General features: G+C 46.9%; 1 long non-coding RNA gene across 1 annotated transcript; it reads right to left on the bottom strand.

Moving 5' to 3' along the window:
• Window positions 1-27,195: 27,195 nt before the first annotated feature.
• LOC135907305 (uncharacterized) lies at window positions 27,196-30,972 on the bottom strand. The gene is made up of 3 exons (XR_010565964.1): window positions 30,902-30,972; window positions 28,995-29,081; window positions 27,196-27,331 (listed from the first exon to the last, which is right to left on the bottom strand). It is a non-coding gene; the product is annotated as an uncharacterized lncRNA (long non-coding RNA).
• Between the last annotated feature and the right edge of the window lie 37,129 nt (window positions 30,973-68,101).

Genomic DNA, 68,101 nt, shown 5'->3' with positions numbered 1-68,101 from the left:
TCAGTGGCGAGGAGTGCGCGTAGGAGGTGCCAGGTCCTCTTCGTGCTCAAAGTCCCCTGTAGCTTGTCACAGAAAGCGTGCCAGTTCTGCCTGACGAGGTGTTCCGCATAGTCTTGAGCCTGCTTAGTAAGGAGAGCGATGCGTGTTTTTAGCTTTCTGTTAAGCTTTTGTCGCTTCCATCTCTTCAGGAGGCCACTTCTTGCCTCCCAGAGATGTAGGAGGTGCGCGTCGACCGCGGGTGTATCGGCATCGAGTCGTATGATCTTGGTGTGACGTTCTGCTGCGTCTAATACATTTTTGAGCCACTCGTCAATGTCACTTATGCTTGCTCCGGAATCTAGCTTGTCCCTGAAGGATTTCCAATCGGTTAGCCGTGCAATTCCGGTCTTGGTCTGTTTACGGGTGTGTGCTACATCTAATTGGAGGATATGGTGATCGCTGCCTAAGGTTTCCAGGAGTCGACTCCACTCTGCCCAGGGGACGTCCGCAGTAAAGGTAAGATCGGGGTTTGTGTCCCTGGAGACGCTGTTTCCAATTCTCGTGGTCTGGAAGGGATCATTCCAGAGGGCGAGTCTGTGTTGCTGTGCGGCATCGTGCACTCTAGCACCCTTCTTTGTGGTGGTAGGATAGCCCCATGCCGTGTGCGAGGCGTTAAAGTCACCCACTATGGCGAGTTGGTGTCCATTCGTGGATTTCCTGATTTCTCGTACAAAGTGATCGAAATCCGGTAGCTGGTCGCGAGGCGGGCTGTACACGCTGGCCACGAATAGGCTTTTCTGCGTCTTTCGTTCCGGTAAAACCTCGATTAAGGTGTGTTCGATCTGGGTGTTCTCTATGTCATGTTTTTGGGCTGTCAGAGTTTTCTTCACCAGTATGGCAGTTCGTCGGGTTTGTGCATATGTGGCGTATCCTTGCAGTCGGACATTCTGCGTATTCGTTTCTTGTAGTGCTATGACGTCAGGTTGATTCAGCTTGACGAATTCTTGTAGATTGGCGTGTCGAGGGCGGTATGATCGACAGTTCCATTGCCATATTCGTATAGTAGAATGCTGTTTCTTTGCCTTGCGGTTAGGAATCGCCATCGTCGATGGATTCGAATTCGCGTCGGCGATCGCGAGTGGGCGAGACCGAGCAAGAATCGCTGCGGCTGTTCGCCCGTGCCTTCTTCCGACTCGTGGGGCGCGAATTGTCGAGCTGTGCCTTGGTGATGTAGTTGTTCTTTACGTGCGCGATAAAATTGGTGAGCTGTGGTGCGATCCCATCTATTTTGGCGTTTAACGTGGCGATCTTGTTTTCGAAGGTAGCGGCTGTTTTTTCGACTGCTGATTGTACAACTTTTTCCAGTGTGGCGTGAATGTTCTTCATAAAGGCTTCTTGAAATATCAGGCACCTTGCATCTACTATGGCTTCAACGTCGGCCTTAGTCAACGTCGTTCCCGACGCTCTGTTTATGTTTTCGAGCTCCTGGCATTTTTGATGCAGCTTGTCTGTGAGTTCTTGTTGCTCTTTGCATTTTTGAAGCAGTTTATCGGTGAGCTCTTGCTGTTTCTGTTGACTGCGGAGTAGCTTGTCTATGAGGTTTTGCTGGCTTTGCAATTGGCTGTGCTGATTCTCCAGTTTGCTCTGCTGGTTCTGCTTTTTGTTTTCTAGGACCCGTATGACTGCGGCTTGGGCCGATGCATCCAAGCTGCTCGTACCACCCGAGTCGCTCGAGCCGCTTACCGCGTCGGCGTAGCTCGCGCGCTTGACTGAGCGGGAGCGAGAGCGGGAACGTGAGCGCGAAGCACTTCGCAGTATTGGCTTGGAGCTGCTGCGTCTAGGGGAGCTGCTGGCGCTGACACTGCTCGAGCTGGTGGCCGAGGTGCCCAGCTCCGGGAACTCTTCACTGCTGGAGTTCCAGTGGTTGTCTCTTTCTTGTAGTCTGTTAAGGCGCTGTTGGCGTATATTGTAGGGTGGAGGACTTGGCTTCAGTCTCTTCTTGCACTCTGTACTTGCGGTTTCGTGCGCTTCTCCGCAGAGCTTGCAGGTCGGTGTGCAGTCATGGTCTTTTGGTAGTCCAGTCTTGCCGCATTTGTAGCAAAAATCTGGGATCGGTTTCGGACAGACGTCTTGGCGGTGTCCCATGTTGCCACAGGTGCGGCAGTACTGCACTGACTTGCGATATGGTCTGCAGCGGAAGTCTACGCTCTGGAAGATGATGTAGTAGGGAACGTGCGGTCCCTCGAAGAATACGACTGCCGCGGTCGACTGACCCATCATTCGGGCATGAAGAACGGTGTAACGCGCCGGTGCTCGGATTCCTGCCATAAGTTCTGCGGTGCTTGTTCCTGGTATGAGGCCATTGATGACGCCTCGGGAGACGTCGTCAGGAGTTCGTATGTTGCCTTTGACGTTGTGGTAAGTGCCTCCGAGCTGTATTCTGTTGATGCTGACCAGCAGCTTTGCGTCTTCCTTGTCGGCCGTGCTTGCGATGATTAAATTTTCGATTCTCTGTACTTGCACGCGTACTTTGTCATTGAAGTCCTGCTGTGATAGTCCACTCGCTCTACCGATGGCGTGCACGACTGCGACGGTATTCCATTTGGCGAGGTCGAGACCTGCTTGCGGGCGGTAGACGATCTTAAAGTCGTCAAGCGGCAGGGGCGGCATCCTGGGTCTGCGTTGTTGGTGTGAAGGTGCTGCATTTGGCGTTTGCTCATCGGTTGGTTTTTTTGCCGGCGTCTTTGAATTCAAGGTGTCCTTCTTGGCTTTCTTGTTTCTTGTGATCCAAGCGCTTTCGGCTTCGATTGTTCGGCCGCTTTCTGCGTCATAGTTCCAGGTACCTTCCCCGGTATTTTCTTCCGTCCGGTCTGTTTGCATAGCATTTGCTTCATCTTCTTTCTGGTTTGACATTTTGCTTGCAGCAGCTCGGCTCATCGTAGGGGCTCTTTGCCGCGGCGTGGGCGAGCGCTCGTGTGCTCGTGCTCACGCGGCGCGCGGCGCGCGGAGCTGGTTCTGGCGTTAGGCTTAACCGGGCGTGGGGGCGGTCTTTGGGAATAACTCTTGATATCTTGTGATACGGGGCACTCACCCGAAAGCGGCTAGTGTCCGCCGGTTTCTTTCGTCTTGCCGGTCGCACCGGTGCAAAACTTTGGTTCGTCACTGGCCTTGTTCCGGGGTGAGAAGCACGAAAAGCGGGAGCCCAGTGGCACTTGCAATAAACCACAAATTTTAGGGCAAGGAAGTTTTATTAGCGTCTTGCTGCTTAACTAGGAACACTGTTTAGGTTAAGCATACATAGGAGGCCTGCTTCGATATATTGGTTCAAAAGGTAAATAAAATGAATGTTGATGAAATAGAGCTTTAAAAAGTTAGCAAGAACTCTATAGCGTTAAATGGCCATTCCACGCTATCAATCATGGTGTCTCGATAGATCTCTGCTTAATAAAAAAAATATTGAGAGAAAATGAGGGAACTTATGAGGTATGTGCAGACAAAATTCAAAGTTTCTTGACTACTTACAGCCTGGGTAATTAATTACGTGTTCAACGGCTCCACGGCGTATATTATTAAGTCTTGCCGAGTGGCGCCGAATTCACCACGCAGCTCTCGAATAAGAAAAAACGTCACTAAAATTTAACTTAGCTAAAATTGGCGGGCTCCTGTGGCGAATGTCTGTGCGAAGGGAAATACATGAATACTTTGTTTAGCGCAAAACGACAGAGACAAGAAAGACGACAGGACAAGGCGCTACTCTCAACTCAAACAAAGTATTCATGGATTCGCACCAACTAGCCCGCCAACGCATTGTGCTGAAGGGAAATACATCTGCATCGAATACAAAGTTTGCGAAAATGCTTAAATTTAACGTCTCATATGGGCCTTATCAGCTAAAATTCTCAATGCCTTGAGAGAACCCAAGTCAATCTCCAGAAGATTATCCGGTTTTCAAGTCATCGTTGGTCAGAACGTGACAGTTCAAAAGCGATGCATAGCCTTTGCTCGAAACGTCTATAGCACAACCACATGAATCTATTGTCCAAGGGCCTGAACTTCGCAAGTGCCCCACGGAAAGCGCCGAAATGTGATATCTTTGTTGAGGTTGATAAGTTGTGGCATATCCAGGATACAACTGGGGTAAACTTGGCTCGAAGCCGAATGGTGTCCTCGCGAATGCCAAAAGCACTTGTAAGAACCCGACCGCTGAGGAACACGCTGTGCTGAAGGATTTTAAATCAGATAATTCTATCTTCATCCTCTCTGCTGACAAGAACAAACACGCGGTGTTGCTAGAGCAAAGGATTGTGAGTAGAAAATGTACGGCATCTTGAACGAACCCTTGATCTTTGTGAAGCTGAATCGTGACCCGACTGCAAAGTCAGAGCGACAGCTGGTTGAACAATTGCAGACACTGTGAAACAAAGGACACCTGAATCAAACGTTTTTCTGCCGACTGTTGTATTCGGACGCGGGTACTGGAACTGTCTATTTGCTGCCTAAGGTGCATAAAGAGGGTCGGCCTCTTGGTCCTATCATGTCTTTTGCTGGGTCACCAATTTACAACCTGTCCGAGTTCTTGGTTGGAATGCTGAAGCCCTTAAAGAAAAGCTGAAACGGTTTTCAGTTTCCATGAATTGCTGTGGTTGGGAAGAAGATACCTACTAATTTACGGTTCTGAATTTTTTTTTTCTATTGTCAATATAAAGGGTCGAAATAGCTTTCTAAATCCCCCCCGTGGACACGCCCCCATCGCTTCCCGGAGCACCGGGTGAGGAGGCAGCCGGAGGAGAGAACCGGTGACAGTGACGTCATTCCCGGGGGCCATACTGCCAGACCGGCGTGCTGGCAGGTGCAGGCTTGTTTCTATCCGTCCTGCGCGTTACTAAACGACGCTACGAGAGACCTGCCGCCGCTCACATTTGTTTTCTTTTGCAATTTTTGTTAACTGTGCTTCCTTTCTGTGCTGTGTGAGTGCCTACAACCAAGGGCGCCCAACATGCCCGCGTTCTGTGCAGCATTCGGCTGCACAGAACGCCGGCATGTTCAAAGGTGGGCGAGGTGATGTGGTGTTTACATGTTCCCAAAGGACAAGAAACTTGCAGCGCAGTGGGTCCTTGCGGTGAGCAGAGATAATTTCTTGCCGACGAAATCAACTCTGCTTTGTTCGAACCATTTCTGCGACAGTGATTATCACCGGAGCTTGACAACGATGCGGGCAATCGGTATTCCAATTAAATCGGCGCGACTGAAGGCCGGCGTTGTTCCGTCTATATTTTCCCACAAGAGAAACACCTCGCCACTTCCAAGAGCGGCCTTCGCCAAGAGGAGAAAGGGTGAGGTAAGGGTTTAAATGTGCACACAGGCAATCTTTTAAACGGATGATCATCTGAGTGTCGAACAAACGGCTTTACAGCGGCCTATGATGAAGCGAGGTGGAGGCACAGCCGGGAATATGCAAATGCGTGCAAAGTACTTGCCGTTTTCATTCTGTTTTTCCACTCCGCTTTTTCACGGAACACTGTACTACGGCTGTTTGTTCGATGCTGTTTTGGTACGGTGAAATAACTGGCCGGGGGTACGCTTGCGCTTTCAGTGATATTTGCTATTCGTCCTACCACGTGGTGTCCACAGGTTTAGCTGTTCAGCATTCGTGTTCAAATCGCACGACATAAGGCGTTACGGTAATATTTTCATGCTCGCATTAGAGTAGTTGAACTCGCCGCGTAAAAACTTCATTCTGTATATTTTGCACTCACAGATTGCTACCAGCAGCGAAATGCCGCATAAACGAGCGTCGGCACAGCCGCACCCGTGGCAAGGCGAACGGGCTCAAATAAAGATGTAATGTTGTGAGGTATTCAACTTGTCAGCGTAACACGTGGTCTAGCCCAATAGAGGCATCGCTGCTGGACAAAAATGTTTTCTTGCCTTTAAGTAGCTATGCATCAAGCATGGCGAAATTATTATTTGAAAGTAAATATAATACTTTACTCATTACTTTCTTATTACGCTCATTGATCTGAAATAAATTAGCAATTACCGCTTCCAAAAAAGTAATGGTATTACTTTACGATTGCTTCCAAAAAGTTTTCACGCACACAAGAAGCAAAAAGCTATGTATAAAGGGACGCCAACCTTTCTTCAATGTAACATACACTTGCCAACATTTCATGCTCTCCCCCCCCCCCCATGTTCCTCCACGACATCTCACGACACTATCAACGTTCTGGCGCCGTACACAGCTTACTCGTGCATATTTATCGCAATTAATAAGTTACTTTAGCAATGAAATTACAGACATCAAATAATTCACACTACTAAATCACTTGACAACTAATACATCACATAAATTACTGAAAAAGTATTTGAATTACTGTAAGTAATCCAACTGCTGTCATGTTTGCTGATATGCATGATATGCTGAAATTCATGACATCCATGCCTTGCACTCTTTCAGGTTCTAGAGAGCATCTTGAGAACCGAGCCCCTGATTAAGCTGTTCCACTACTATCACCAAACGAATGGTTTGAAGCAGCCAGTGTGACACAGGCAGGTAATGTTGAAGAGCTTGAAGTAGACAAACGTGGCACTTATGTTCGCGATCGTGTATCAACACGCAAAAAAAAACACGGAACTTTAGACAAGCAGCGGCAAGGGGCATGAAGTCGCACCCGTGTTTACAATCTAATGAGATGTTAGTGCTTCGGCATTCTTCCAGCAGCCAGTTCCCAATGACACTTTAGCGCGTTTTTTCTCCCGTCATTGGAACGTGCAGCTACATGAAAAGACATATGTACCAGCTAAGATTTCCAACGCGCGAGAAGGTGCACACATCGCTTTCGCTGTTGGCACACTCAACATCGTCGTTTCCCCCGTTGCAACCATCGTTTTCTGTATCAGTTGTCGGTTCGGACATGTACGGCGAAAATGCAAGCTCTCCGAGACAGCGAGAACGTTCCATAATGCTTACAACTCAGCTGTGAAGCTAGAACAGAACAGCGTGCTACCATTTGTATAGGTGTTCTGTGGTGCTACGCTCTGAAACGGAGGCGCCGACCGGCGATCCCCGTGAATGACGTCAAAGCGGTCTCGACCAATCACGGGCAACAGCGGCGTTCGCGCGATGCCCTTAGAGCGTTGGTGCGAGTTTTCTTGCAAAAAACAGCCACTCGCGTTTGTTTCCGCCCTTTCTAAACAAGATATTCGTGTTCAGTGGACTCAAAACTGTAGAATTCCGCAGGGAACAAATTTTTTTCGAAAAGTGTTTCAGCTTCCCTTTAACTCAAGGCAACTCCAGGTCAGTTAGAAACTGTCACTACTTGCAATTGACGTCCGTACAGCCTCTTGATGATGATGACGTGATGCTGTCTTTTGATGTTACTTTCTTGTTTACAAATGTTCCTATTTGCCAGGCCATTAATGTGCTAGAGGGCGCTATAACGTAAAACTATTCCAAACTTTTCTATTCCAATTCTGCAATCAGTCCTCCACGATTGGTCAAAAACTTTTTTCGTCCACCCCCACTTCACCTGTCTGTCACGCGACGTCACGAAAACCGCGATATCTCTCTTTCTGATATGATGTGAACACACTGATTATGCATGATTTGAGAGAAAAAAGAAAAACAGCTATTTCTGATTTCACCTTTTTTCGCCAGTAGCCGTCGGCTATTGGTAAACAGTTTTGGGGCTGCACCCACTTCACCTGCCTGTCACGCGACGTCACAAAACCACACAAACTCACTGCGTCAAAGTGACGTGTACGCGATAAAGATGCATTAATATGCCGAACAAAACTGAATTTTCTTCGGAATAGCCGCAGGCTGCCCCATTCCGAAAGGAATAAAAGATGGCTGCCGCCGATCACTGAGACGCTGGCTACTCGCACCTGCCGGAGAGCATGGGTGTATTTGCGTGTAATAAAGTTTCTTGCGTGGCCGTGTAACGTTTTCGAGCACTTTCGGCGCGTTTACCACCTCATTCTGCCAACTCTTCTTTGCTGAGGGTCATTGTTAGCGTCAATCTTAAGCTTCCGTTGCATGCCGCCGCGATTTTCGACCAGCCACCATAAGCTAAGTAAGGGAAAGCCGACCAATCGCAGACGCCAGCACCACCCTCTTCATCCGGTTATCGATTTTCAGTGCACTGGCTCTGCCCCAGCGGGTCCCTCTCCACTTAAGCGTTCTCCTCGCCTCTTGTCAGCCAATTAGATACGACAAGCCGCTCAGCGTAGGCAATGTTATTCGTTTTTCAAGCAAACAAAAGTGACCTCCTATGAACAAGAATAGTGTTTGATTGGTCTGTTCAGACAACCCTGCGGGTGACCGCCCGGTGCTTGCGTCGGTGGTTACGCAACGTTGACGTCAGGAGATTGGAATAGAAACATATTGAAATAGTTTTACGTTATAGGGCCCAGAGACGCGTTTAAGAGAATATTGCAATCTAGAAAATTGTAAGTGCTTGTTGGTGGAGTAAATCGTAATTTCGTTGCTGTTTTGCATGAACCAAACCTGCTCCATTTTCACCAATATGATTTATCATCAAATTGAAGGGTGCCCTATGGGAAGTGCTGTTTCCTTTACCATGGCAAACCTAGTGATAGAGCACGTCGGCGCACAGATGCTGAACTCACTACCTCATTGGTTGAAAATGTATTGTAGGCACGTGGATGACCGGCGCTGAACAGCGTACACCGCGCCATTTAGTTCGCTTACGAAACAGAGATAATGGCTTGCCTTTTCTGGATGTGCTTGTACGCTGGGCCGGTATTGGTAGTGTGGAAACGACAGTGTACCGTAAACAGTGTGACGCGGCAAATTTTGATATTTTGGCTCTCGTCACGCGACCGAACAAAACGCGCCGTTGTAAGAACTTTCTAGCACGCTGTGACGTAGTGTGTCAGAAGAAGCAGTTAGGGTGACAAGAAGTAGAAAAGGTATTAGACGCATTAAACTGGCTCCATTAGCCGGGGACATTTATTAACGATACCCAGAAGCGAATGCGGAGGAGCATGGGAAGTGATATAAAAGTGAGGGCAGCGTCTTTTGTATCTATGTGTAAGACACTGTTCGGATACCATTGCGTCCGCTGGGATCCCAAACCGTTTTCAAACGCCATTGTACCTTGGGCAATGTGTTCCCGAAACTGGAAGGCTACACCCTTGCGGTTGATGAGAGTGGGGCCATCTACGAAGCCCGATGCAGGACTTCTGGCGCGACTGACGTTGGCGAAACGGGCAGAAAAATCGCAACGAGATTAAAAGAACACAAAGGAGATGTTGCCAAGGCGGCCCATGCAACGCGTTCTGAGACCGAGCTCGATCACTGCTGCACTACAGGGCATAGATTCGATCTTGACAATGCGAAGGCGCAGGTGCGAGAGCAAAAGTGTGGGAAGAGAAAACCCCTGGAATCCTGCTTCAGTCGTCGTGACGAACAGCGGGCAACACAAACCATGGTTCCCTACCCGACGTTTACGAGGACGTGTGGGACGAGTAGACCAGGCCTCCCGTCGTTTTTGTCAGTGTACATGAATATGCCGCCTGCATAGGTGGCGAAACGTCTATATACCCTTTTGTTGTTAATTTTTTATGTTAATTAGGAGTGAACCTTTCTTAATCATGAGTTCAACTGGCTTTGGAACATTTTAGCGAGAACTCTGTATCAGATAAATTTTGTATTGAGCAGAAATTACGGTCATTGAAAGATCAATATTTCAGAAAACGTTAATGTTTTTCGGTTGATTAGAAGCATCCCAAATTAATACTCAACCAGCTTTTTTTTATATACGCACGCAGTATATAAAACGTTCACGAAGAACCACTTCCCAGGGAAAACAACCTGCAGAGATTCCATATTTAGTGGAATCTGGCACAGGTCTCTGGTCAATATCTACCCGAAGATTGAACTGTGTCGCTCATTTGCCTGCATGGACAGCACTTACTGCATTCTGTTCTACCCAATTTTTATGCGCACAAGAGGCATGTGGTTGCTTTTTCTCGGTCTCCTATGTCAAATGTTTGAAAGACGGAGTTTGTATTTTGCTGAACTATGAAGCATATTGTGGCTGACAAACGATAAACGCTTGATTTCGGTCTGCTAATTGCAGCAGTTGTAGAAAGTTACTTCTTCAATTTTCAAAAGCGTAATAGTGCCCTTCCCAACAATTCTTCTCACAATCTTATATACGAGATCAATACGTCAACTTGTAACTCGGATAAACACAGCCGAAATGGTATTTGTAATATGTGGCAGTACTTCTACGTTCTTGCCTTAATCATAAGCGTTGTAAATACTTAGCGCTAACGTTTTTTTTTTAATTTATATTCGCCATACGAGGCTTGTGGTTGGTTTCTTCAGTGACCTCCGTAAAGAAGCGGCTTGTTTATAATTTTGGAAAATAAGGCCCACCCGCCGTGGCTGCTCAGTGGTCATGGTGTGGGGCTGCTGTGCCTGTGGTCGCGGGCTGAAATCCCGGCCATGGCGGCCGCATTTCGATGGGGGTGAAATGCGAAAACACCCGTGTACTTAGATTTAGGGGCACATTTAAGAACCCCAGGTGGTCAAAATTTCCGGAGTCCTCCACTACGGCGTGCCTCATAAACAGGAAGTGGGTTTTGCATGAAAAACCCCCTAATTTATTTAAATTAAGATAGGGCGCAGTTTAGGGGAATATGTAGGCGACATCCAAGGTATGTTGGTCAATTGGTCAAAAACTACTTATATATGAGCTCCGACGCTTTACGGCTGTTTTATGAGTAGCACGATACTTAGGCTGCTGCCTAGGCATAACTATTGACAACAAATCTAATTTAAAGATCTCACTTAATGAACCTGCACCGTCCGTTATGTCAAATCAGTGTGTAAGGTTATATACGTGTTGATTAAATATACTTTTTCCAAGAAATTTCTTAAGAAAGTGTTCGTGTCACGAGGCCGTTATCATCTACATTTTGTGGTGTCCCGAGAGAACTTTTCATTACGTAAAGCTTGTTTAGCGCAAATGAAAGGCAATAAAGTGCAATGCGCCGCAAGGTTTTAACATTTTTAGCGTACTTAGAAGTATTTCACATAAAATATTGTAGCGCCTTTTCGAAACTTCTGGGTGACAGGCGAGTTTGACCCAGCGTCCTCGGTGAACTCAGTGACTCATCTTGTTTATGTTTGTTGAAAGATGGGGTGAAATAATGCGTGAGGTCTAGGAAACGTTCAAAGTAGCCGAGTTTATTGAGGCCTTTGCTATAAATGACGTGTTAAAGTGCTCCGTAGTGTCAGAACTGTTGCACGATCGCGCACAATTTTGTTTCCTTCTTTGGTAAAAATACAAATCCTACAAAAATTTGATTTACCCAAAGCTGGCGAAAGGCTGTGTAAAGTTTGTTTGCGACGGTAAATGCATGTGAAATAAAAATTTTCGCAAATGCGTTTTAAAGAAGTGTTAGAAAGTGTCATACAAGCGTTACCAGCCCTTCTTTACAGTGTCCCGAGATAAATTTTGGTTACACCAAGTTTATCTGTAGTAGAAATACGGGTCATGTAAAGCGTAACGTGTGAAGAAAGCTGAAGACTCCTGGCGTCATTATAAGCGTTTCTTTTGTTTTGCCCTTTCTTTCTTTGTTATAGGAGTTTCGTATTAGGTTCTCATCATGACTTCAGTTGACAAAAAAAAACACCTTGTTAATATTTACTTAAATTCAGGTGAATGTGGCTAGTTTGTAGTGGAAATAAAACATTTGTGCGCTAATAATTTTCTTAGGGATAACTTTCGCATGCAAGTGATCCGGATCATTATAAGTGTGTTTTATGAAGAACGCACAAGTTATTTCACGGCCATGACAGAACTATGCGCACAACGGAGATCTAGTTTAGCAAATAAACGTAGGGAGAATTTTAAATCCAATTTCATGGCAAAGTAAAATATTTGTGGTTGAATTGCTGCCTCTGTATGAATTGCTTAAGCTCTGCTTAAAAGCTTTCATGACAGCAGATGTCACGAAACACTGCGTGAATTGATATGCAACACAGGTCTCACCTCCCTCATATTATACACTCCATACAATATGCGTTAAGGTGAGTCTTGATCACAAAAAGAAAGGTGCTCAAGAATGTGCTGTCAAGGATTCAAACGGCCCATCGATATACAGGAATTGGTTTCTAGTATAGACTTTAATTAGGAAAAACTGATCTTCTGACTAGAACTTTGTTCGAAGCAAAGAGATTCGCTGGAAATTCGATAGTGGTTCAGCAAGGTCGCGCAAGTGCGCTGTTTGATTGGTTTATCCTGCCTTCACAATTGGTACTTGTGAGAATACAGGTGGAACACGAACAACCAGTTTTGCTTTGTAGATTAGAGAGTCGTAGCTGAGCGCTTCTTGTGAATTCTTCGCAGGTACATTTATCTTCACAATTTACACACAGACGCACTGCGTTAATGCAAATACGCTGGCGCACAACGCTCATGGCAGCAGCGAAACGTAGAAGACTCACTCGACTACAAAGCAACATACTACAAATTGTCTGCAGAGCGTATTTCGTTGGACTGCGAGCGTTCGTCCACTTGTGTTCTGTGTTCTTCTAGAGCTTCGTTGACTGCGCGTTGCTCGTGCCTTTGGGAGAGAGACACGGAATTATCTGAAATTTGAAATCAACGCAGTTCCTTGTAGTGAGTCCGCATGAGCAACTTGAGCAAAGTGGAGACGAAGCAATGCGTAGTTAAAGCTGTGTACTACCGCATGATTCACTGAGCGTTGCGGAGTTGTAAACAGCAACTCATGCACGCATTGCCGAGAAACTAAATCTCGCAGCGCTAAACGAAGTGGCTGGGGCACAGGCTGGAGTACATAGTCTCGAGTACTTGAGTGATTTAGTTTACATGTGCCCCTTCATCGTTTTATATATTGCAAAGTGCTACTAAAATTGTTTGGGATCACTTGCGTGGGCCATATAAACGCACTGAAGAGCAATTTATTTAACTATTTATTTATATACAACAGCGTCATCACCGCCAAAACAACCATCGTGCTTTCGAACACCACTGACATCGCCGAAACTTTTCCCGGTGTTTCTTTATTGTTAAAACTCGTTCTCCGCGTTTATTTTTGCCCAGAAGTTTCCTAGTATTTTGAAGACCGGCTGCCACTCGGCATGCCGTGTATACATGACGGGTATCGTGCCACAGAAAATTCACAGAGTGCCAGGTTCCAACCTAGAATGGCAACAAGCGATAATGTGGTGCTCGGTGCACTCTCACCTCGAGGGAAACGAGAGGGCGTACTGAACTGCTCGAGGAATAAGCATCCGAGGACGGGTCGGTCCTTTCGAGGAACCTCCCATTCACCCGCACGGCATCCTCGATAACAAAAGAACATAGAAACAAAAGTACAGCTGCCAGTAACCCGACCTTATGGGGCAACATGCGAAGACTGGAGCCGCATGCATACAAATACATATCCACACGTCCAAATACTTAGTGAGATACACCCTGCAGTCCGTTGGGATACCTGCCCTTCCTACGGGCAGCGGCAAACTCTTGCCCACGTAACGTGCACGTGTAAACTTCGGCCTCCAAATTGCCCTTCGCCCCTTACGGCGCAAATGCCAAGTAATAAGTAGGGGGTAGTTTGGCTTGCTAGCGAAGATCTAACGGGCCAGCAAATTCTTCTTGATCATGTCCAGCGAGCCGCAGAGACCAGTGAAGCCCTGGACTGGACGACGAACCCACCGTCCACCCATCGACCGCTGACAGAAATAAAGCTTATATTGTGAGCAAAGTATTCACAACTCCTCTTCCTCATCTCCACATATCATCATAGATACATGTCATCCTCGCCTCGCTACCTCGCCTGCATTAACATCGGTGTCTCCCAAGATGCTGGCAAGCACCGCTACGACTCCACTCATTGCAGTGCGATTTTCTGCCCTGGGGACGAAGTACTACGTGTCCCCGGTTTATGTGGAAAAATTCACAGTCGTTTTCTTAGGCCCGACCAGATTCTTGAACGAACTTCGCCTGTTAATGACCGCATTTCGCCTCTTTGTATAACCTCAGACCGTCGTTGTCGCGGGCCCGAGATTGTGCACGTGTCTTGTTTGAAGCCCTATGTACGGCGCGTTTCGTAGCACACTTCCGCCGCGAGGCTGGCCGCTTCCGCTAGAGGGGGAACTTAGTTTGGCAAGTTATTCGAATCTTATCTTCCTCATCTGTACATACCATCATCGATTCATGTCATCATTATATCTGTACGTCTCATCATCAGAGCCGCGAATTCCTTGTCTTCGTAGCGCGGTATCTTCGAGAATAAAGAAGTTTATTCTCAAAATAATATTACTACTACTACCACTGCGGCAACTGAACTTATAGCTGTGACTTAGCCGCCTGTGTAAATTGTTGACGCCGACTCTGCACCTAATTTAAATGTCCAAATGTGGCCTGTTCCAGGACAAAAGACAGCATCTTAGCTTTCTTCATGATTCATGGGATATTGAGGCGTATTGCAGGTTTGTTTAAACCCCATATAGGTCAAGATAGGCTTACTGCAGGTACATAGTTCGATGGCAACGAGGTTCGACTGACAATTGTGTGACTGAAAGTTGTGCTTAAAATCTCCTCTGGTAAAGACAAAAGACTGTGACAAGATAGTGGCACAGCGCGCAGAATATATTCCCTGAGAGTAGTGGCTATGTACGTTGATATTGATGTTTAATATTGCGCTACGACAGTTGTTGCCGCGGCAGACGCATAATTCCGAAGACCGATACACGTCTTTATGGCTTGAACTCGCATTCCCCAGAATGCACCCAGGCTCTTTTTTTCCAGGTGTCGCCTAGCGCGAACAGGGAGGCAGTATCTTGTTAAACTAGGGAGCAAAGCATTATAAAGCTGCATCATTGACTGTACATATGTGCCCCACAATTTTCCGCCAATAGGTTTTAGATTGCGTGCTATTGCAGTTAACCTCCTATTTGGATATCAAACGTGCGTGCTCCAGGATAGGCTGCGGTCGATAACTACCCCTAAACGCGGTGTTTCCCTGCGTTTGCATTTGCTGCTCATTGAAACACACAAAGTAAGGCCTCGCTGCCTTGCGTTTCAATGCAACAAGGCAGCGTTCCTCTGAAGAACACTCTAAATTATATTTTCGCAAGTACGAAGACGATCATGTAGCTACCTCTTGTAGCCTTGCTCGTAGCTGCACTCTTGTCACGTACGACAACCAGATGCGGATGTCGTCAGCATAGATCGATACTTGGACTGGGTTAGGCAAGTACCGGACAAGGCAAACGAGCACTAGCTCGAATAGTTGCGTTGCGTTACTCCACAGAATATTTGGCAGCGAGTGGTGGCGCCATCCTACGTAATTATGAAGAAAAGTCTGTCCGTGAAACAGCTACATACACACTGAAAAATACAACGGCGGATTGCAAGTTCAATGAGAGTGTCTAAAATGGTTGAATGTGCTGCATTGTATTATGCGCCTTTTATGTCAAGCAACCATCCTGCGATAATTTGTTTGAGGTGTTTTTGATGTTGAACAAATGTGACCACATCGATCACAGCATTTATAGAGGAGCACCCACGCCGGAAGCCAACTATAGCGTCTGGGTACATTCTGTAATTTTCCAGGTACCATTCCAGGCACATCAAAACCATTCTTTTCATTATTTTTACGATGCAGCTGGTCAGAGCGGTGGGGCAGTACGATGACCACTCAAGCGGCGATTTGCCACGTATGAGAAGCGGAGCCAAGTGCCTGCATTTACATTTATGTGGAACCAAACCCTTGCGCCATGTCTTGATGTAATGGTTTAGCAGCACTTGTGCTTTCTGTCCAACATTGACAAGTGCGACATAGGTAACGCTGTCCGACTAAGGTGACGAAGAACGCCTTCAAATCGAGAGCGCTGCTTCAAGGTCATCACCGCAAAACGTTACATCCATACGGGATTCCCGATACTTAGGAGTATCATGTACTGTAAGTGCACGTTGGGCTGGCAAGCCAGCAATTTTTGAGCAATATTCCTCAGTAATCTCAATCTCTCGTCAACTTTGGTACAGAGCGAAATATTTGAAAGGAACACACTTTTAATGTGATGCGTGAAGCCCACGCACGGTTCTCTATATCTGAAATAAGCGCTGACGTGGGTCCAATGGCTCGCAGAATCATTTACACCTTTGATATTGTAGTGCATCAATGAGGCGTTCAATGTTTTGTGTCTGCCTTGCCTGTCCGGTATGGTGGATGAATCGAGTTCGCCTGTACTTTCTTTCAGCCCGCCAGAGAATCGCTCGTAGTCGCTGCAATGCATCTTCCAATTCTTATTTGCAGAAATGCTGAGAAGCGCGCATGGCCTTTTGAATTTTGCTTTCCAGACTCAAATACTTCCCTTTTTGACATACTTCCTGATGTGTACCCCAAACGACGACCAGGGAATTTCTAGATTCCTAGAGGAGTACTTAAATAGCGCCTTGATCCTCAGATATGTGGGAGTATGTTTACTACTATGTGATTAGATGTGTGGGAACCACTGTACGTTTCTTTCGAGGCACCAAGAGACGAAGGACACATCTAGGAGCTGCTGCATTTAAACGCTGGTAAATATGTCGGGCTACCATCGTTGATCGCTACCATCATTGAAAGGTCATGCTGCATGGCAAACAATGCTAGCCTACCTCAAAGCAAATGGTGAGCAGTAAAATTTGTAGTGACGATAAAATGTACGGGTGCCGCTGATAACATGGCGGGCAGTCGTTTGGAGTCGAAGTAACTTGAAATGGTAATGTAGATAGCTACAACAATAACGTAGGCTACTTCAATTTTTTACAATTAAACAAGCCTATTGGTTATAGTTCTGATGCAGAACGCGGTGCAAAAAATACGTCAATTCACATGTACTATGTACAGTGATCTTGCCTACATCCCCACAGGTCGAGGAAACGAATGTCTCACAGGCAGCATGGCGAATAGTATTCTAAACGTTTTGTTCACAAATTACGCGGATGGGAAAACGATTTGCACATACAAACCATCTAAAATCTTAGAATTTGGATTTCAAGCCTTGGGCACACCAATAGAGTAGAGACACTTTCTAGACTTCATTGAAGAAGCTATGGTGCTATGCGAAGATTTCAAGCAGCGGAGTCAAGCGAGAGAGACAAGAATACAGGAAGGCAGGGATGTTAACCAGTCAATAGTCTGGTTGGCTACCCTACACTGGGGGAAGGGAGAAGGGGAAGAGAAAGAAGGGAGAGAGAAGGTGTAGGTACGTGTACGGACAGCACTTCAGTTAAAGTCGCTCGAGCAAACCAGAAGTTCTGAGCAAACACAAAAGTGCCTTCACTGCCTTCTGAGCCGATGATCGGTCGGGACGGTGCTCTAATATTGTCTGTTCACTCAGAGGACGATCGTCTAGTTTCCTCAATGTGTCGGACAAATACTGTCTTTGTGCTTGAAATTGAGGACAATGGCACAATATGTGGTCAATGTTCTCCTCGCATGCGCAAGCATCAAATGCAGGACTATCAGCCATTCCAATTAGTGCTGAGTAGGCATTCGTGAAGGCCACTCCAAGCCATAACCGACACAGAAGAGACGCTTCATGGCGGTGCACACCGGCGGAGTCAACGTGTCCAATACTTGCAGCGCCCTACGAAGAGTTGAAGGTTCCACGTTTGTCAGTAGTGAATGCATGGCCTTCCTGAGAGACTTTATCATGACCATCACTTGATAACTCTTTTTTAGCTAGCGGTCAACGGCAGTGACATTGCACTTGGCAATTCATGTGCGGTAGTTCTGATGTTTGGCATGCATTCGGCGTCACTGGCCACACCTCATGGAATGAAGTAGCGATAGTGCGGCCTCTTTAGTCACTGGCATTCGTGGTCATAGCGGATACAGATGGAGGAGGAGCCGCCGTGCTGCCGCACGAGACATCTCCCTCAAGCGGGAAGAGGATTTCATAGACCTTTGTTTGCGGGAACGATGTCTATTTGGTGCAACAGTAACACCTCTGTTTGATGATCTCTGGTCATCTTCCTCAATATTTTCTATTGTTTCTTTCGGCACGTAGTCTTTTGAGGATGCAACGTGCGAATCTTGCCAATTTTGGTACTTGAGTTCCGTTGCACGGAAAGTATCAGCGTGGCGTTGTTCGGAACATCGTGGGCGTACTGCTGAATTTCTGTAGACAGCACTCATGTCTCCAATAATTTAACATCTTCTGCAATTAAAATATTTCGGTACAAAAGGCAGTACCACATGCGGAAAGTGGCGGACCTTTACGAGTGATGGTAGGCAGTTACCTTTGGAGACATTCCAAACACAGCTCGAGTTCTCAGAGCGCCGTAAGGCAACACCATCTGTCGCAGGTTTCATTAAAATGGACAAGCTGCTATGCCTAATCGATGCATCAGTGCCATAAACAACCCCAGCGTGTGTATCGTCGCCATGCGGAACAAGGTAGCGCACAATAATGTTTCCCAGAAACTTTATTGTCATCAAAGCATCGATTGCACTTCAGTTGCGTACATAGTTAGCCTAGACGTTCCTTCGATGTTTTATTGTTATCCTGAATCTCTCCTAGTATAAGAGCCTCCAGAGAAACGGAAACCGCTTGTCACTTTAGGCTGTCGAGGTTGTCGGCATGCGGGTCAGGCACAAAGAGAAATGTGTGCGGCGATGGCCTTGGCTGTGGCGTGACAGTTCGCGTAATTTACGATGAACGTACGCTGATGTTTCTTTTTCTTGGCCTCTAGGTGTACCGCTCCCTCGAACCCTTTGTCGTCTGAGGCATCATCGCTTGAATCGGAGTAGAACACAGTGTCCTCGCTGTCGCGTTGACTTAGAGGGCAGTTTCTTTTCCGCGGGCCGGTTACTACCGAAGTGATCACGTTTCGTAGGCGTTCTAGCGACTCCATTTCCATTGCCGCGGCAATGGGAGCATCGTCTTCCAGTAAAACACAGGGGAAAAAGGAAAAAAATGCAGCGAGACAGAACAGTCGGCTATAAAAAAAACCCCTTCCTCGTGAGGGACAAATCATGCAGCCACCGGGTTTTTTTCTCACACTTTCTTCTCCCTACGTTGCACCTAGTGTCACTGCCGAGAAGTTCTAGTGTGGCCTCCGACACGAGATGAGTCGCGTGCGTGCGTGCGAATGCTTATAGTTTATCTCTTTCGGTCTGCAAGACCTGCGATTCATACTGGGAGATCCAATGTGGTCAGAGGTTCGCTGAAAAAAGCCACATATCCAGAGCGGTTATGCCGCAGCTCGCTAAATTGTCCGAGTGAAAGAGCCTCATTGAAAAGCGGTGCATGCTCAGTGCATTTGTGGCGCAGCTTACTTAAGCGTCGGGCTGCTGTCCTTCAGATCCGTGTGAAGTGGGTCCGATTCTGCTCAGCACGGGAGAAATGCAGACGGTGTTGGATACGGACCCTTTTCCTGGCATCACTCAAATTCTCTTACCGCATTATTTGCCGTCGCATTTCATTGATGGTGCGCCGGGGCGCGTCTACCACATTACCGGACCCGTCAGACAGGTTGCCAATCCCCACCTTATGCGCCACAGGTAGAGCTATTGTCTCCCCCCCCCCCCCTGCTTGACTCTTCTCGAAAGGGCAACGGGAGGCTGGCACGGTTCCAAGTAGTTGTCTTGGTCCCGAGCAAAACTGTTTTGCGGCTCTGGAAGGTCGTTCGAGAACAACCCGTCTCCTCCAGCTGAGCGTTTCCAGGCGAGAAGGTTACATCGGAGGCAAGTCAACCCTCGGACAATGAGGCCCTTGGAGCATCCCCATTAGCCGAATGTGACGGCACTTGCACGGGGGCCTACCATTGGAGGAAAATGACGACACCCATACTAGCTCGACCATTGACCTAAAATGACGTGACCCCAGGAGACCGAAGGGATTAAAAGCGACAGACAGGGAGAAGAGCTTTTTAGTTCTTCTTCCCACGAGCTGCAGCGTCTGATTTGCTGCCGGCTGTCGATGACTTTATGACTGTTCATTACTTTGTGCTAATACTGTATATAATGTAAATAAACCTTCAGTTTGCAAAATCCTCCTCAACGTCGGCCAACTCCTGCAGTCAAAAGCTAAATCTAATAACTGGTGGCAGCGGTAAGGAAGGACCTTCGTTCAAAAAAGTCCTGAGGAACTGGGAACAGCGAAGAAGAAACTGCCTTCGACCCAGGGAGTCCTGAGGCACCGAGAACAGCGGACCGATGAGTCGGATGGCGACGTGCTGCATCCGTAAGTGAGCGCGTGGTTTTTTTTTCCTTTTGATTCGACAGACTTCAAATTTTGCGTGTTTATTTAGATGGTTCTAGGAAACCGTAATTTTTTGCATATTTTGTGTTTGCACAAATTATTTAAGGAAAACAGTTCTAACCATCAGTCGGGGCAGCTGCCATGGATCTTAGAAGGTTGAGGAGGTGAGACTTGTTATGTGAGACGAGTTGGGAGTTGAGGTGGACGAAAAGATGAAAATGCCAGCTATCCAAAAGGCGATTCAAGATATTGGCAATGATGATGAAAACAATAACATTGCTTGGGAGGTCATACAAGAAACACAGGAGCGTGAGCGTCAAGAACGCGAGAGTGAGCGTGAGCGTAAGCGAGAATGGGAAAAGTACGAGAAAGAGATGGCAGAGCTACAGGTTCAGCTTCATAAATCACGTTCAACGGCGGGCATTGAAGGGGACAACCGTAGCATATCAAGCGAGGTCAAACGATGTCGGATGGATCAGTGTATGAGAAGGTACAAGGTTGGAGAGGACATTGTCTTATTCTTGGATCATTTCGAGAGAACTTGTGAAAGGTGTAATTTCGCTCAGGGCATCTGGTCACAGAGGATGGTGACTGTTGCGTAGCCGCATGATTAAAGGCGAATGACGCGGAAAACTACGGGAAGGTAAAGGCAGCGCTGTTGAGAAGGTACCGAATTTCCCCGGAAGCATTTAGGCAGCGATTCAGAGAAGCGAGCAAAAAGAGCGACGAGGGGTACTCAGAGTCTCCGTATGGTTTGAAAACAAACCTGTTGAGTGGGTTAAGGGTACCGAAGTCTACGAAACTAGAGACAGAATTATAAAGTGTATTTGTTCCGAACAATTCTACCACAGCATTCCACAGTCAGTGAGGCTTTTGGTGCAGGATTGAGATGCCGTAGACACGGTAGATAAGGCGGCTCTACTATCTCATGATTACGTAATGCGACACAAATGCACTACCGACGATGAGCGTTCAAATGGAAGGGATCATCCGAGAAGGTATATCTACCACAAAAACACAGACACAGGAAAAAGCTACCAAGAGGACTAAGTCAACGAAGAAAACTCGGGAAGGGAACAACAATAAAGAAGCTAGCAGCCCTCCGGAGGAGGGGACGAAGAAGGTTGATACGCGAGAGTTCGAGAAGAGGCGACCGGTCCGATGTTATCAGTGCCAGGGCCTAGGTCACTGCCTATGATTGCAAGAAAAAGCCGGTAGTGCTTTTCTACGTGAGCGGAAGCAATGAAAGCTTGCAGCTTCTCCGTCCATACCTCCAGGAGCTACGGATTAGCGGAAAAACCTGTAACGTACTAAGGGACAGTGGAGAAGCCATGGACCTAGTTCACCTTTCTTTTGTACGCGCCGAGGATTATACAGGGAAGGTAACTTGGATCAAGTCAGTGCTAGAGGAACACAGCGTGTGTCTGTCAAGAGCACAAGTGAAAATTTCCGGTCCTTTCGGAGAACTAGAGATAGACGCAGGCGTTCCGAAAGCACTGCCAATGAACTACCCGTATCTCTTTTAGAACAATTCGGAGCGTTTGCTACGGGAGCGCGGTCAGGAGGAAGGGTGTAGGCATTAAACCGCTCGCGAGCATGCCAAATCGCCACTCAGCGGACCAAGGACCCCAGCGCAGCGGTGGCGGAACGCGAGGAAGCGCATTCCCTAGTAGAACCTTGGAAAACGGAGGAATAAGAAAACAGTTTGACAACAGAGGTGCCAATTAAGGTGATCCCCGTAGAAAACTGCCGTAGCGAAGAAAGGTCGTCACTGGAAGTACCAGAAAGGGAGAGCAGCTCTGTACTTTCACCTGCCTCTGGGGGCTTTGCCAGGCTTCTCCAGGTGGACAGAAAGTCGCTCAGTGCAGAGCAACAGAGGGACCAGACTCTGACACATTTACACTCCAACGCGAAAGAGGGCATAGCTAGGCGCAATGTTACCATCCATGAAAAGGGAGGACTGCTGTATAGACACTACCGAGATCGTATAGGGGCCGTATCGTCGATCAGTTAATTGTTCTGGAGAGGCATCGGGCGGATCTCCTGACTTTGTGTCACTGAAATGGCTTGTCAGGCCACCTAGCAATCGAGAAATCGAAGCAGAGCCTCTTAGAACATTACTGGCCAGGATGCTTTAAGGATGTGGAGAATTATATACGGTCATGTAATGCATGTCAGCGATTTGGGAAGCCGGAAGATAAACGCAAGTTGGTTCCCTTAATCACGGAGCCATTCCATCGGCTGGTGATCGAAACAATTGGGCATATTCCGCCGATCCAATCGGGCTGCAAGTACCTTTTGGCCATGCTCCATCGTGCGACAAAGTTGCCTCAAACGATTCCTTTGAAGGAACGGAGCTCCACCGAGATAGTCGACGCGCTGTTATCCGCGTTTGCGCGAGTCCGTATTCCTGCATAGATTCAGGCTGACCAGGGGACGGTATTTACAAGTGCTTTAACCACGACGTGCCTAGAAATGTGTGGTGGGCGGCTGATACACAGCTCCCTGTACCATCCACAATCAAACAGCGTGAAGAAGATGCACTCGGTGCTTAAGAAAGTGTTACGTACATTGTCTGATGAACACAAAGCACACCGGGAGGACTGTTTACCCGCAACCCTGTTCGCGTTGAGAACGGTTCCACATAAGGCAACAGGGTTCACTCCTTCCGAGCTGCTGTACGGTCGTATGATCCGTTCCCCCCTCAGAATGTTAAGGGAAGTGTGGGAAGGAACAGGTGAAAGCCAGACGGTGGTGATTTACATTTTAAAATTGCTGGATCGCTGAAGTGTCTCGCAAAATCTGGTTGGAAAAAACCTGAAAAAGGCCCAGGAAACCGTGAAGGCGTACTACGACAAATGCGCGTAGGCGAACATTTAAGTTAGGCGACAGAGCCATGATCCTCAGGCCTTCACGAAAAAACAAACTTGAGGTACAGTGGGACGGACCCGTAAAGGTTACCCAGAAGATATCGGAGACTAACTACACCCTTGAAGTTCCCGGAAAAAGGAATAAAGGAATCATTTACCAATGCAATTTAATGAAACATTATTATGGAAGGGAAGAGGTTGTGAACATGGCGGTGAACGCGTCTGAAGAAGCAGCGGTCGAACTTCCAGTTTTAGCGACAGAACTGCTTGTTGGCCTAGTTGGTCCTTACTAAACGACATGTTTTTTGCCGTAAGTCAAACACACACAAAAGGAAGACACATAAAGACAACACGGGTGGCCGTGTTGTCTTTATGTCTCTTCCTTTTGTGTGTGTTTTAACTGGTGGCAAAAAACTGGTCTTCTAGCGACAGTGACAGATACGGAATGCTCCATAGAGGACAACTTGAATCTGTCTATAAACCGACTGGCTCTCGATGCCGATCAAGTAAGCGACCTCCAGAAACTCTTCGAGTAATTTTGCCAATGCTTCAGTAGCTGGAGGGAAGAACGACGCTCATTACTCATGAGATTGAGTTGAAATCAGACGAGCCGGTCCAATCAAAACCGTACCGGGTCTCACCTCGTCAGCGAGAAATAATGGAAGTAGAGATCAAACGAATGCTTGAGTTGGGGATCATTGTGCCAGCAGACAGCGATTCTCGTAGAGGCGAGGGTGAAAGAGCTGCGGCCACCTGTGGGCTAAAGGAAATTGAATGCAATTACAAGGGGCCAACTTTACCTTATACTTAACACAGAAGAACGAGTTGAGCGGGTGGGTGGAGCCCAGTATATTTCGATAATCGACTTAGTTAGGGGGTACTGGCAGGTGCCCATGTCGAAAGCTCAAGTCGCTACGCAGCATTCACTTCTCCGCTTCGCACATTTCGGCCACTAATGTGAAGTTTCTGGCTTAAGAATGCACCGTGTATCTTTTCCAAGCTGATGGATATTGTTTTGCAAAACCTACAAGGTTACGCGATTCCCTATTTAGATGATGTGGCCATCTTTTCTAACAGCTGGAACGGTCACATGGAGCACTTAAGGAAGGTGCTGGCACGTCTACGAGACATGGGTATCACGGTAAAGGCCGAAAAGTGCAACTTCGGGTGCTCGCAAGTTACCTACCTAGGGCATGTCGTAGGACAAGGAACGCGGTGGCCCTCCGAACTGAAGACAGGGCCTATCAATAACTTCCCTGAATCACGAACTAAGACGGATGTCAAAGCTTTTCTGATGCTCCTCAGATATTACCAGATGTACATTCCAAATTTCTCACAGGTGGCAAGCCCCCTGACAGACACCCTCCGAAAGGGAGAGCCCGAAAAAGTTCGATGGAATGAGGCCAAAGAAAGCGCAATTGAGCATCTGAAAGAGGTTCTGAGCTCAGGAAGAGTGCTTCGGACCTCCGATTATTCTAAGGAATTTACCGTGCAGTGCAACGCTAGTGACAGAGAGTTGGAAGTCGTCCTCAGCCAAGTGGGCGAAGACGCGGCGGAGCATTCAGTACTGCATGGTAGCCGAAAATTAACGTGCAGAGAGCAGGCGTACAGCGCTTCCGAAAAAGAATGCCCCTGCTTAGTTCGGGTGGTCCAGAAATTATCTTGTTATTTGCACGGAGCGAAATTCAATTTCGAGACCGACCACTGTCCTCTGTCCTGGCTCAGATACATGTCCCCTAAAACGGACGCTTGCTCAAAGGGAGTCTAATTCTCCACGAGTATAACTTCGCCGTCTATTACAAAAGGGGCAAGCTAAATGGGAACACGGATGGTTGGAGCCGGTTGTTTCGGTAAACTGACTTATTACCTTCCATCCTTTGACAAACGAGGTAGGAAGTGTTATTATGGGCTGGAAATCATACTTGTAGTTTCAAAACTTTGCTTGTGTATGGTTATAAAAGTTGCTTTCATTATTTGTTTAACTTTCTCGCGTTTCTTTTGCAATGACACTCTCACTATGGCATTGTCGGCATTCGGGGAGATATGAAAAGATGTTTAGAAAGGTGGTTGGAACTGCTTTATCAAAATTTGGAAAAGGAAAATAAAACCCAGGTTTGATTTTCACATAGTAATAGCCTGGCGAGTCAGGGGTGAAGAGCCTGCGCTTGCACGTGGTGCAGCGCTATGTTGTTTCATTTGTTTTACGCATGTTCTCCACGACCAGGGATCCTGAAGTTCGTCACATGAGGCTCGTCAGCAGTATACTACATGTCCATCAGCGTTCCTCATGGCCAGCGAATTGAGTTCACCAGCCATTCCAAACTTCAGGGTTGAGGAGGAGCTGTTGGATACGGACCCTTTTCCTGACATCACTCAAGTTCCCCGACTACATCCAATTGCCGTCACATTCCAATTATGGTGCGCCGGGACGCGTCTACCCCGTTAACGAACCCGTCAGACAGGTTGGCGATCACGAACTCATGCGCCGCATGTCGAGCTATTGTCCCCCACCCCTGCTTGACTCTTCCCGAAAGGGCAACGGTAGGCTGGCATGGTTCCATGTAGTTGATGGTGGTCCCGAGCAAAGCTGTTTTGGGGCTGTAGAAGGTCGTTAGAGAGCAACTGATTTCTTCAAGCTGAGCGCTTCCAGACGAGGAGGCGACGCCAGAGGGAAGCCACCCCTCGGGAAAGGAGCCCTTGGAGCGTCCCCATTGGCCGAATGTGATGGTACTTGCACTGGCGCCTACCGCTGGAGGAAAATGACGACACCTGAGCTGGCTCAACGATTCGCCGAAAATGACGTGACCCCGAGAGACCGAAGGGGTTAAAAGCTAGATTTTTTTAATGCTATTCTTGCCATGGGCAGCAGCGTCCAATTTGCTGCCGGCCGTCGATGGCTTTATGACTGTTCATTACTTTGTGTTATTAGTGTAAATAATGTAAATAACCCTTCAGTTCCAAAAATCCTCCTCAACGTCGGCCAACTCCTGTACTCAACGGCAAGATCTAAAACCGGGCTTCAATCCTGATGCATGTCTGCGTCTGTGCTCTGCCTCCCACTGCACAGGCTGCGCCGTCTCTCACTGCCGCCGTATAGTCCACGCTCGTTGTGGTTCGAATCCGCTGAGCACTGGAGAAATTGAAAGCACATTTTATTTCATTACAGAGTGGCACACTCCCAGTGGAAATTGCACAGTTGCCGAGGATGGTATCAAAGGCGTTGATTTAAGTGCGAGCGAGTAACAACTTTGTAAATGAAATGGGTGAGGGGTGACGGATGCTAAGTTACGTAGGTTGCCAGGCTATGCTTGTAGAGCGACACACGCCTACTATAGGTTCATAAAAGACCACCACAAACGATTCGGCGCAAACACAGTGTTCCGAGTTTCAAAAAGATTCATTGAAAACTGGCGCGGAACCATACCATATATCCAGTCCCGAATCCCCAGTGATTAAATGATGGGGCATCAAACAGGCTCATTGAAGAGTGGCACATAGGTACGCTGTGGCACAAACGCAGTGACCCAAGTTGGTCCGATGGTTGCTTTCGAGCCCTGTACCTTCAGCACAGCAGCCCGGCATTCCATCCGTTCTACTATGGGCTACCCACACACCCACCTTAGCGTGAAGATAGATAGATAGATAGATAGATAGATAGATAGATAGATAGATAGATAGATAGATAGATAGATAGATAGATAGATAGATAGATAGATAGATAGATAGATAGATAGATAGATAGATAGATAGATAGATAGATAGATAGATAGATAGATAGATAGATAGATAGATAGATAGATAGATAGATAGATAGATAGATAGATAGATAGCCCCTTCAATGTGCTGGAAGTCCCCTAAGAACATTATTCGCTTTAAGAGTGTGTGGCCCGGTTAAGTTACAGCATAATGCTGTTATTCTCGGGGAGGCGCGTTTAAACCCACCCTCACGCGTTTGCAATCCATTTTTTTATTGAAGAAGCCCGAAATGATGCCAGAGAGCAACGAAGCAACCTGTTGGTTGTTTTATTAGCTTGGTGTCTGTATAAGTTGCCAAATGTACACACGCAGAAAAATCCAATGAAATGTCTTGACTTTATTTAGTCGTCCTTGCAGAGGTCGTTTTCGAACGTTGGCACTCTGACATCACAATTCTCTTCGTAGCGCTCCAGGCAGTGCTGAGGAACAGAATGAGCGATCGCGCGTTTCACCCACAGCATACAATCTGCAAGTAGTGAGGACCAAGAGTTATAAATTTTGTGAACCATACATGAGACAAAACATGTAGCAAGAATTCATGAAACGATTGCAAAAAAAAAATTTTGCAAAGGACGTATATATTTACGCGCAATAGCTCATTGGAAGAAAAGGAAGCCCCATCGTGTCAGAATAAATGGACCCATAGAGTGTACTTATTGGCTACATTACATTATAAAATTCATAAGACTTAAGAATAAAGAAGTTGCGGAGCACGGTTATATAATAATTAGAGTGGCCACTCAATATTTATTTTCTTTTTGCCTGCATACAAAAGAAACATATTTCCCACAAGAATGCTAACAGTGAAAAAACTGTGAGTCTTTCTCATGTACTGCCAGGCTTTGGCATTAGAAAATCAAGTACGAATAAACAGCCCTTCTAAGAAAAAGTTCTTTTTTATTGCCGAGTGGGTATTATAACTACTGCACCAATTTCTAATTTATTATGATTTATATTTGTACTCACACCGAATTTTTTTCGCTTTGAGCAACGATCCACCCACGCCTACGCTATGTATGTGTAAACATTTTCGGGAGGCTTAGCTGCGCGCTTGAGCATACGCGTGTTCAGAGACCACTACCATGATCCGAGGAGACGGGCAAAACATTTCGTTAAGTGTGGCCTAATCGCACCCACTTCCTAAATCTACAAGTACGGATGGTGGCTACGCATGCAGTCGTTACCGTAAACGCACACTTACACCATATGTTGAAATCTGAACGCAGTAATCAAAACTTAACCTTTAGCCCCTATCCTGTTTACAAGTGCTGCTTTTCGTCGCGCAATTTACCTTGATCCGTACCTACATTTGACTAAAATTCAAATGCTTCTACATAATAGGCAAATCACACTTGCGTGTTCGCATGACGCCCACTGATTAATAATGCATTGCTTGATCGGTGGTCTTCAAACTAACGACGCGAGAAAGAATTCAAAATAGGACCAGCGGGACTATAAAACGCGTCACATTCTTTTTCTACTGTGGAATAATGCCTGGTTTGCTCTTTTCAGTGGGGACCGAAATGCAAAGAAAGCTGTGGCTGCGCACGGCCAACTTTCTTGGGAGAGGAGCGAGAATCGTACTTTTCAGCCCATAAGCAAGTCTGCCTAAAAAGGTTATATATTTATCATGGCCTCACAATGACATTTTTTTTTCTTCACCTTTAGTAGGTACAATGACGTACGTAATATATGAGCACTTCTAATTAATAATAATTTATTATGGGGTTTTACGTGCCAAAACCACTTTCTGATTATGAGACACGCCGTAGAGGAGGACTCCGGAAATTTCGACCACCTGGGGTTCTTTAACGTACACCTAAATCTAAGTACACGGGTGTATTCGCATTTCGCCCCCACCGAAATGCGGCCGCCGTGGCCGGGATTCGATCCCGCGACCTCGTGCTCAGCAGCCCAACACCATAGCCACTGAGCAACCACGGCGGGTTTGAGCACTTCTAAGACAGCTTCTCTGCTACTTGTACAGGCGGAACAGATTCTACGTGTCGTCACATTCATACCCCATTATTGCTGAAGTCATAGTTCGTGACTAGAACATTTGAACGCTACGAAACGAAAGTCATGCTCTTTAAGTCTACAATGATGTTGTAGAGAATGTTCAATCTTACGATCGTGGCCGTTGTAGGGAACAATTATGATCATGCAGTTATCGTAGTCTGTATAGTTGTAGTAGGCAGTGAAGGGGCGAGTACGATCTGAAAAAAGAAAGAACATTTAATTGTTTCACACATGAACATATATAAACAGCCGTCATATTGCACTAGTAATTAAAGTACAGTAACTGTGCACTGTGTCATACTTGCAAGGCTATTGTTCCATCTACTGTGCTGGAGTTTCACACAAATTATGCGACAAAATTACGCTTAGGAATGTGTACTCGCACGGCCATCCGTGGCCTTTTATGGTCCCTCGTGTGAATTTTCTGCGCAGTAAACTAAATGATGCTGTACAGACTAGCCACAGTTCAAGCCTTATCGCTAAGCTATCTTTGTTAACGCTTGCGAATGTAAAATATTCGCACCACACGTGCTCGTGAGTGTGAAATACACATTTTGTACAGGCAAGCACGTATCAAGCAGCCTCGCTCCTTACTTTTTTTTAATGTACATGCGCCGCCACTGAAACGTAGTAGAGTGCAGTGAAATCCGCGATTTTTCTGTGTTTCACGGTAAATTTGCGAAAGAACAGTCAATGTTCCCACTTGTTAAAATATTCTTCCGGCAAACAAAGTTTCACAAGCAAGCAAAGGACACGAATAGCTTCGTTTGAGAAAAACATTCTGTCAGACAACGTTGGCGAGTTAATAAAAACATAGGTTTAACATTTCTGTGGCACAAAAACAAGGCTTGTGCATCGACTATTTCTTCACAGCTTATGAATTGGGATTTTTGTTTATTCTTGCATGCCCTAAATGCCCTACTTTCAAATTACGTCAACAGATGTTTATTTCCTTCTTGTTGCAAAGAGGTAGCCATGGCTAAAGACTGAAAGACCTGATGAAATATTGAAGGAGGGCGAATAGATTTACCGGAGCATGTCTGAAACAGCACTGTATTATTGGAGTTTTCATCATAGCTAAAAAAAACTAATAACAGCGCACACAACGGGACACACAGACTGTCCGAAAAGGTTCTATATTTCATATTTCTTTGCACATTTTCATATTTCTTTTTGCACATTTCTTTCATTGAGTCAAGAAGAGACAGACGAAGTGCTGTTTATCACTCCGCACGTTCAATTGCTTGCGCTGTTATTAGTTTTTTTAGACATGTACTAACCAGCCCAAATTAGCACTTTATTTCATGATATGTTCTTTCTTAGTATTTTGGGAAGACAATAATAATTTTAAGACTTAACGTCACCCTTACAAATTTTGGAATGCCTGAGAAGTCAATGAGTAAGCAAAAGGAAACTAAGAGGTGGTCACAATATGTCTAAATTTTCTCAGAGCTTCTCGCCTTCTGACAGCGTCTGGTGTGCGCATGTTCAAGGTTTTTCCAGTACAAATATGTTGAATTGTGTTCGAAGAATTGAAATGTCGTAACTTGTGAGAAAGCTTGCTCCTCGAAAATGGCTGAAATACACGCGAACATGATTCAATCTATAACGCTGCTGAGACCTCGTCGGTACTACGGTTCGAGCACGAAATAAAAAAAGGGAAATCTTGCCTGAATTTTCTCCCTGGCAATGGTAAGCATTTTTGCGCTAATTGTCTACAGATAGTCATGAAACGTTGAAACGCAACTTTAATGTCGCTTTTAATGAGTGAACTTTGGTTTCGCATATTTGAAAAAGGAATGGATTAGCTACTTGTTACATCTTCATTTTTATTATATTATTGGCCTCGGATTCGGGTAAATGCGTCAGCCGTCAGTTTCCTACGGACTATGGTATAGATGCTAATTTTTATAATAAATATCTGGCGTAGAATTTGTTGCGCGAACTAATGGTGAAGTGGATGCTATGTTCATAGCAAGGGAACACTCTGAAAACAGCCCATAAAAACAACACTTACCGTTGTCTACAAAGTAAATGACCTGATCAATGGCATTTCCCTCTTCGATATCAAAGCTGACATTTTTCCTGGAAGAGACAAAGTTTTATTAGTAATGCATTTGGCGCTTAGAATGCAATACTCACTGCTTTAATCATAAAAGATCTTTAACAAGTGTCATTCGTAGTACAAGATCAGTTACCGGTGTGGCTATCCATAATGCAAGGTATGGATATGATAGAGCTCGAGTCCCTGCTCGTAACAAAAGATGTAACAAGAGAGAAAAGTAGGTAAGTTTGCTGATGCATGCCTTATATTTGCATATTTCTTTCGTTGCATCATTTGCCGCACCAGGATAACACACTAAATTAATTGCACCCTTGTGTTTGCACAGGTTATCGGAAAAGCCTTTCTTGAACCTTATATTTAATGAATGTACTTGTTGGAACACCGTTAACAGATTCATACTGCACCTTCGTATTATATTTGAGAGCCCTTAGGGTGTCGCATGTGAAAGATAAACTTTACTATGTTTAAGGGTGCACTGGTACTTCAACGTTAGAAATACGTAAAAAGCCGTCCGAGCTTCTCTGTCAGCGGTTGCCGTAAACTCATTGTTCGGGCCAGCCATATAATGACAGTAGGCTATGGGTGTCATCCTGCTGCTGGAATTCCCGTGGGTAGAGTGGAGAGGCATGGTTTTTCATAATCTTGTCTGCTTTGCCTTGCACTTCCTGCGAGTAGTTTCGCCCAAATTCATTCAGCTCACTGTGCTGGTTTACAAATCCGCTGTTCAGCGCCAACCAATCACACCGCATCAGCGAATCATCAGGATGCATGTTCTTCCTGATGTAGCGTAGACAGCGGCGTAAGATTACGCGCAGTATGCCCCGCAATGTTTCCTGCGGTTTCGGCTCGAGCGAACACTCACAGGTACGTGCGGCGCCTAATCTAGCTGATAAGGATGACACAGCAACCATTGTGGCGCTGGCACTTCTCGGTCGTGGACGAAGTGGTCAAAAAATAAAGGAAGAGGTCAAGAAAATTGGCAACCTAGTACACGCTCATTTATAGTGCAAATAGACAACCAGGAGTCATCAGAAAGAAAGTGCGGGAAACGGAACACCATATCAGATTGCTGCGTACCTTAGATAACAAGCTCAACGGCAGATCAGAGATCAGAAGCCTGCTAAAACACAATGCCTAATTTCCAACAGTCGCATGCCAAGATAATCGAAGTGTTGGGAAAATATTCTTGTTGAGTTTTATCACGTAGTGGTTCTGCATCTGCTTGCGTTGATTCCTCCATCATTTACTTGCCAGATATAACGAGGATAGTGGAATTTGGCAGCAAAACCACCGTAGCTGTAAATTTGGACGGATCAGTTTTTACGTTTCTAAGAGGCGTGTAACTTCAGCTTTGTTAGGTCAATGTACTGAAAAATGGCTATGGCCTCCTGAGAAGGTGAATGTATATGGTGAGCTCCCTCGAACCATATCTGAGGTATTTACAGGCTGTTCTGCTTTATTTTGCGAAGTGACAGTTTTCTGTTTTAGGAATGAGCTTTCCCTTTCTTTTGGAAAGAAGTCTCACTATTCTGCTCTTTCTCACATCACTGCTTTCATCTGTGGGTCGCTGCTAACAGAGCATAACGCAAGCGTGTTTTCCAGGATAGCGTTTAGGCCCCGACACGCAGGAAATGTTCACAAGGCGCGCACAAGGGCTTATGCTTTAGGCTAGATGTCTCCAACGGAGCTGTTAAATTATCAGCGTTCAAAAGTTGTGCATCGTTTCCCGCTTTACCTAGTTATTCGGATAGCATGGACATTACGGATGCATTTCCGCCTATTCGTCGCGTAATGTTCCGTATAAAGTCCAAGTGCGATAACATCGCCACAACGCTCCATATGCTGTATGTGCAAGATAAAGCATGCGTGGGTGAGCCGATGATGGTGGCTGAATCTCGCGGGCGCGGGGAGGCGTTGCGCCATCTTCGATCGCGCGCAAAGCACCGTGTGGGGAGGGGGGGGGGGCGTACGATTGCAGCGCGGCTGCGTATGGCATGCGCCCTATCTTGAATGCGATCTGCGACGGGGACAGACTGCGCCGATTGCTCAGAGCTGCGCGCGCGCTGTGTTCTTGCCGCTTAGATAGCACTGAAGCCAAATGCAGCCCGAAGGTGAATTCGCTCGCTGCTGCTGCCGCCCTTCCTCACTCCAGCCTTTTGACAGCTAGTGTGCGTAGCTAGCTACCCAGGGGTGTTCATATTTGTTGCTGCGCACGCGTGACACAATGCTTGTTAATTTAGTTATGGAGCGAATGTTTAGAAGTTTACACGGCCGATTAAAAAACACTCCTTTCTTTGTATAGATGACTAATAATTTGCTATCGCAATCGATGGTTCGCTTTTCGGACGAAACTACGAGTTTATATGTTGTCACGTTGTAGTGCCGTTGAAACACACGATAACAAAACCTGTGAATGACGAAACTGACTTTTTATTGGGCTAACTTGTCCCCCAAAAACAAGTTACACTCAAAGCGCGAAGATTCAGTTAGTAAGCGAATGTTTACAACTTTATATGGCCGATAAAACTACTATCCTTACTGACGAAGCATCGATTCAATTCCGCAATCGATTCTTGGCTGTTCCTGCGAAACTGTGACTTTTTAAAAAAATTGTCGCTTCGGATTTGATTGGATTAGTTTGGGTTAGATATGATTACGTGGCACGCTCCGGAATAATTTTGACCATATGGGGTTTGTTAGCGAGAATTAAATTTAAGTAGATCAGCGTTTTTGTACTTTGTATCCTGAAAAAGTTGGCCACAGCGGCCACACTCAAAACAGTGGCCTCCAGCTTGCTTTTTACTCCCATAGTGTGTCTCCGTCAATGTAAGACTGTTTACGGCAGGGTTTACTATTCTTCCTACTTCTCATATGTGTGATCTGTATCTTGATAACTGCAGTATCTTCAGTATCGGTAACGGTGCCGTATTTATTCACCTCCTTTTGGCTTTCCCGACATTACACAGCTATACGTTTACGGCCACTGTGTCCCGACAGCAAAAAAAAAGTGGTGTCAGTATTTTTGAAGGGCCCAGTCTAAAAATTTAAGTACACACCATAAGGTTCAGCTTTGTTTCTGAAATACATTTGTGAGCTTCAACAAAAGCACGGCAAAAACGAATCTGCTGAGATCGAAAGTTTTTCCAGCGTGGCTTTTGTGTAACCTGTACACTGGCTTTTTAAGGTGACGCATAAATATTTCGATGCACTTAAGCGTCAAAACCACGAAAATTACACGTTTCTAGAGTATAAGTGTGCGCAGAGCCTTATTCCCGCTGCCAGTCATAGCCTATCTCCAGTGTTCCAACACAATATGGCGGCGCAACAGAACGTGCAACCACCTGGCACGAGAAAGCACGGTATCGAGGCACGCTAGCGAATGATAAAGCGCTAGAATCTTCGAAAAGTAGTGGTACACGGGGAATGTTCCCCACGTATGGAGTTTATATGTATCGATATACATGGCTTCAAAGGACGTGCGATAACACCCTAGGGCCCAGTCCTCGCCCCCTTCACCAGTCAAGCGTGCGCCCTCCCCCTCCCCGAGAAAAATCTCTGGCTACACTCCTGGCTGGGACGCATCCACGCCCAACCGCAATGTGTATTTCTACCACGCCAACTATGACAGCAAGGGTCCGCAGTAGAAGCTTTCGTAATAAAAATTAACACAATGCGTATCTCTAAAACCTTTGCGTTCTTCATAAAGACGGAAGACCGAGCGTGTTGGTAGGCGTTCACGTTTAAGTTTTGCACGCTTATACCCTGGACATTCCTTATGGTTAGTTGAAGTGCAAGTCCTGCGTAAGCCTTCGTCTCCATTCGTTATGAACTTTTCAGAGCGCGAGTGTCGTGCTATTTCGGACCACTACAAACAACACGAACCTGAGTGAGACATGGACACCTTTCCGCAAGCTCGAACAAATATAATATGTTCAATTAACTGAGAATAAAACCATTAACTGGGCACAAAGAAAATAAATGAACTCATTGAACGGTTGTAGGTAATGTATGCTCCTACTTTAAAGGTCGTCACAATTAACATGGCGAAACTATACAGTGATTTATGAAGGATGCTGTAGTAAGGGATCTGGAGGAAGCTGAGCATCTTTAGTGTACACCCAAAGCACAGTATAGACAAGTGTTTTTTTCCGCATCATCGGAATGCGTCCGCCACGGCCGCAACTCAGACTTGCGACAGGAGGTCGAGAGTAACTTGGAGCATGAGGTCGAGGGCAACACCATAGCCACCGAGTCCGTGTGACCGGTATTATCTTGCCTTGACTGACCGCTTCGCATACGAGAAACCAATATTAAGCCGCACTTCTCGTACAAGCACCGCAAAATTTTCACTAGCAGCATCAGCTCGTCGCTGCTGCCGTGAGACTTTTAAGCAACAAATATCCTCGTAATATCTTTTGTAAAATGAAGTGCCTAAATATACGCCCAACGTATACTGTTGATAAAAGGTTAAAGATATACGGCGAAGCCACAAAGGGAAATTCCCCTGCATGGCGGAAACCCGCAAAGCTTCAAACTTCCTTTAGAGGACAGTGGTTAAAATGCGTAGACACATGGATATTTTTCAATCATCACATGTGTAAGTTTGTGTTCTATGCAATGTAGATGCTGTTTTCATTGATTTTCGAAAGGCCTTCAAGGCAGTCCCGAATAACTGACTATTATAGAAACTGTCATTTCTTTGTCTGGCTGATCCACTTAACGGTTGGCTTAAAGATTATTTATAAAAACCGCAGCAAAAAGTGGTTTTGAGCGGTGCGATGTCACGAACGGTTAATGCTTTATCAGGTGTGCCTCAAGGGTCGTTCCTTCGGCCGCTGCTGTTCCCCATTTTTATCAACAATTTAAGTGAGTGCCTCGTTTCGAACGTCAGACTATATGCGGGTGATTGCGTTGTATACCATCTGTGACACGTGTGGAAGACACGAATGAGCTGCATTTCGTGCTCGAAAAAAATTGTTCTTGGTGTGCCAATTGGAAGATGGACATGAGTATAGCAAAATGTTATCATGTTCAATTTAGGAGCAAAAAGAAAAAGCTATCTGGTCCCCACATTCTAAATATTGCTTTAATGCAATGCGTTAACTAAGTCACATACTTTAACTGCGGCATTGGATCGGACCTCCCACGTTGACATAGCAACCACTAAAGCGTGCCGACTTTTACACGTTTTTAAGAGGAACGTCAAGCACCCAAAGCTTTGAAGGAAACTTTGTATCTTACGTTAGGCCGGCGTCAGAATGAGCATGCACAACATGCGACCCCTTCACAAATGTTTCTGCAAATAAGTTAGAGAGTTTTCACAAGAAGGCTCCAAGATTTGTCAAGGGAATCCGCGACTACAAAATTAGAAGTTGACAAATCAAGGGAAATATGGGGTGGAAGTTGCTGTCTATACGCGGAAAATTAACCAGGTTAATGTTTTTACATACCAGTGGTAGCACAGGAAGCGACAAAAGCACATAGTTAAAACGACATCGTTATCAGTCTCAAAGACGTGACAATTCCGAAAAAAATATGGTCTTATCAGTGTCGTTTAAACCTACTTAAGTTTTCATTCTTTCGCGCTAACAATTACAGATTGGAATTGGCTCCCGGATGAGATAGTGTCCGCGCCCAATTTTTCATATTACATAGAGACCTTTACATGAATCTGTCTTAAATAATACTTTCGGTGCACTGTTTTGTGCATTGTGTAAGAACTCTAAAAAATGGGACGTTTTATGCTTAGTATAGGATGTGTTATCTTCCTTTTTAATAACGATTATTGTATTTTAGTACTACAACTAGTAGGATGATGTTTTTCGCTACACTTTATTTTTGACCTTTATGTTTTTAATTAAGCCCCCTACGATAATGTACGACTCAGACTCTGCAGCTATTTGTAATAAATAAATGAATAAATATTACGTAAAAAAATAAATAAATAAATAAATAAATGAAGGAGAATCGGCGTCCAGTACCTGATTTTGATGGCACTCAGTGCCAGCATGGCTGAGCGCTCGCTCTCTTAACGAAATAGGCGTCCAAAGGCGCCTGTAGGCACTAAAGACGTTATACAAGAAATGTGAGTGGTTAGAGTAGAAGGTGTGTAAGCTGCACTGGAATTGGCCTTGGGAACACCGAAATCAATTCAAATAATGCTGCAGAAAGCTCAAAGTTTGCAGCCAGTTGTTAATACAGCAATTGAAGTAGCGCCTCAGGGTACGACGCTGGTGGCGTTGCAGTAGAACCTCTAGTTGCTACTAGGTATCCAGGCTCGATACCACATAGCACCTATGTATATTTTCTTCTTTTTTTTCTCTCCGCGGCACTTTGTTTAACGTGGCTAAAACGTGTTCTGCTACAACGGCAGGGTGAATTCGTGTCGCGTATCCTCACTACCGCTCGACAGTCGCATGTATTGGGCCATCGGGTTATATGCTTAGGCATGTATTGCGCTGTTTCAACAGTATGTTTATTTCACTTTTTTATGTGCTCTCTATGACATGTAAAAAGATCACAATCAGCATTCTTAAACGCATATGGCCCGCTGAATGTGGCTGATGGACGGAAATACGCACGCACTCCTTGCTGCTATGTTGCCCTTGTTCAACCCCAGCTGGACTATCAGGCCTCTGCACGCCCTTCTCTTCGACGCGTGACGTCACTCAACTACGAAGGCCGGAGAAGCCGTAGCACTGCCGCTGTCTACCTGAGCCTTCCCGCGCCGCCGCGCCAAACGCGAGTGCGGTTGGGGCCAAGAAAAGGCATTTGCATACAAGAAAATAACAAGAAAAGCTATGCGTGCAACAGTGTAATGAAAAAAAAATTTTGCAGACCGCCAAAATCCCTGTGTCTAATTGTATCTTTGTACTTACGCCAAAATTTCGAATATTTCTTATAAAAGATAATGATGCATTTCCTTGATTCAGCAAGTGTCATTGCAGTAGACATCGGCAACGTCCCGGGGGTCACCTTTTGTTTATTTCTTAGAGGTGTTCAACGGAGCGGCATAGTTGTGCTGTGCAAATGTGTGCGAGGTGACACATGTCCGTATATCTGCCCCTGGGTTAGTGAAAATACGTTTTTTTTTTTCTGCGTTACTGGACACTACGGCGAATATGACTGCCAATAACAGTATGCGTGTTCGCACGTCTAGTCAGCACGTATTGTATAAACGTTATTCCACGTGCTTGTATTATAACAGGAAAGCGCTCAGTGAGTGGTAAGACCCGCACGCGCTGCTCTCATAGTTCCTTTTGGCGCAAGTTTCGCATTCATTTGTAGTGCTATACGTGGTGGGTTTGCGGGGGCACTTAGATATACAGGGTGTTTTTGTTCTAACTGCACCAATTTTTTAAAAGATTGCCCATCACAGATTGCACAATTCTAACCCTTGATCTAAATTACTCGTTGACGCAGCCCATTACGTATAGCAGAAATCAAAATTTTGAATCTAATAGATAGTGTTATTACACTAACTATTCAATCAATTACTTCAAGCCGCATGTTTCAATCTACGAAATATAGTCAGTGAGTTAACAAGGCCTATCCACTTGGAACGAGCTGTCTAGACACCACTTCTGAGATATTATATTCAAATGGTCCATAGAAATTATGCATTGGTGTTCAAGTTCCTTTTGTGCCGTAATACACAAAACTGTGGCTTCTTAAAGAACTAGAACGCCAACGCATTTTGTCGGATAACTTCAAAATTATTATCTCGGAACTCGTACTGTCCAGAGAATTCCTTCTAAGGGGACACACCGTGCGAACTCACCGGCAATAATTCGTAGATTTAAAACGTGGCTGAAAATAATTATTGAAAAAGTTAATTACTGTATTTGCGTGAATTATTTTATTGGACATATTAGTTTCTCGTGGAAGTAACGGCCGCCTAACCGAGTAATTAAGAGCAAGGGTTTAAATTATGCTATCTGCCATAGGAAATATTTAACAAATTTGGCTCAGAAAAAAAAAAAAACACCCCTTATGAGAGCCAATCCTAGGTTCACTTGCTTCGATCGTATTGGTTAATGCAGAGATTAGGTGCTAAAATTTACCTGGTTCTCTAATATATCTTACTTGTATTGACTGTAGACGGCATTTAGTTATGGAAAAATAAGTTTATATAGGAGTAAGACCGAGAACCAAAGGATTCCTTGTGGTAAACTCAAGTCTTTTTCTGAACATGCCATGACCAATTTGGCTTTCAAGCACAACTAGCACTCGGTAAAGTAAAAATTGACGCGTATGTTGTTAAGTTTCATGTGCTGCCAAACTAAAGACTGGTTCCTTTAAACTGGCACATTACCTCTTGAACTGCAATAATCACTTTGGTGTGCGCGACAGCTAGTGGACTTTCCTAGACCTTGATAATTCATTACATCTTATGTAGAGCGACAGGCATGCTTTCTAAACACTGAAGGAAAAAAACAAGAACAAAATAAAACGGGCTACTGCTACAGAATAAAAACAACTTGCGACAGAATTCGTTTCACGATGAATGTCGACGGCAATGCGGGAGCATCACCGTAATGTCTGAGCATTAGAATGAACATGTCTGTTGTGCGGGAGGCTCATAGCCGTATTGTTCTGCGCGGCTCGTCCAGCCACTCTTTAACTTTCATCCGGGAGCGCAAGTTTCGCACGGCAGGAGGCAGGCAGACAAGGCAGCGAGCGCCCGATGCGCGGCTCGGGGCTTCTCGGTGAGCGCTGAAAGCATGTTTCCTTTGCTTACTTTTACACACTAGTTTTAGGCACTGTTCAAATTCACCGAAAATATATCGTTTACCTAGGCGCGTTCGAGGCCGCGTGCGTGCGCGAGATTCGGGAAACACGTTGTTGGGACCACTGTGAATTGACAAGGAAAATGACATGCGCGCATCACACCTAACCCGATTTCGATTTCTTGATAGAAAGCTTTAGGTCGGGTCTCTTAGCTAAATACGTTTGAAAGGATAAATTGTTTTTGTTCTCGGCAAGAGGAAGAAGAAGAAGACCACACAGGGCGGACGTGCTTCGTGTCGGCTCCGCTACTTTCCTATGTTTTTGGCGGTTTACCGAACTTCTCGTGGAAATTCTTCTTGCCAGCGACAGGCGGAAGCTTCAGGACTCCCTCAACGTCAAGTTCTGCCAGGTGGGCCCATATTCTGGACGATAGGCAGCGCCTTTGGTCCGCCACGCAAGCGCGGCAAGCTAAGCCTAGCATCTCCACGTACGCCACCATTGCGCGGCCGCCACGGCGGCGGGGCTTGCAAAGCCTAACTTGTCGCCGGAGCTCATTGGGGCTCCCAGTCGCCGACGGCAACGTGCCAGGCCTTTCCCGGCGTTAAATGGAAGTTGTCCAGGTAGAAGGAACAGAGATCAGGCCGCAAGATTTCGGCGAGGGAGCAGGGTGGTGCGATGTCAAGAGGAAGAAACAGGCCAACGGTGTGACCGAGTCGGCGGATAACCAGCAGGAGCATATGCAGCGACGGACGGCAGCCACGTCGAATACGGGAACCACCTCAGCGCAGTACAAAAGGAAGTACGCCCGACAAGTGCATCAGATTGCCATGGCAAGCCGAATGCCAGAGTTACCGCCGGACGATTACAGAATCGTCGTACACCCCCGAGGCGGTTTCAACGTACGCGATTACGGGACGGATCGCATTTACTGCTGCCTACGTAACGCGGCGGGTGTAAGCAGAGAAGCGGCCGGGGAAGATAGCATCTGCCTGAACGCTAAACAGAACGTTGTGGTGCTCAGCACACCGTCTGAAGACAGAGCTAAACGTTACGGAGCTATTAGCAAGCTTTGCATCGGAGACCGAGAGTTCGAGGCGAACGCCTATCAAGCCGCCCCGGAGAACACTTCCAAGGGCCTGATCAGGAACATTACAAAGACCGAGAGCCCGGCAGACGTCATCGCTAATCTAGTGACGCAGCGCAACCCCGGTGTGCTGCACGCCAAGCGCATGGGCAACACAGACAACATAATCGTTCTGTTCGACGGGTTCCACGTACCGAGATACGTATATTACGGACCTATGCTCGTCAGATGCTCCCTCTACAGGAAGCAAATTGACGTATGCTACGAGTGCGGGAGGGTGGGACACCGCGCCGACGTGTGCCCCAACCCCAACGACAAGATTTGCCGTGGATGCGGACGCAACAATCCGTCGCCTGACCACCAATGCGAGCCGCGTTGTCGACTATGTGGCAAGGGACACTTCACGGGAGACCGCAGGTGCAAGGCGCGATACAAGACTCCGTATATAGTCAAGCGCCGCCAGCTAGAGCGGAAAAGACAAGAAGAGGAAGAAGCGGCCGCAGAGTACGGCAGCTGTTACAACAGCAGCAGCGACTGTAATGGCAACGGATGCTACTACCTGAATTACCCAGAGATAGACCGTGATTTAGTCACCGACAACCGAAGAGGAAGCTCGGCTAGCCGCGGCGGGAAGGGCGCCGTGGGAAAATCCCGATCCCGATCCCGCTCTCGCCACCGGCCACAGCGGCCGAGAAGCACGTCGATGGCACGCGGGGGTGCCGGTCCGGGCATCGCAGCTGTCGGCCACATCAGTCAACAAAGTCAGCAGCAGCAGCAGCCGTGGCAGCAGCAACAAGGTCACAGGAGCACTGGGCAACAGGCGAGCTGGGCGGCTGTCGCCGCTTCTCCCGGCGGCGGAGGCGCTCCGGTGGGACGCCCTGGCGGGCCCGCCGTCGGAGGCGGCGGTGGGAACGAGCTCGAGCGAGCGATAGAGCGAGTACTACGACAACGCCTAGAACCATTAGAATCGATGATTGCCGAGCTTAAACGCGAAAACGCGCTCCTTAGAGAGGAAAATTTCAAATTGAAAGGCGAGCATCCACAATCGCAGCAACCACAGCAACGTCACACGATGATGCCGCCATCCTCGGTGCCTCGATCACCGACTCCATCTCGGCCTGAGCCGGCCGGGTTGGACACGGATGACGAGGGTAGCTCGATGGAGACGGAGGATGAACGGGATAATCGTCCAGTTACCGCGAAAAGGATCGCACTAGATCCCGCAAGACCCGACACCAAACAGCCATGCGGCCGTTACGAGAAATTAGAGAAACGAATAGACGGCATCGAGAAGAGCCTCGAGGAACATTTTGTAAAACAGACGGCACATATGAACGAAATGTTTAATAACGCGCTGGCTAAGCTCTCTGAGCAAATAACACAAATGCTCGCCGCGCACTTGGCGCGCATAGACTACATAGAAGCGAGGCTGCCGCCAGCTGCGGGTAGACCAATAAGAACGATGAGCAAGCCCTACTCTAGACAACAACAACACAATCAGCCGCAGCAAAGCACGCTCACAGACGTAGAGACACAACCGCAGCAGCAACCAAGTCGCCTCGATGGCGACGGGTTAAATTAAACACAGGCATCATCATGGCTACACACGCAACGAACCACACTAACACTGGGAAACAACAACAATACACCATCTGGCAGTGGAACTGCCGGGGCTACAGGAGGAAGCGCGCTAATCTCCAGCAATTCATACGCAGCCGCGAGACGAAACCGGACGTAATCCTTTTACAGGAGACAAACCATCCGGTCAAACTAGCTGGCTACAAGGCCATAGATGCGACCGCGACGGACAACAGGCAAAGAAGGAAACGGTCTACACCCCACGTGGCAGATGGCGCGGGGCCAGGTGGCGCGCCGGCCGTCGCCCCCGCCCCGCCCGTTGCCGGTCGCCGCCGTGCTCGTTCGGCGTAACGTCACTGTAGCGCAGCGCGAACTTCCCTCCGTAAAGATACCTCACGTATTCGTAGAATTAATTCCTAAGTGTGGCCGCGGACTCTTCGTCCTTAACGTGTACAGTAAACCCACGCTGCAGCACCGCTTCGCGGACCTGCTCCGGGGCGCGCGCGCGGCTTCTGGCGGCGAGCCTCTAGTTGTTGCGGGCGACTTTAATGCGCCCCACGGAGCCTGGGGCTACGCCCGAGAAACACCCAAGGGCAAACACCTTTGGGAAGACTCGCAAGACCATGGGCTTGAACTGATCGCGAATCCCGCCGATCCCACACGCCGAGGGAACAGCGTGAGTGTCGACACGCTACCCGACCTCGCGTTCGTTTCGAACGTAACCACAGCGCACTGGCAAAACACGCAAGAAGATTTAGGAAGTGACCACATGCTGATCGAGATGACGATAGGCACGGGCCCGAGCGGTCGCGGGACTAACCCTGTAAGCAAAGGCCGTAAACTCAAACTTGTGAAGTGGGACGCGGTCCGCAAGAAACGAGAAGAAGCGGGGCGAGGCGATGAGCCGATTACGGACATAGACAAGTGGACCGCGACGCTCAGAAAGGATGTAGACGCGGCAACGAGCGAAGTTCCGCCCGAGGCGAACCTTGAGATAATTGACAGCAGGCTGCTACACATGTGGGAAGCAAAGCGAGCACTTCTAAAGAGATGGAAATGTCAAAGACACAATAAGGCTTTGCGCAAACGCATAGCACAATTAGACAGAGAGATCGAAGAACACGCACTCCAGGTATCCAGGGCACAGTGGGAAGACACGTGCAACGGCCTCGAGAGGCAGATGGCCGGGGCGAGCGCTTGGCGCCTTTTTCGGCACCTATTAGATCCGGAGGAAACTAGGGCCGCTCAAGGCCACAAGACTCGTAGACTAGTAAGAGATTACAAAGGTGATAACTTCTTCGATGCAATACGTGATCGTTACTTTAAGAAGGCCGAAAGCATCCAACATGCCGAATACGACGGCGTCGCAAACGAGACATTGGACACGGAATTTAGCGAAGCAGAAATTCGGATAGCCCTGTTCGAACTAAACACCCGATCGGCGCCCGGCCCGGACCGGGTTACCAACAAGACTCTCCGTAACCTAGACGATGAGTCGATCTCCCGACTTTCTCGACTTTCTCCGACTTTCTCGAGGATCGTGACGAGTTCCCGCACACCATGCTAGGATTCCGCCGCAACCTCTCCTCACAGGACGTATTGCTTCAGCTTAAACACCAGATCGTAGACGACACTTCCAGCTCCATTAAGGCAATCCTCGGCCTGGATATTAAAAAGGCCTTCGATAACGTTAAACACGAAGCAATCTTAAAAACAATTAGAACGTTAGGACTTGGCCAAAGAACGTATAATTACGTTAGAGATTTCCTCGCGTGCAGGCGTGCATGCATGGTCGTTGGCGACGAGGAATCGCCGGAATTTGAGACGGGTCCGTGCGGCACGCCGCAAGGATCCGTCATATCACCATTACTCTTTAATTTAGTTCTACTCGGTCTACCCGAGAAATTAACAGAAGTTGAAGGATTGCATCATAGTCTATACGCGGATGACATCACCCTCTGGGTTCCCGGGGGAGGATGTGACGGTCACGTCGAGCGAACGCTACAGGCAGGGGTAGATGCGGTCCAGAATTACTTGCGTGGAACGGGCCTCGAGTGCTCGGCTACCAAATCCGAACTGTTAATCTACAAACCCACACGGAGAGGTCGTAATACCCTGCGCGACGAAGAATGGGAATACTCCAAAATACGTATTATATTGGCAGATGGTACTCCCGTACCGCACGTAGACAAAATTAGAATCCTGGGGTTACACCTGCAGGCAAATGGCCATAACGGAGAGACGGTGCGAAGACTTCGTCGTTCGGTAGATGACACGATCCGACTCTTGCGTCGCATCACGAATAGACGCAATGGTATGCGTGAAGACTGCGCGATCCGTCTCGTGTAGGCGTACGCGATAAGCCGCATAACGTATGTTGCCCCCTACCTTAAGTGGATAGGGTGCGAAAAAAACAAGGTCGAATGCATGATACGAAAGGCTTTTAAGAGGGCGGTCGGCGTTCCACTCAACGCGAGCACCGATAAGTTTCTGAAGCTCGGGCTTCACAACTCACTTGACGAGTTAATCGAGGCGCACGACATTGCGCAGTACGAACGATTATCTAATTCAAAGACAGGTCGATGCATCCTCGAGACACTCGGCATCGCGTACCACACTCAGCATGGAGAAAAGATGGCGGTTCAGGCCTCGGTCCGCGACCGCCTGATCATCCCGCCGCTTCCCAAAAACATGCACCCGACGCACCACGCCGCGAGGCGCAACAAACGAGCCAGAGACCTTCAGAAGAAGTTTGGCAAGAACAACGAGGCGGTGTACGTAGACGCTGCGCGATATGAAGGAGAGAAAAGTGCACACGCGATCGCGGTTGTAGACCGCACGGGTAAGTGCCTCGCGAGCGCTACAGTGACCACAGGACACACGGAGGCGGCCGAAGAAGCCGCAATAGCCCTAGCACTGGCCACGGTGCCTAGCGCTGCGATCGTGATCAGCGACTCGCAGGCGGCAATCCGCGGCTTCGCGCGCGGTCGCGTCTCGCGGGAAGCGGTCCGCATACTCCAAATTTGTGACGACGGCGGCTCGTCATCGCCCTCGCAACCCCAAAATTCTACAGTCTTCCTCCTCTGGACCCCGGCACACACCGATGTCCCGCTCGCGGGCAACGAGGCGGCCCACGCCACGGCTCGAGGACTCACACGCCGAGCCGCCGCTGATTATGTGGCCGTCTCCGCCCCCGAGAGCGGGGCATCGGATATGCCGGATCGGGACACTACAACAGAAACACAGCAACAAGAATCACAATGGGCGTGGGGTGATCGCCTGACCACGTTCAGAGATCTCACCCAACACTACAGACTCCAAAGACGCACATTCCCGCCACCACACGACAAGTTAAACAGGAATGAGGCCGTAACTTTACGCTTGCTCCAGACGCACAGCTACCCTAGCCCCGCGGTCCTACATCACTTCTACCCAGGTTTATATCCCACAGATGCCTGTTAAGCTTGCGGACAGCGAGCAACGCTGCGACATATGCTATGGGAATGTGCCGGCAACCACGGTAATGGGACCACATCCGTTCGCGACGCGACCGTAATCGCGGCCGTTACCACAGTACGGGAAGCCTCGAGCTCGCTTCTCCCCGACGCCGCCCCAGCTGCGGGTCCCGCCGGAGACCTTCTTCATCGGCGCCGCCGTCGCTGGGAGGCGGCTCTCAAAAGTTCCGAGTTGGCAGACCAACTCTGGGCCGTCCGGCAAGCCAAAGATGCCGCCCGAGTCCAAGGACTTGGAGCCGCCACCTGAGGCCACCACAACGAAATTGCCGGCCATTCATTAATAAAGTTTCTTCTCTCTCTCGGCAATCACTGAATCTATTTTCAGTATATTATTGGCATTGAAACAAACAGTTAGAATCTCAGTGACTGTTGCAAGTAGGTTCTTGCATGTACGCCGTCATTCTTTAATAACAATTGTGGAGCTATCATGTTTACAGAAATATAAAGTTGTATATATATATATATATATATATATATATATATATATATATACATATATATATATATATATATATATATATATATATATATATATATATATATATATATATCTTCTTTGGCTGTATATACACAGCCAAAGAAGATATCACAATTGTCTAAACTGCATGCAACAGCCCATCTAAAGCGGACAAATTAGGTGTAACATACCTGGCTTCTAAGTCCACCACTAACACGTAAGTAGGACATGCGCAAAACCTTTGTAAACTTCGTAGAAAATTCACGGTGGACGCAAATTATTAAATAAACTTAGCGCACTTTGGTTGTTCTAACAAATGCAGTTTAAATAACTGCAAGATCTGTTCTCCCTGCCGAGTTACGGATTTGTCACAATCGTGCTTCTATATTTTCAAATTCGCAAATTTTCTGCAATTTCTGTAATACAGTAAAATAAAAGCCCTAAATTTAAGCTTTCCTTCCAGCAGTCAATGGTATTTCACTTTCTCTTTCAAGTGCAATAAATTTCTTTAGAATGTGCCAAGTTGTAATCTAAGAAGAGTTTCTGCGTTTTACATACATTTCAATGAGAGGCATCGAAATTGGGCCCCCGTTAAGACTGCCTCTTAACTGCAGTTGGGGTAATAGGGAATATCGTAAATACTTGGTAAAACGGAACTCTTCTTTAAAAAGAGAAAGGATGCGTACAAAGGTAGCGAAGTTATCCAGGAGTAGTTGCAGTTGGCTACATGCATGAGGGGGGAGGCGTAGGGGGGTAAAAATAGGAAGAGAGTGGACGGGGAGAGCAAGAGAGCCGAACGCAAAGTAACCATGTGTGGTAGCGGTTGCAATCGTGGCAGCAGTTGGCGCTCTTAAAGTTTGTCTGGAGCCTAGGTGACCGCAGGAACCCGAATATCGCAATATAGCCTTCTGCGTGGACTTTCGTTTGGTGCACTGAACTATAGCATTTAGCCCGGACAGTGACCAATCGTCCGACTGGTCCGGCGCTCTGCACGTCACTTGCCTCTTGTTATTAAGGTGCGGGCCGACACAGTTATTGATGCAATGCATACAAAAAGCATTGGACCACGGACCCAATGAACAACTGGCGTCAGGAACTCGACGCACCTATCATCACAGCCGTGGCAAGGGGCATGTGTTAATCATTGAATAGCTTCCACGACACTGCAGTATCGGGAGAAATGACCACGCCGATGAAGCCGCTTGATCTGCACATGAAAACGGCCAATGTGTTTTGATACCGCTTTCGCGAACGGACGCTGCGATTGGGTGCAATCGACGTCCCGTGAAGGTAGGTTGGCCCTGTGTGACTCGAGCGTTTTCACGAGGCATAGATTACTTTCGTTGTTTCCGTATATACTGATACATCAGCTGTGTGGCTCAGCACCGCGTGAACAGACCACGTTGCACTGTTTGCCGCTAGATGTCGCATTTAGAAACTCTTATGCCTTCCATGCTGGTACATAAAGTGATTGATAAGTGGCTCTGGCATTGCGCTCGCAAGCACGAGGCAACAGGGCCAATTCCCGACCGGGTCGGCCGCATTTCGACGGGGGCGAAATGCAAGAACACCCGTGTACCGTTCACTGGGGGCACATTAAAGAGTCCTAGGTGGCGGATACTAATCTGGAGTACCCCACTACGCCGTGCCCCATAATCAAATCCTGATTTTGGCACGTGAAAGCCTAGGTATAATGGCCCGCAGCTTCATATGCGACACGTGCAGCTGTGATGGAACTATTTTTAAACAACGAAGCGATACCTATGGGAAACATGGAGCAACATTTGCGAGAGTTCGAAGAGGTCTGTGGTTGAAAGCGTAACTACGCTTTGTTTTCTTCTGAACCACTTCGGTTTCCAGCAGACGTTTGGCACAACTGGTAGTTCCACGCCCGACGCATCGGCCCTTGAGAGCCCGATTTAGGCATCTTAGGTTAACGGCATTGGTGCGTGTTCAACTGCAAGCCACTTTATTCTCCTATGATATCTGCACTGTATCTTGTTTATGTTTATGGCCAACTACGAATTTGTCGACAGTTTTCCGTGCTCGCACGTCGGCACTTTGAGGTTCGCTTAATTTTACGGGCTTTTGCAGACACCGACCACGATCACGAGGCTGTACCGCTTAGGCTATACGCGCTGGTCTCGTCACCCGGTCCACACTGTTCTGATTTCTCTAATACAAGAATGCTTTACAAATCTCATGATATGATAGCTCTTATTAGAAGTAATTAAGTAGGTGTGAGAAGTTGCCCCTGGCACACTGCGGACCCTGTGCGGGTGCAAAACCAGCCACGTCCAATGTCCACGTGGCAACTTATAGAACCGCACACCGGCGTAATAGAGTATTCCTAGCACTGCCGAAATATTCAAGAGACACTTACCACTGCTTATGTGTGGGAATGCGAGAGCATTATAGTCCGTTTGGTGAAATGTTTTTTTTTTCTTCTGTGCGTTCCATGTGTGCGCAAGCTCTCGCCTGCGTTTTAACTGCGCCTCGGTAAGGTGAAACGACAACGCGCCAAGCGGCTCAACGCACACGCTAGCCCGCGAGTTCCTAATTCGAAGGGCCGCTTAACGGCGTTCAATTGGACGTTACTGCTTTTTTATTTAATGACGAATTCGGCAAATCGCGCCGGCGCTCGCCCTGAGGCCACGATGATTGGATGAAACGGCGCATTGGGCAGCCCCGGTGCGCACCGGTTTGATTTGACCAATTCGAAATTATACACTCGTTTTGTGCGCACGTTACATGGCGCTACCTCCTGGCCATTGGCTGCGCCGCCACATGCTGACAAGGCGTGGACTGGGCCACACGTTTAGTCAGCCAGATAGCCGAGATGTGACGTGTCAATGATGCACTCATTGGGCACACATTAGCCAACCAGAACCGTGGAGCCCAAGTAGCGTCGGGGAAAGCCTGCACATTTGGCACCCTCAAGGCCAGTGTGGGATTCCCACCCAGATGGAACTTTACCTAATATACTTTTCAATGACATTAGTTTATATTGTTTACATGAAACTCAAGGAGAAGTTTGAGGTCAATCCAAGTGTTTTGACGTGTTTTTAGTCTTTGCCGTGGGCCATTTTTCGTACCATCGCTCCGTCACGCCGCCGACTACAACGCTGGGTTTTCGCATAATGCGGCCTATAAAGCCTTTGTATTAAAACGCATATATAGGGGTTTCGGCACGCACTTGCCAATATATCCGCATCACAGCTGTCATAAGAAAGAAAACGATGCACTAGAGAGCACAACTCATTTATGATTGAGGCAGTAATGATAACGGCCGAGTGATTGCGCTACACTGAAGCATTCTTCGCCATATCCGCATTTCTCTCTCTATCTCCCTTCGTTCTCTTTCTAACGAATTCTAATAGGAATCAAAACCGCCATCAATCAAACTGCGGATTCTTGTGCGCAAAAGCCACAATTTGTGAGCAAGACGCGCCTTAGCGTGGGCCCTCGAAAATTTTGGCCCTCCGGGCTTCTTGACGGTGCAGCCAAAGTCACGCATATGAGTGTAATCACAATCCGCCCCCGGCTGAGTTCGTAACATCGGCTGCGAATGAAACCAGGGACCCCTTGCTCAGACGAAGGACGGAGCAGCGAGTGTTCTAACGCAGCGGGTTCTGTTTTGTATGTTTTGTGTGTTGTAAGATTATGAATTAAGAACAGCTTACTTGACTCGGCCCTCGTCGTCTCTGAGGCGCCAAACGTAGGAGGCCTTCTTTGCTTCTAGATCAAAGTGCGTTCGAATGGTGCTCAGGCACTTGAAGGACGAGTCATTGCTCGACGTAGAGATGCTAACAGCTCGTGGGAATGCACCAATCATCTGTAAGAAGCACACGAAGGAAAGAAATGTTTTATTTCTACATATTGCACGACAGCTTTTTGTTATAACGCAGAGTTTTAGCATTATGTGTGCGCTACATGATGACTTTTTTTTCATGTACTATAACAAAATATTTTGAGAACTGCAAAGCGGTATTTCAAGTGTTGCCTACTATATCGCCACAGCGCTTTCCATCTCGGAGGTGCCACTTTTCAAGACAGCCAGTTCATGTCGCACCTTCTAAAATTGCCAAGTAGAATGCGATGATTCGCGAATAGTTCTTTCAGAATGACTGCCAGCAAACGGGACCGATTCCATATCCAACGAGAGAACAAAAGCGGAAACATGTCACTCTTTGGCCCTTCTAAGCGATTTGTTGTGATAGCGTTGAAGTATAGTGGCACCATTTTGTCGCAGAATGCTATCCACTAAACGATTTCTTACATTCTCTATAATCATTAAACTGAAGTGCCAAAACACTGCACATATTGTTCATTTGTAACTTTGCGGCGGCATTAAATTGTCTCCATTTATTAAGTGCGCAGGACGTAGAAGTTGAGGTATGTGCTACTTCACGGCCACGTTTCGACAAAAAAGTGATTTTTATTCGCTAATACTGTTTATTTATTACTGTGATAATATGACACACATTACGTATTAGCATATTCGACTGTCTTACGTAATGGGGCTGCTGAAAACTCACTGCGATCGACAGCGGCGCATAGTTTTATGACCTTATAATAATTTACACGCTTCAAGGGGAGTGCTTTAATGTGTCACTTCATGATCAGAAAGACCCGCCCAAAGGATTCTGCACGTTTGTAGAAATCAATATCGTTGAAGGGTCGCTTGAAACTTAAATATAGAACTCGGCAGTTGCATATTCGGGTGCTATAGATTTCACGACAGCAAAAGTTGAAATTCAATATAAAAGAATAAGTACTAGGATCGTGCTCCTCTTTGTCTCCGCATCAAAACGAATACTTAAACTAATCAGCAAGGGTGATGAAAGCGACGGATCACAAATGTCTTACAATCTAGGAACATAAAGAAATCTGCGTTCTCGGGCACAGTTTTCCGTTTCTTTCGCAATGAATTTTGCGTAATTCGAGGAATATCTCTTTTCACTCATAACTTTGTTTCGTTCATCAAAATAATGCTTTGCCTAAGCATAATAATCGTAAACTATCCTATATTCTAAGCTTAAGAATAACGCAACTCTCACTTCTGTTTCTGACAAGGTGTCACATCGCCCAAATTTATCGCTGTACGGGCGTTTTTGGAGTACGCTACAAATGAAATAATACATGTTTCTATATCCTGCGTTCCTTTGTCAGTTAGAACAGAAGGTTCCCATTAGCGGACTGAAAGTGGCGTCGTAAAATAAAAACAAATATAATGATTAGCAGTCGTCAGGTGAGTTTTTCTTGATGCGAGATATCAAACAATTGTTGATAGCATATTATTGGTCTGCATGAGGAACAGGCATCTGGTGGGTTTAATAGGGCAATCTAAATTAAACGTTACAAAAGAAGGACACCTGGAAAAAGCCTGGAAAACTCACTCGAAATGCGTCCGTTGGTTCTCGGCGATTCGCAGCAATGATGGCAGTGACCAGCACAGCTAGCACCACGCACGTGGCCGCGTTCCACCAGCCCATTTTAATCGACGAAGGCCTTTTTGGGCTGTTCAGCCTATCGAGGAGGACGGAATGCAGGACGACTGACGGTGGCCAAGGAGCCACAGGCTCTTTAAGTGGAGACTCAAGATCTCTGCTCCAAAACAGAAAGAACAGTGGCCGGAGGATCGAAACACGGGAAAGAAAGCGCCGGCAATTCTGAGTTGCAGGACAGGCTATTTCGGAGCCCCCTGTGAACCACTCGCTTATCACTTAAGTGGGTGTCTCAGCTGAAGATGTATCGGAAGCCACTTCTTGTTGCTTTCTTTTCGGGAGGGGTGGGGGGGTTAAGACATCTAGTAAAGTGTAAGTTTGAAGGCAGGTCTGCATGCTCGAAAACAGGTCTTTGGTTTGCTGGATATTTATCTTTTTTCTGTTTAGCTAGGCGAGAGTTCGGGAAACTAGTAATGTTTCTTTTTTTATTTTTTATTTTTGTTCTGTTGTATCCTGACTTCAGCAGATATAAACGCCTCGTGTTCTTAGAAAATAAGGCGGTGAAACGTTTCCAGCAGACGGATGTTGAAAGTAACTTGCGTCAATAAACTCGTTGAACGTTGCAGGTACAGGCAACTTTTAGCTTTTGACGGAGTTCAAGTTGTTATTCTCTTGGTGATGAAGGCGTTAAGAATAGGAAAAAAGAAAATACGCCGTACGTACTCAGATATTTAGAATCTACGTATAAGCTACACATTAATTAAATGGCATGCTATGAAATAATTCTCACTATGCAGTAGCTATGATTGTCGTTTCCATTATAGTTTCTTTTCTCCCGTGATTGCCTCTATAACATTCTTGTCAAGTGCTTTATGATTTTCGCTATGGTATCCTTTCGAGAGACTTTCCAAGGTAGCTTCATTATATTGCGATTGTATATTCCGGACAGGCCGCCATTGGAATATGAACCTGGCAACGTTTAACGCTAGAACGTTATCTAGTGAGGCGAGTCTAGCAGTGCTATTGGAGGAATTAGAGTGCAGTAAATGGGATATAATAGGGCTCAGTGAAGTTAGGAGGCCAAAAGAAGCATATACAGTGCTAAAAAACGGGCACGTCCTGTGCTACCGGGGCTTAGCGGAGAGAAGAGAACTAGGAGTCGGATTCCTCATTAATAAGAATATAGCTGGTAACATACAGGAATTCTATAGCATTAACGAGAGGGTGGCAGGTCTTGTTGTGAAACTTAATAAGAGGTACAAAATGAGAATTGTACAGGTCTACGCCCCTACATCCAGTCATGATGACCAGGAAGTCGAAAGCTTCTATGAAGACGTGGAATCGGCGATGGGCAGAGTGAAAACTAAATACACTATACTAATGGGCGACTTTAATGCCAAGGTAGGCAAGAAGCAGGCTGGAGACAAGGCAGTGGGGGAATATGGCATAGGCACTAGGAATAGCAGGGGAGAGTTATTAGTAGAGTTTGCGGAACAGAATAATATGAGGATAATGAATACCTTCTTCCGCAAGCGGGATAGCCGAAAGTGGACGTGGAGGAGCCCGAACGGCGAGTCTAGAAATGAAATAGACTTCATACTCTGCTCTAACCCTGGCATCATACAAGATGTGGACGTGCTCGGCAAGGCGCGCTGCAGTGACCACAGGATGGTAAGAAATCGAATTAGTCTAGACCTGAGGAGGCAAAGGCAGAAACTGGTACATAAGAAGCCGATTAATGAGTTAGCGGTAAGAGGGAAAATAGAGGAATTCCAGATAAAGCTACAGAACAGGTATTCGGCTTTAACTCAGGAAGAGGACCTTAGTGTTGAAACAATGAACGACAATCTTGTCGGCATCATTAAGGAGTGTGCAATGGAAGTCGGTGGTAACTCCGTTAGGCAGGATTCCAGCAAACTATCGCAGGAGACGAAAGATCTGATCAAGAAACGCCAATGTATGAAAGCAACTAACCCTACAGCTAGAATAGAACTGGCAGAACTTTCGAAGTTAATCAACAAGCGTAAGACAGCTGACATAAGGAAGTATAATATGGATAGAATTGAACGTGCTCTCAGGAACGGAGGAAGCCTAAAAACAGTGAAGAAGAAACTAGAAATTGGCAAGAATAAGATGTATGCGTTAAGAGACAAAGCCGGCAAAATCATTACTAATATGGATGAGATAGTTCAAGTGGCTGAGGAGTTCTATAGAGATTTATGCAGTACCAGTGGCACCCACGACGATAATGGAAAAGAAAATAGTCTAGACGAATTCGAAATCCCAAAGGTAACCCCGGAAGAAGTAAAGAATGCCTTGGGAGATATGCAAAGGGGGAAGGCAGCTGGGGAGGATCAGGTAACAGCAGATTTGTTGAAGGATGGGGGACAGATTGTTCTAGAGAAACTGGCCACCCTGTATACGCAATGCCTCATGACCTCGAGCGTACCGGAATCTTGGAAGAACGCTAACATAATCCTAATCCATAAGAAGGGGGACGCCAAAGTCTTGAAAAATTATAGACCGATCAGCTTACTGTCCATGGCCTATAAACTATTTACTAAGGTAATCGCAAATAGAATCAGGAGCACCTTAAACTTCTGTCAAGCAAAGGACCAGGCAGGATTCCGTAAAGGCTACTCAACAATAGATCATATTCACACTATCAATCAGGTGATAGAGAAATGTGCGGAATATAACCAACCCTTATATATAGCTTTCATTGATTAAGAGAAAGCGTTCGATTCTGTCGAAACCTCAGCAGTCATGGAGGCATCACGGAATCAGGGTGTAGACGAGCCGTACGTAAAAATACTGAAAGATATCTATAGCGGCTCCACAGCCACCGTAGTCCTCCATAAAGCAAGCAACAAAATCCCAATAAAGAAAGGCGTCAGGCAGGGAGATACGATATCTCCAATGCTCTTCACAGCGTGCTTACAGGAGGTATTCAGAGACCTGGATTGGGAAGAATTGGGGATAAAAGTTAACGGAGAATACCTTAGTAACGTGCGTTCGCGGATGATATTGCCTTGCTTAATAACTCAGGGGACAAATTGCAATGCATGCTCACTGACCTGGAGAGGCAAAGCAGAAGAGTGGGTCTAAAAATTAATCTGCAGAAAACTAAAGTAATGCTTAACAGTCTCGGTAGAGAACAGCAATTTACAATAGGCAGCGAGGCACTGGAAGTCGTAAGGGAATACATCTACTTAGGGCAGGTAGTGACGGCGGATCCGGATCATGAGAAGGAAATAATCAGAAGAATAAGAATGGGCTGGGGAGCATTTGGCAGGCATTGTCAGATCATGAACAGCAGGTTGCCATTATCCCTCAAGAGAAAAGTATATAATAGCTGTGTCTTACCAGTACTCACCTATGGGGCAGAAACCTGGAGGCTTACGAAAAGGGTTCTACTCAAATTGAGGACGACGCAACGAGCTATGGAAAGAAGAATGATAGGTGTAACGTTAAGGGATAAGAAAAGAGCAGATTGGGTGAGGGAAGAAACGCGAGTTATTGACATCTTAGTTGAAATCAAGAAAAAGAAATGGGCATGGGCAGGACATTTAATTAGGAGGGAAGATAACCGATGGTCATTAAGGGTTACGGACTGGATCCCAAGGGAAGGGAAGCGTAGCAGGGGGCGACAGAAAGTTAGGTGGGCGGATGAGATTAAGAAGTTTGCAGGCACGGCATGGCCACAATTAGTACATGACCGGGGTTGTTGGAGAAGTATGGGAGAGGCCTTTGCCCTGCAGTGGGCGTAACCAGGCTGATTATGATGATGATGATGATGATGATGATTGCGATTGTGTTGGGGCGCTATGATTCCACTTCTGTATGGCGAATGGTTATCGCCATCATTTTCATTTCCTTGTGTATCGTATACTTTTCACATTATTTGGGTTTTATGGTGTCGTTTCGCCAAATTAAAAGTTGTTTCTAGCGGCGCTTTGCTGAGAAGTAATCACATCAGGCGAAATACCCACCGAGTGACTGGTCATGCATTGCCAATGGACTGCGTTTCTGAAATTGAAACAATTCACGTTGATCACGCTGTGAGACGTTGATGGGCGACGTGTCAAACGAAGCTTTGCTTCGAAGAAAATAAAAAGAGTGTCTTTTTAGTGCCACCGTGGTTACGAAACATCCACGGTTTGTTAGTTCTAAATGCTTGCCATAGGACGGAGAGAACATGGGGGTCACACGCTGCCGGATGTTCTCGTTCACGAATCCCTTTTGATTTCACGAGAAGTTCGTTTCACTAGTGGACGTGTAGCTTTCTCTGCTTCCCTATGAATCAAGTGCTCCAGTATTGTCACCTAGGAGGAATTGAATACTACCAGTGGCGTAGCCAGAAATACCGATAGGGGGGGCGGGGGCGGGGGGGGGGGCTCATGGTCTGGCTCCGCCTCCTCCTCATAGAATTTGTCGAGGGATCAAATACATTAATAATAACTGCATTTCCATTGCGAAAGATGCGGCGAACGAATAGTTGAACGCTACGCACAGTCCAGCTAGAGGAGTAAAATATGTATGTTTTCATAAAATAGTATACTCGTATGTCTCAAAAATTGTTCCCGAAATAACTGATATCAATGCTTCCATGTTTTCTGTCTAGTTAATACGCAAACGAAATGTCACACGAACTTTAGAACTATATGAGTTTGAAACCAGCAAAGCAGTGCATGCCGCTGACATGAAACATGTAAAGGCCATGAAATGAACAAGTTGAGGACGAATATTTTAATGAAACTTTGTTAACTTCCCTGCTTTTCTCTCATTTGTATATCTCTATCTCTGTCCTTCAAGAACTTTGTTTACATTTTTGTACATATTCAAAGACCCGGGAAAAATCGCAATAACACTTTGCTTTGTTAGAATGCATTGCGCACGGGCCGCTGTCATCGCTCGTGTATTGTGAGTAATTTCACCGAAATTATAGCCGCAACAGAGAGCACATGCCTTACAAAAAGCGGAACTTCAAGGGCTACCAAGAAGAATTACGGAAAGGCTGAAGTTCTTTTATTGAGTTTTTCATGACAAAATTGGAATTGATAAGGCATCTTATAGAAAACCATCGTCAAAATGTACAGTGCGCTTTTGTCACAAAGTTGCAGATTTTATAAATTTCACTGATACGTTCAAAAATTCATTTTTCCGAGAACAACCCGTGAATGAAATTGTGTACCAGCTGCTGTAAAATGTGAAACAGACGAAGTATTTATAAATGGGCCCAGGCACCAAACCTGATTTTTTCTTATTGTGTTGGTTGTAATATGATGCACTTCATTATAGATAATGCCATGTGTCCTTCTGCTTTTTTTCTTTGTTCAGTTATTTTTCTATTTTTTTCACCATGTCTTTGTGATGTTATATGTTGCAACTATTTTGCCTAAAGTATGCTCACTCTTGCTTAAGGCCTGGCACCCAGGCTATCAATATGGAACAAATGAAATAAATAGAAAAATTAGGAGGAGGAGGAGGAGGAGTAGATTTTAATTGAGAGAAAGGAGGAGAGGTCGGCCTGGAGAGCGTGTCTCTAGCCTGCTACTCCTCACTGGCGAATTGGGAAGTGGGAAATACAGGGAAAGGTAGGTGGCGGATGATTATGATGTGGTACAATCAGATACTATAGGCAGGTTGCGAACGTAGTTCCCGCACCTACTAGGGCGCCCCTCGCGGCGGCGAGCGCAGAACCGGCAGGATACGACCGTCCCGCTTGCGTTCGGAAAGCCTGTATGCGCACTGTTTCGCGCGTAGCTGTTGCCTTTTCTGAGCAATGCCGAAGGGCAACCCGAGCTGTTGAGTAGTGGGCTGCAACAGCACGTACACCAACTCACGAGGAACAAAGTTTTACAGGTGCCCAAGCCGACCGTATGAAGCAGAACGGCTTCAACAGCGCTCGTCCGACGGCATAAGCTGTTTTATGCTCCGGCGTTATGCCAAGTGAGTTATAACGCTGAATTCATTGCTTTTACAGCAATGATGGCAGCAACGGGACACCTACAGTCAGTGGCGTAGCTAGGTCGTCTGGCACCCGGGGCCCATAGGTCTTCTGCCCCCCCCCCTCCCCCGGGTTTATTGGAGGAAGGCGAGGATATCAACAATTTCCGTGCGTCTCCAGACGTATATGACACCCCCCCTCCCCCCCCTGGCCCCTTGCACCCGGAGACCACGCCCCCCCACCCCCTTTGCTACGCCACTGCCTGCAGTGCGTACAAGGATATGCGTCAAACAAAGTAGTTTGTTCCTACACTGTACCGCGGTAAAGCTGTGGAACTCTTTCCCAATCCTCTCCCATTCAAACAGCGCTAGGGCTTGCTGAGAGATTTGAGGAAGCGTTGCAGCCGGCTGAGCTGGCATACACCCTTCTGCGTTCAGCATATCAACGAAGGGGCAGATGAGATCACCAAAATTTTTGACAACGTGATTTATTGGAACCTCCTTTGCACGCACTGAAAAATCGCAACATAAAAGTATCGCACTTCCAGTAACTTGGGCGAAAATATTTTCCCAGCGTAGTCAACACAACTGCTAAATTCATCCCCTTTTTTTGTGTATGGGGACAGCAACGTTAGAATACCTCTAATAGGTCTTACGAGTCGTTCGTACGCCCCACGTTCTTGGATGAGATGTTTTGAATTCGTATTTGCCGTTCTGTATGTACAGGGAAACTACCGCGGCGTCCTTGCACTTTCCTGCGATGCCAGCACGGCAATCGCAGCTCCCCACTAGGATTTGTCTGCTGTCACCGATCTTCAAGAATGAATTTCGCCTACAATTTCATGCGTCCACACCATAGATAACGAAGTAACTTACGCTGAGCTTCACGCATTGCGCTGGTGCATTATTTTTCGTTTGCGCAATAAACCTAGCAGTCACTTCCGATCAGTGCGAGTTCAACACTTCCCTCACGTCGTAGACGTGCCCCACTACAAATAGATGACTTCCTTTCTCTAAATTCTTTTCACGAAAAAAGCTATGAAGATCTTGTAATTCCCGAAACCCGGTTAAAATTAATATCGGCACGCTGTTTTGCGCCATCGCTACCGTTTGACAGGACGCCAAACACGCAGCGCTATAGTGTACTAGAATAATTATTCTAGTACACTATACGCAGCGCGGGCTGATGACGCCGTGAGTAATCCTACCACATTCGTGCAACTATTCGTCAGATGGCGCTAGGGGTCGGAAAGACAGGGCGCCGCCTAGCACTTGCCACGTGCCCATATACACGTTGTCCAATATGCGGATGCGCACTGGAGACGCAATACAATAAGAGTAATCTTGTCCATACAAAAAGTAATCTTGCCACAAAAAGTTTTTGCGCAAACACATTTCGCACTGACTACACGTCTCACAGCTTCTAGAGGCGATCGTCTAAACCAGTCTCACTTAAAAAGCTCAAAAGTGCTTTTATGGCACGTTGGGCACAGTCAACAATCCTCCACGCGCCCAAAAGCTTTTCTTCTGAAAAGGCGCGGGAGTCCAAGCTGTCAACTGTAGATTTGAGTTTTCTTCGTTCGGCCGCATATTGAGGGCACACGCAAAGTACGTGAGCTATTGTCTCGCGAGTGTGACAGACGCTACATTCAGGGTCCCGTGTTTGTCCAATCTTGTGAAGGTATCGGTTGGTGTATGCCACACCCAGCCGTAATCGATGAATGAGCGTTTCCTGGCTTCTCCGCAACCGAAGTGGGTGCCGGAATTGTAATCCAGTGTCAAATCTATGGAGGCGCTCTTGTCGATGTTCGGGGTTGTCCCAATGTTGCGCCGTAGAAGTTTTAAGGGAGGTATGGATCAAGGAGTTAATGTCATACCGAGAAAAATGAATCTTTATAATAGTTCCGTCAGCGTGCGCCTGTTTTGCTTCTGCGTCAGCCTGTTCGTTTCCAGCTATTCCACAATGGCCAGGAATCCACGGCAGCACGATGGTATGTCCGGAATGAGACGCCTCAGCAAGCAGATACATGATGCCATAAACCAGGGTACTATATGCGGTTCTGTCACTCATATAATTGCTGATGAGTTGCAGTGCTGGTTTTGAGTCGCAGAACACTGTCCACTTCTCGAGAGTTTGTTGCAGTATGCAGCGAACTGCTTCTCGAACTCCGGTCAACTCAGCTGCTGTAGACGACGTCCTGTGTCCTATCTTGAACCGTTGTGCGATCCTCATTCCTAGCGCAGTGTACGCCGCCGCGGAAGAGGTCTGTGTCACCGAACCATCTGTAAAAATATGTTCGTAATATCCATACATGTAAGCAATGTATGATAGCGCGAAATGCTTGAGGCCAGCAAGCGGCATCTTCGACTTCTTTGTTATTCCAGGGATTGAGAGCCTCACCGTTGGCTTTGCCATCGTCCAGAATGGAGCTTCGGGTATGTCATACGGTTCGAAGTCCGACGGCAATAAGTCTTGCTGCGACAACACGGCTTCTGAGTAGGCGGACACAGGCCGTACGCTTGTGACGTTCGTGAGTGGATGATCCCTGTGTCTAGTCAGTACCCTTAGATGCACTCGCAATTGTTCATGTTGCAGATAAACTCGAGCTGGGCACGCACGTGCCTCTGCAATAGTGCCCCAAGTAGACGCACATCGGGGTAGTCCTAGGCAAATTTTCAGTGCGCGAGCCTGAGCACTTTCAAGTGTGCGTACAGCAGTTGTACTAACCCGAGAAAGTACAGGCGCCAACAAATAGCCAACAAAAAGTGCCTGGTAGAGCTGCAGAAGAGATGACTTGGATGGCCCCCATGATTTTCCAGACATATGACGAATGATCTGAGTAAAGCTGTCTAGCTTTTTTCTTAATCCTGAGAGGTGCTTCGACCAAGATAAGTCACGGTCGATGATGACTCCGAGAAACTTGTAGTGGGTTACTGAAGGTATAATCTTCCCATCAATCATAACGGGGTAGCAGGCCATTGACTTTCGTGTAAATGCCATGGTTGCACTTTTTCCCGGTGAGAGCTGCAGTCCGCGACTGTTTAGGTATGCCGACGTTATTGACACCGCGCGGTGCAGCTTCGTTTGCACTTGTAAGCGCGTTAAGCTCGTGGTCCATATACAGATTTCGTCTGCATACACAGAGACCGGGACTGCGCTAGCGTGTTCTTTGACCAGTCCGATGAGAACGATATTGAATAAGGTTGGGCTCAATACACCTCCTTGAGGCACTCCACGATAGACGGGGTGGTTCTTTGTTTCCCCGTCTGGAGTTGTCATGAATATCGTTCTCTCTTGAAGATAGCTGGCTATCCATTGAACCATACGTCCCCCGACGCCACATTCTTCTAGGGCATTTAAAGTTGCATCATGGAGAACGTTGTCAAAAGCACCCTTGATATCTAGAAAGACAGCAGCCGTTATTCCACGGCGACGTTTCTGACGTTCAACAGTTGTTACTAGGTCAATGACGCTGTCGATCGACGACCGACCCTTTCGGAAACCTGTCATAGCGTCTGGATATATATTACGCTTCTCCAAAAACCACTCCAGGCGCGTCAAAACCATGCGTTCCACCGTTTTACCTATGCAACTGGCAAGCGCCACAGGTCTGTAGGAAAGCAGAGCATGGGGTGTCTTGCCTGGTTTCAATAATGCCACAATTTTGCTTGTCTTCCAATGTGCAGGCACAGTTTCCGAGGACCACGAGAGATTGTATAAAGCCAGGAGCTCTTCAGTCGCTCGAGGGCCTAGATGGCGCAAGGTAGAATAGGTAATGCCATCAGGACCAGGCGCACTTGAGTGTCTTGAGGAGGAAATCGCTGCACGTAGCTCTTGCAGCATGAATGGGAGGTCGAGGCGATCGTCCATTGTTGGAGGAGCACACCTGAGCACTGAAGCTACCGATGTTGTAGATCCAGAGAGGTGTATGCAGAAATCTTCCGCGATTTCCTTCTCACTGCGCGTCTGGATGATAGCCAAAGCTCAGAAGGGACGTAGCTGTTGTGGAGGAGATGGTAGTGCTCGTACCACATGCCATATTGTCGACAACGGTTTTCTAGGGTCCAGGCTGGTGCAAAATGACCTCCAACGTTGTCTGTCGAGCTTGTCTAAGTATCTCTGAATTTTCTTTTGCACACGGCGCGACGTCCTCAAGTCTGATATCAATTTAGTTCGCCCGTATTTCTTCTCGGCGCGACGTCGGACTGCCCGCAGCTCTTCATATGTAACGTCAACGGATGTTCTTGAATTTGAAGTTTCGATGATGCATGTTGTTGCGTGCATTGCTGCTCTAATGCGCTCTTCAATCTCTTTCGGTGAAATTACACAGTTGCAAGATTCTTCTAGCTTGTTCTGAAATGCATCCCAGTCAGTGCGTCGCGTATGAGAACTTGGAAGTCTTGTAAACCACCTCAGTTGTACATAAGTGGGTAGGTGATCACTGCCATACGTTTCAGCATCTGTGCACCAGGCAGCAGAAGACGAAAGGCATCGTGAAGCGATAGCTAAATCGAAACAGCTGCTGTACGTCGTGCCACGAAGAAATGTTGCTGAGCCATCGTTCAGGATCTCAAGATCATTGCTGTTTGTGAAGTTAAGAAGTTGTCTTCCTCGAAGGTTTGTGATGCTACTACCCCAAAGATGGTGGTGCGCGTTGAAATCGCCTACAATAATATGAGGTCCTTGGCAATAGTCAAGAACAAGTTTGAGGTGTCCAGAGTCAAATCTTCCCCTGGGAGAAATATAGCCACCGATGATCGAAATTATCCGGCGCTTTAGCTTCAGTGTTATAGAGACGTACTCATTGGCGTTATGCACCTGAACTTGGTTTAGCGAACACGTGAGGTCACATCGCACACATAGTAAAACTTTGCTAGTATTTCCACTTGTCCCAGACGCGAATTGTTCATAGCCAGACAGTCTAAATGGCGATGTCATATTCGGCTCGCATATTACGATAACTGGAAACCGTTGCTTGAGCACTCTCTGTTTAAAAACTCCCAGGCGACCCCGCAGACCTCGTGCGTTCAACTGGAATATTACGGAACCGCTTATCCTTTCCTGTAGTGACAACCTTGAAGTTGGTGATGCCATGGCGTTTACTAGCCTTTATACAGCAGCAAGCACTGGTTCTAGTGCGTCGAGAATTTGCACCGCAGCCTTGGCAACGGGCGTCTTAACTCCGATGAGCAGCATTCGCAAGGAACGAATCAACTGTGCAAGCATTGCCTTGATTTGCCTATCCGACGATGAAGGTTCATGGTCACGCTGGCGTTCCGGCTGCACTTCTGTACTCCGAGATGGCAGGGAAGGGCATATTGTAGTGTCCTTGGTGTTTAGAAGAGTAGACGTGGTTAAAGGTGCCTGTGACGTTTGAGGACTAGCATGAGTGCGCGACGACTTTTCCTGGAGTACAGGTTGTCCTGTTGTCGATGCTGATCTCCTTCTGCGATTACGTGAGCGCCTCTGGCGATGGTGGACCTTGGTAGCTGCTTCTCTGTGTGTAGATCGATATCGTACCATTTTCCTTAGCACGGACATTTCAGTCTTTAATTTTGGACAGTCCTTCGACGTTGCCTCGTGTGGCCCATCACAGTTAGTGCACTTCACGTTAGAGCCAGCACACGTCAACTGATCGTGATCCCCACCACAGCGCGGACATGTCATCTTGTTCACGCACACAGCACTTACATGCCAGATGTTTTGGCATTTACGGCACTGCAAGGGCCTAGGGATGTATGTATGGACGGACAGGATGGCGCACATAACCCAGTTTTACATGTGTTGGTAAGGTCTCTCCCTCAAAAATGAGTTTTATGCACCTCGACCGTCCAAAACGGTGTATGTCTGTGATATGGACGGTTGATGAGCTTAGCGTTTGGAGATCGTCATTATCAATATCTGTATCGACATCGTAGATAACACCGGCGGTGGTGCTGCCTCCATGTACGATGAATGAGCGGACAAGTATATTTCCTAGTTCAGTTACAGCTTTCAAGGTGTCGAGGCTGGTTCGTGTAGTCACATCAACAGTAAGTATGTTTCTTCTGGGATTAATTCGGACCTCTCTGATTTGCCCTGGAGCCAGCCTCTCGACATAGGCAGTGAGAGTTTGCCTATTGAGGGAATTGGGTTGCCTGTAGCAGCGACGGGGATGTAGGCGATTGTGTACGCTTGCTGTGTGAGCGGCTTATTTTAGTTAAGCTAACTCACGCTTGATGTCGTACGAAGTTTCCTCTTCAACCGACGATTTGTGACCTCGGTATATCCGCCGTCAGAATCCATGTCGTCGACGTCTGAGCAGCTCGAAGACCTTGGCAGAGTCGCGTTGAGGTGGTCGAGCGCAGCAGACCTACTTGCAGCTTGGAGGTCAGCCCTCAACCTTGGCGACAGAGGAGGCGGAACGTCCGTCATTGCTTTTGATATCGTACCCGCCACGGGGGTGACGGTACGCACAAATTTAACCGAAAAAACCAGAGCGAAGCAGGACTAGTAGCTGATCAAGAACTCGTCTTCTTCGTCTTCTTCTTCTTAGGAGTTCTGCCAAATGTACGAGGGCGAGTCAAATGAAAGTCCGCCAATGCGAATATGTCACTAACGGCGTGCTTTGTTTAAAAGTAGTCTCCATAAGCATTTAGACATTTGACCCACTGAATAACGAGTCGCGTGATTCCCGCCTCTTAAGATTCCTTGGGCTGCTGCTTCAAAAAGTCTGTAACTGACCCTTTCACGTCATCATCCGACACAATTCTGGTTCCTTCGAGCTGTTTTTTTTTTCACATGCTCCAAAATATGGAAGTCACAAGGCGACAGGTCTAGGCTGTACGGCGAATGTTGCAGCGTTTCCCACTTGAACTTTGCCAGTTTTATGTTAACGACATCAGCGACGTGGGGATGGGCATTGTGGAGCATCACGATCCCATTCCTCAATTTCAACGTCATTTGTTTTTTACTGCGACACGCAGCGGATCCGACCTTTTACAATATCCGAAACGATTGAGTCTCTCTAGGTTTAGCAAATTCGACCAGTTTTGGCCCCTGACGACCGAAAAAAAGTCAGCACCTTTTCGGCAGAAATGACGGCCTTCGCTTTGCTAGGGGGTTATGAATTGAAATGTTTCCTCTGTAAGCTTTGCCGTCGTCTTTCAGGTTCGTAGTAGAGGCACCATGATTCGTACAGAAGAGCCGATAACCGAGATGTTCATGAATTATGGTGTGACCCGAACCATGACGGATGTTCACACGCCCTGCCAATTCACCGATGCTTATCCTCCGTTCTTTTCTAATTAACCTTTGCAATTGTGTTGGGGTGATTGCACGGTGGCTTTGGCACGGTCTTAGATCGTCTTCGCAACTTTCACGTCCTTGTTGGAACCGTTTGCTCCAACGCCTCACAGTGGCCAATGAAATGCAATGTTCAACGTGCACGGCAGCCACACGGCGAATAATTTCTTTTTCCGAAACATCTTCAGCTGTCAAAAAGCACACGACAGCATGCTGTGAAAGTTTCGGAGTGTCCATTACGTCACGAAACCAAGTTCAACAGAATGTACACGAGCATTAAAGGACTTTTATCCTCACACCTGTGTGTCACTTTCGTAAACGATAGATTTCTCTGTGCTATGTGCATGCCTCGCAGATACTGAACTGAACCATTATTGCGCGTGGTGGGTTGGCTCACTTTCATTTCACTAGCCCTCGTGCATTAGAAAAGCGAAGATACAATGGAATATGCAAACGCGAAGATACAGCTTGATAAAAGGAAAAAGAAATGTCACTGGAAACAAAGTTCACTGCACGTATACACAAAACATAGCAACAAGATATTTCAACATACCTATAAGTCTCGAATAAATCTACGTATTTAAGAAAAAGTCACTATATATATAGCGTCAAACACGGCAAATAAACATGTTGCGCAACCACATATTCACAGATCACAGCCCCCCCTCCTCGGCTCCCTCTGATGTATCGCGCGTGGCAGGAGGCGGCGAGCTTACTCCCTGCTTTTCTCCCTTGCGCACACAACATTGAGGCACCATCGTCGGCAAACCCATGCCCCCCCCCCCCTTACGCTTTCACTCGCACATGCAGCATGCGGCGCGCGGTCACGATGTTGTCGCCCTTGGACTTTATACGGCACATGAGGGCGACGGCGGCGGCAGGAACGCGCCTGGAGGGTCCATATAGTTACTACCGCAATTATATGAGTATCCGCCAACTGAAGCGTCCCGTGGTCCATTACTTTCCACAAAAGAAGAAGTAACAAAATCAAACTTTCACTTTCAATAGGTGGAGCGCCAATAGTTTCGGCACACAAGAAGGAATACAGACAGGACAAGGCGTCCTGTCCAGTCTGTATTCCTTCTTGTGTGCCGTCACTATGGTGTTTCATCTATTGAAAGCTATGCACCAACTAGCCCCACAACGTGTTTTACTGCAAATTGTCACCATGCGTGAATTTGCTGCGCCGCAACAATGTATTTTCTCTTTTGTAGAGCGGCGGGCATGGAACTGAAAAACGCAAGGAAGGCTTGTTGACCATAATCGAATGCCTACTTTGGGCGCCTAATGCGGCTACCGAAGGAATATCGAAGGAAACGTGAGACGATTGGTCCACAGATAACCATAGGCATGCTGCGCGGTATCCTATCCTAATTTTCCGGAGAAATTCCGCTCGAGCGAACGCGTTGCAACCTGTCGAGCCCCCGCAGTGATGGCGGCGAGCGGCCATGCATTTGTTTCTTTTTATCGTGTTCTAGACAGAAAGTATACAAAACTATGCCAGAAGAAAATTCACTCGGTCAGAGAAAAACGAACGCGCATCCAGGTGCGCTGCGCGGGGATCGGGGCAACACGAGAAAAACGCATGTGCTCTGGCTGGTTCCGGCAGCCCGCGAGTAGCGAGAAAAAAAAAGAAAAAAAAAATGATGAGGCTCAACAGGTTCTTAGGAATGAAAGTCAAAGTAGAAAAATAAATAAGAACGTATTTACCTTTGGTGGCTTTAGTACCTTGACATGGATGCTTTGGCGCAGGGAATAAAAATGTTGATATTCTTTTCTGTGACATACTGCCACAAATGAACCACCACAACGCTTCGTCTGATCGGACCTCGCTGCGTGCTTTGTAAACTTCTCTGAAAGTGCGTTGATTTGGCTTGTCTCGTCATGTGGTCCGATGTAGGACTTTAGAAAAGTTAACGCACCTTTGGCTTCAAATGTTTGTAACAACATTAAGCCCACAAGGTTACGGAATTGAAAATCTAAAGCATGACTTTGGAAATGTCAATGCATCTTTCCCATCAACAGTTTATGAGAACTTCATACCCATAATGTTCCAGAATTGAAATCCACACACTCCGTGGATTCCCCGGCCTCCGCGAGATGCCACGACGAGCCCGCTCGCCATCAAAACGCCCTTGAACCTTTTTGCTCTGGGGGGGCTCCTTGCGTTACGATATGTGACTCCCTGTGCATTGGCGTTGCTGCGAAATGCAGTCCGATTTCGCAATGTTCGCGCATAAATGTCTTTTCGAGCATGAAAAGGACAGTCTAGACTAAATCCAGCATTATTTCCGGCGCCGGGGGTTATTTTCGTTGCCGGCGCACGAGAGCACGAAAAAATTTCGTAAGGGGGGGGGGGGCTGAAGCCCCATAAGCGCCCCCCCCCCTTCCTGGCTACGTCCCTGAATACCACCCCTGAGAGCCTCGCTTACAATGAGCAACGATGACTGGCTCGTCCTACGTGACCTGCGCAGTGATTTTCCGTTGCGCTTAAACGGCACGTCGACAACGCCAGAGACACCATTTCACTGCGAGGCTTTAAATGGCTCGAGTCGGCTGCCCTTTTTCACTGGGCACGAGAGAGCGGCAAAGATGCCGTCACTCACGAATCCCTTTTGCTTTCAGGCGCTGGTTGGCGGCACACCACCTCTCTATCTTAAGCGATCAAACAATGTCTACCCGCTGCTGCTCCCGCGCCCTAGTTTGCTTTCAATTACTCTTGTGAATGTATTTTTTGTTCATCTTTTGATTCACTTCTCAAGCATTTTTGTTGTCAAACTCTTGCGTCCTTGCGGGACTGTGGAAGGATATCCTCGTCCGCTAAACGGTGACCCTAGCAAACTGCACGAAGAATCGTTCGATGCCACGTGTTTCCCTGCAGCGAACTTTGATAGGCGCCACTCAGACGTAATGCATGCGTTAGCCGCACTAAAAGAAAACTAAGAGCCACTGTATGAGGTGGTCTCGGATTTTACATGCAGACTGGCAAATCATAAATCTACTTTCGAACGACTTAAAGCGGTGTTACCTGCAGCGGGCTTCGGTAATTCTGTTACATAAGCCACTAAAGCAGAAAGTGCTTCGCTAACGTGACGCCTTGATGATCC

Source organism: Dermacentor albipictus, chromosome 7 (assembly GCF_038994185.2).
Source record: "Dermacentor albipictus isolate Rhodes 1998 colony chromosome 7, USDA_Dalb.pri_finalv2, whole genome shotgun sequence".
Taxonomy (NCBI): Eukaryota; Metazoa; Arthropoda; class Arachnida; order Ixodida; family Ixodidae; genus Dermacentor; species Dermacentor albipictus.
This window is presented reverse-complemented; position numbering and strand designations above follow the sequence as displayed.